General features: G+C 43.3%; 1 protein-coding gene across 1 annotated transcript; it reads left to right on the plus strand.

The window, feature by feature from the left end:
• Positions 1-41905: 41905 nt before the first annotated feature.
• Positions 41906-56703, plus strand: AP1S3 (adaptor related protein complex 1 subunit sigma 3). The gene is made up of 4 exons (XM_082251812.1): positions 41906-42095; positions 48367-48475; positions 54437-54574; positions 56221-56703. Exons 1-4 carry the CDS (start codon positions 42019-42021, stop codon positions 56254-56256), a joined length of 360 nt encoding a protein of 119 aa, XP_082107938.1. The 5' UTR covers positions 41906-42018; the 3' UTR covers positions 56257-56703.
• Positions 56704-72089: the final 15386 nt, after the last annotated feature.

Here is a 72089-nt window from a genome sequence, read left to right on the forward strand (position 1 = left end):
CCCACTGACAGGCCACAAGATGGATTCTTTCCCCCCCACTGACAGGCCACACCGAGGCATTCTTTCCCCCCACTGACAGGCCACGCTGAGGCATTCTTCCCCCTCCCCCCACTGACAAGCCACACCGAGGCATTCTTTCCCCCCCAATGACAGGCCACGCTGAGGCATTCTTTCCCCCCCCCCACTGACAAGCCATGCCGAGGCATTCTTTCCCCCCCCCCCACTGACAAGCCACACCAAGGCATCCCCCCCCCCCCACTGACAAGCCATGCCGAGGCATTCTCCCCCCCCCCCCCCACTGACAAGCCACGCCAAGGCATTCTCCCTCCCCCCCCCCCACTGACAAGCCTCGCCGAGGCATTCCTCCACCCCCACCCACTGACAACCAAGCTGAGGCACTCTAACCTGCCCCCCCATTACTTACAACTGATGCAAGTCATTCTTCCCTCACCCCACTGGCAACCAACACTGAGGCTTAGTACTGTACCCTCACCCCCCCACTGAAAACCAACACTGTGGCATTCAACCCCCCCCACTGACAACCAACACCATGGTATTCTACCTCCCCCCCCCCCCCCTTTTCCTCGCTTGCAGCTGGTGCCAAGGCATTCTACCCCCCACACACAACCGACACTGAGGCATTCCCCTTCCCCCACTGCCACTTGTAACCCACGCCATAGCATTCCCCCATCCCCCACTGACAACCAACGTTACCCCCTCCACATATTGTCACCATTGCTTATTTGTTTTCTGTATATTATCATGACTACCTGTCTGTTGCTTGAGTACTGTTACAGTTGCCTGTATATTGTCATGATTGCCCATTGGTTGTGATTGTATTGTCCTGGTTTGCGGCTTTTTTGCTGTACTGATTTGTTACGTGCGTACTGACTGTTTGATGCCTGCATATTGTTTATATATTCTGTGTTCAGGAATGTCTAATTTATTGCCAGGTTCGCTTTTTATTTTGCTTGTGTATTATCAAGCCATTGCTGTTAGAGGCCCTTATTACTGTAATTTAGTCAAAGCACGCCACTATTATCCTAATGCTTCGCCACAGCACGCTATGTGCGCCACTAATAAACCCTTGTCTTTTATTTAGCACGCTGTTATTATCCTACGCTATGCTGCTGTGTGCTGCTATTAAAACCTTGAATATTATATTTTTTTATCAACATGTTTTTGTACAACATTCAGAAAAAGAAAATCCTCTCTGTCTCTGTTTGTTCCTGCCCATTATTAGCATTAGTATGATTAATAATTAAATTATCCTTTGTCTTGAGGTTTGTGTCTGTCTGTGATACTCTCACTGGTGACACAGTAATTCAGACCTATTTTGGGGGGAGAAGGATGGTGAAAAACATGTGCAGAGTATACGGTAAATAGGCTTGGTTTCTATTTAACCTTGTCTCCTTGGGCTACGCCCTCTGATCGGCGCAATCTGAGCTCGCACAACAGTCGCCACAGCGCGCCATGCACACCACAGCTTTTCCCTCTCCACTATGTCCACGTGATTGCTTACTATATAGCATTACAAATTTTATTTCTCAAATAGAAACTTCTATTATGGTATGTCTGCTGTTATTAGACCATTGAATTCAGAACTATGAATTTGGCTGTCCACACTTGTTCTCTGAGCTCCTGAACAACTCCTGCAAGGCTGGCCATACACTATACAATTTTCTTGTTCAATTACGTTTAACTATGTAATGCACGGGCCCACCTAATTCTATACAAATTTAAAGTGTTTAGGTTTGACCTCCTATTGTATAAATTTGGTAAATCTAAAGGAAAATTGTATAGTGTATGGCAAGCCTAAGGCTTGGTTTACCACAAAGCGCAGGGACTTGTGTTACATCACTTGTTAATGTGTGTTGGATTGGGGCTGCCTATAGGTTTGAATAGCAGTGCTCCCCAACCATCATGGCACCAAGGATCGGTTTTGTGATCAATAAATGTTGCCAAGGAGCGGCGGTATGGGGGGGGGGATGTTGGCCTTCTCCACGGCCGATTTGCTGGGGCAATGGCTGGTGTTAGTGCATCAATCATCACAACACCATGTTGATATGGTGTCAGGATGATTGAAGAACATTATAACATTGTAATATAGAAAGAAATAGTTTAACTCACCATAATGCAGAATCAAAGGGAGCCCTGAGTCTTGTCACTTGCCGCGGCGCCTGCCACCAGATGCAGCTTGCCGCGGCGCCTGCCACCAGATGCAGCTTGCCGCGGCGCCTGCCACCAGATGCAGCTTGCCGCGGCGCCTGCCACCAGATGCAGCTTGTCACTTGCCGCGTCGCCGGCCACCAGAAGCAGCTTGTCACTTGCCACCAGTGGTAATTTTAGTAGCAAATTTCAATTTAGTTTTAGCCCTAGTCTTTTGACTAAAATGCAATTTTAATTTTAGTCATATATTTTAGTCGACTAAAATCTCCAGTACATTTTAGTCGACTACAAACCAAATGGGTTTAGGTAAATTGTATGGCATTTATTAAACATATTTCTCTAGAATTTTCAAGCTAATTATATACTTCTGGAGTAAAAATCGAATAACACGTTATTATTTATGATATTCGGGTTTCAACATGCAATACAGACACAGATTTAGCCATTGTGATATAGAACGTCTTTATTAGTAAAACCAAGTTTCATAAACAAACATAAATCTTGCCTTTTGACTCAGGCCCCTTTCACATGGGCTTTCCGATCCGTTTTTTCAGACTGACCGTATCGGATGCTCCATGCAGCCCTATGGTGCAGCGGATGTCAGTGGAGACATCTCTGCTGACACTCGCTGGTATCCGATCCGATCCTGTCCATAAAATCCAGACAGATTTTCCATCCATCTGGAGGATCAGTTTGGATAAAAACTGACAGGCGGTCCATTATCATCCTATCTCCCATAGAGGAGAGCGGGGTCTGACAGCTCCATCTCTGCACACAGAGCGGAGACGGAGCTGTCATCTGCCTGCTCAGAATGGATCGGCGGATCAATCCCCGCTCAGCAAAACGGACTCCGTCGGGCGCACTGCCCAAGGGTGTAGGAAACCACACAAATCTGGGGGGGGGGACAGCATTTTTACTCGCCAGGTATATGCTTTTCCGTGCCCCCATCAATGCAGAGTTCAGCGCGCGAGCCCCAATCACTGCAGAGCGCCACAGCATTGTCTCCAATCACTGCAGAGCGCCACAGCATTGTCCCCAATCACTGCAGAGCGCCACAGCATTGTCCCCAATCACTGCAGAGCGCCACAGCATTGTCCCCAATCACTGCAGAGCGCCACAGCATTGTCCCCAATCACTGCAGAGCGCCACAGCATTGTACCCCAATCACTGCAGAGCACCACAGCATTGTACCCCAATGATTGCAGAGTGCTCACAGCATTGTACCCCAATGATTGCAGAGTGCCCACAGCATTGTACCCCAATGATTGCAGAGTGCCCACAGCATTGTACCCCAATGATTGCAGTGTGCCACAGCATTGTCCCCCAATCAATGCAGAGACCAGCGCGCGTGCTCCCTTCAACCCAATGCACTTACCTGGTGGCGGCTCGGCTATCGGCGGCGGCAGGAAGTTGAGTGGCTTCTCCCTCGTCCTCTTCTGCTGCGGGAACCGGCAGGCGGCCTCTCCTCTTCTCTGCGGCGGGAAGGTGAGGGGCGGTGACGGTGAGTGACTGACGCACGCACTAGCAACGCCCCCATTGCGACGTCAGCGATTGGATGTCCTCGATGATGATTGGTCCAGGCTGGAGACTGGACCAATCACAGCCAGAATATCACGAAGGTGGGGGTGGCCAAGCGCTCTTTCCTGCGCCCAGGTTACGCCCCCAGAAGGCAGCCAATCGGCGCATTTCTGGGTCGTAAACCCCACTAAACTGGGGGGGGATTTCACCATACCTGTCCCCCCGCATTATTTCCTGGGGGTGATGTGTCCCCCCCCGGTCCCTATGCCCATGGCTCTGCCCGTGTGAAAGGAGCCAAACAGAAGTGCAACTTTAAAATACAAACCCCCCCCCCCCCAAAAAAAAAAACGTAAACTCTTTTGGCTGTAATGTCATTGCACATATTACCTGAATATGTGAACAACATTAATTATTAAGAAAAAGCCTTTTATTATTTATTTTGAATTTTAGTTATGCCTATGCGGTTATGCAATACATGTTTAACCACTTCCATACAGGGCACTTTCACCCCCTTCCTGCCCAGGCCAGTTTTCAGCTTTTAGCGCTGTTGCAATTTGAATGACAATTGCATGGTCATGCAACACTCTACCTAAACCAAATTTATGTTAATTAATGCATATTCATGTCAATTTTATGTTTTTTTTCCCCCACAAATAGAGCTTTATTTTGGTGGTATTTGATCACCGCAAGGTTTTTTTCTCTTTTGTTAAAGCGTAGTTCCGGGCACAAAATCGACCTAATCGATTTTGTGCCCATCTGCTTGCTTTGCTTCACCTGAAAAGGAATTGGTTAGTTAGGATTAATTTTTTTTTTTTTTTTTTTTACTTACCTTGTAATTGTAGAAAGAAATACTCACCTTTCGTCACTTCTTCCCTCTGTGGCCTCGGCCCGCGCCGTCTCTTCCGGTTTGCAATGATTCCTGGGAGCTGAACGTCATCGCTCCCAGGAATCAATGCGACGGCACCGGCCCCGCTCGTCACTTCCGGTGCGACGCCGCATTCCCTGCTAAACAGCTTCTGGGCATGCCCAGAAGCTGTGTAGGAATGCGGCACCGCGCCGGAAGTGACGAGAGGGGCCGGTGAAGGCGCATTCTGGGAGAAGAGGACGCAGAAGAGGATCACGCTGGCTTCAGCTGCCCACAACAGAGATGGCAACGCTGTGGAAGAAATTTTATAAGTGAGTATTTCTTCTTGCAGGTAAGTGCGAACCGGGACAGATCAGAGGCTAGCCATTGTAGAATGTACTAGCCCTGACTGTCCCGGGGGTATGTTCATTAAAAAAATGTTTTTGTGCCCGGAATTCCGCTTTAAACAAATAAAAAAAAAAAAAAGACTGAAAATTTGAAAAAAAAGTTTTTTGTTTGTTATAAAATTTTGTAAATTAAATACGTTTTTTCCTGCACTGATGAGGCCGCACTAATGGAGTGGCACTGATATGCAGCACTGGTGGGCACCGATAGGCAGCACTGGTGGGCGGCACTGATAGATGGCTATGAAGGGCACTGGTTGGTGGCAATGATGGGCAGCGCTGATGAGGAGGGCACTAGCAGGCTCCCTGAGCACTGATTGGCATCCCTGGTGACCATGGTTGGGCAATCTCTGGTGGCTCTAGTGGCATCCCCCAAGGGTCTGCACTGATAATTAATGCTCTTATTACCAGCACAGACCCCCCCCCATCAGGAGAGCCTCCGATCGGCTTTCCTCTACAGCGTGAACTGAGGAAAGCTGATCAATGGCACTTCCTATTTACTATGTGACCAGCTGTGATTGGACACAGCTGGTCACATGGTAAAGAGCCTACGTCATGGGCTCTTTACCGGGATCAGAGATGCGGTGTGTCAGAGTGACACACCGCACCACCGATCGACGCTCTGTTCTGTCATTTTGCTATATGACGGGCGGCAAGTGGTTAAACTTTCATGTGCTATTATTACAGGCTCTGGATGGAACTGTGTTGCCGATTTAGAAATGGCCAGCAGAGTAGTGTTAATTTTGATGTCAATTTTCTTAGTTTTAGTCATAGTCTTTTGACTAAAACACAGTTTTAGTCTTATTTTAGTCATCTGAATCGTTTTAGTCGAATTTTAGTCAACTAAAATGGTGTTAATTTAGTGGATGAAAATATTTTACTCAACAAAATTAACACCACTTGCCACCAGATGCAGCTTGTCACTTGCCTGAAAGACTCCCAACTCTTCTCTCAGGCTCACACCCAAGTGTGTAAACTGGCACATGTGCAGACTCTGGGTCCTATCTCAGAGTGAGGGCAGAACAGGGGCGGGATGTAATCACTCTGCTTGCTCGCTCATCGCACCTCTGATGGAGCAGCCTTCGCAGCCCTGCTGTGAGGGCAGATCAGCGGTGATGCAGGGCGGATCAGTGGTGAGAGATGTCCTCTCTCTGCTCACCTGCCGCACCTCTTACAGTGCAACCTTCACGGGTCGACTGCAAAGAGACCATGGATTGGCACTGGTCCGCTGTCCAGGGGTTGGGGACCCCTGCCCTAGAGGACTTAAACACACTATGGAAGAGTGTGTGTTGGGTTTTTTTTTTTTTTTTTTCTTCCTTTTTTGACAACAGAACAACAAACAGTATTGCATTATCATCCCTGCGTGGTGCGGTAAAACCCACATGCATTGATAAGGTGCCATTAAAGTAACTGTAACTAATATATACCAAAAAAAAGTCACACACTCTAATATTTTGTTGGCTTTGATTACGGCATGCATTCACTGTGGCATTGTTTCGATAAGCTTCTGCAATGTCGCAAGATTTATTTCCGTCCAGTGTTGCATTAATTTTCCACCAAGATCTTGAATTGATGATGGGAGAGTCGGACCACTGCACAAAGCCTTCTCCAGCACATCCCAAAGATTCTCAGTGGGGTTAAGCTCTGGACTTTGTGGTGGCCAATCCATTTGTGAAAATGTCTCATGTTCCCTGAACCACTCTTTCACAATTTGAGCCCGATGAATCCTGGCATTATCTTGGAATATGCCTGGGCCATTGGAAGAAAAAATCCATTGATGGAATGACCTGGTCATTCAGTATACATTTGTGGTCTTTGGGCAGAATTCTCCCTTACAGATAGCTAAAAAGATCAATTATGTCGGTGGGAACTTCTCTTAGATGCAGAAATTGCCCATTTCTTAAGGAACCCCTAGCAACCTCTGGAAAGACCCTGTTTTAGGTGTTTGCCTGTAGATCCAAGCTTACTTATTTTTTTTAAACTGAAAATGAAATTGAATAGTTCAAATGATCTTTGTAAGCCAATCATGGCAAATGAAAGTTTAATGTAACTTTGACTTGTCACTGCAGTTCACAAGACTCCAGTATAGCTCAGCTAGATGTTATTTACTTAGATACACAAAATCTCTTGTGTGTACATGCTTCGTGATCGCAAGATCCAAAAATAACCTAGAAATAAGGTGCACTTCTGTAATAAGAGAGGGGAGATTTCTGGTCCATTGAACACAACAAAATGTCAAAGAACAACACTCTCCAGCGAATAAGCACAACTGTAACACCTCACTTGGCTCATTTACACAGATTCTGGACATTGTATTCATTTATATTGGATAAGCAATGGTCACTCTATCAGGCTCCCATTGGGATTTGACTGTAAGCTTTCAGATGAGTATTCCTGTAGTCAGCAAAATGGTAATGGGCTGGGTTCACACTAGTGCGATACGGGAACCAGCTGGATTCCTGTGCGGATTCCTGCATTGCATAGGACTCGCAGGTATTTCACACTGCTTTCCGGGAACCACTGTGGGTGAACCAAGTCTTAAAGCGGAGCTCCATTCAAAAGGAGAAGCTCCACTTGTTTGCTTCACTGCCATTTTTGACAGGTACTTGTCATCACTTCCAGGAGACCTCACTGCAAGAAGTTCGGCCCCCCTCCCCTCCTCCTTTCCCCATGGCCGGGCCATTCAGGAAGGGCAGCAGGCTTGGTGCATGCACAGTGGGGAACCGAACACTGCCGGTTCCCTTACAAGGAAAAATCAGCTGAGATACTGACATCATGGAACCCCTGGACAGGTAAGTGTCCTAATATTAAAAGTCAGCAGCTACAGTTATTGTAGCTGCTGACTTTTCATATTTGGAGGGGGGGGGGGGGGAGGGTCCAGAGCCCTGCTTTAAAGTCGGTTTTTAAAAGTGCTGACTGGTAGGCTTTTTTATAACAGAATAGTTTAGCTTGTTTATAAGGTGTTAACACCTTTTTTTTTTTTCTGTTTGTATACGCTGAGCCACGCATGCACAGCTTAGTGTACAGCCTTGGCATTCTGTTCTGGGATGAAGTAACTCCTGTGGGCATATGCAGAACTTGCATTAGCCCAGCCAATCAAGAAGGCCAAAGACTCGTATCCACAAGAAGACCAGGAAGTCGAAGTGCAGACCCCCCCCCCCTCCAAGTAACGAAGCCTGCCATAATGTAAAACAATGCTGTGCATGCTAATAACACATTGTGGCTAAAAGCTCTTGGGGCCCATTTTTTGGCAGTGGTTTAAATCTGCTTTAAAGTGAGCGTAAATTCCTCGTGGAGTGTGTTTTGTTTTTGTACAAAGTAGTAATAGTTTTGCACAGAGTGATCCGAATCCTCCTCTTCTCGGGTCGGGTCCCTCTTCTGTGCTCCTGACCACTCACTTCTGTTGAGTGCCCCCACAGTGAGCAGCTTGCTATGGGGGCACCAGAGCCGAGTCCTGCAACATCGATGGATAAAAATGGGCTCAGTTAAGTCATGGGGGGTGAGGGGGGGCTGCTGCACACAGGTTTTTTTTTTTAATCTTCATGCATAGAATGCATTAGAGCCCTTTCATACTGAGGCACTTCTAAACTGCCTATAAAATGCTGAGCACTTTTGCGGCGCTTTTCAGGTGCTTTTGAGGCATTTGCGGTGCGCTTTTTACAAGAAACGTGCTTTTTAAAACTTCTCCAAAAAACATTTTAAGGGTGCTTTTGAAGCGCTTTTCAGACACTTCCCATTTATTTCAATAAAGAGGGGCATTTTTGAGGCGCCTTTTTTTTTTTTTTTTTTACTCTCCAAACATGCTCCAAAGATGCTGCATGCCAGTTTTGTTTCTCTGCACTGCCCCAGTGTGAAAGCATTCATTGATTTTAATGGGAAGCCTTTTTTCGTGAGCTTTTCAGGTGCTTTTTTTTAATGCAATAGCGCTTGGAAAAACTCCTCAGTGTGAAAGGGCTCTTAAGATAAAATAAAGCCTCCTGCCTTTACAATCCCTTTTAGTGTAAAATCATTTAATTAGGAAACTTGCATAGATTCCAATACCGATGCAGTGCATTGTGGGAAAGTTCCTGGGTTACCATAAACTGGTATCAACAGTTGTGTGCTTTTTTTTTTTTTTTTTTTGTCCCAAAACTAAATGGCAAAATCTAAAATATTCCATGGACTCAACATGCCTCTCAGCAAACAGCTTGGGGTGTCTACTTTCCAAAAAGGGGTCATTTGAGGGTGTCTGAACTGTCCTGGCATTTTATGCCCAATATTAGAAGCTTATGCCACACATCACCCACTCTTCTAACCACTTTGAAGAGCCTTTTTTGACACTTTTTTGTTTACATGAAAAAAATATATTTTTTTTTTTTACGAGAAAATTATTTTGAACCCCCAAACATTATATATATTTTTTTTAAAGCAGAGGCCCTATAGAACAAAATGGTGGGGGTTGCAAATTTTTTTTTTTTTTTGTCACACAGTATTTGCGCAGAGATTTTCCAAACGCAATGTTTGGGGGGGGGCCTTTTTTATACTTAATGCACAAATACACGATTTATTGCCCAATTGATTAGTAAAAGATAAAAGATGATCTTTTGCCGAGTACATAGATACCAAACATGAGATGCTTTAAAATTGCACACGCCCGTGCAGCAGGAACAAACTACGTACATTTTTTATAAGGCTTTACAGGTTACAGGTTTAGATTTACAGAGCAGGTCTTCTGCAAGAATTAACGCGCTCAATCTGACGTTAGTCGAGATACCTCACATGCATGCTGCAAGTGCTGTTTACATATGACACCAGACCAATGCTTGCGATCGCCTTTGCACGGGGGGGGGGGCAGGGGTGCTTGCATTTTTTTTTTTTTTATTGTTACAGGGAATTTAAATAACCCCTATGATGGCAATAAGTAGTGACAGGTACTCCTTTTTTTTTTTTTTTTTCAATTGTGGTCTATTAGACTCTAGATATCTCCTCTGCCCTTAAAGCATCTGACCACACCAAGATTGGTGTGATAAAATGCTTTTCCAATTTCCCAATGGCACTGTTTATATCTGGAGAAACCGAAGTCATGCAATGCTCGAAGCTTCCGGTATCTTAGGCCATAGAGATGATTGGAGCCATTCTGATCTCCAATCAGCTCTTTGGTCAGCTGACGGAACTACCGACTGTAGTCTCGGGTTACCCAGTGGGACAGGAGAGCCCAAGAAAACCATGGAATGTGGCAGGAGGGGAGTCTCCTCCCACTTCTTGTAAAAGCAGTCTAGCAGCTTATTATCCACTAGGATTGCTTTCACATGAAAGCCGACCGCTGGCTGTTAAAACGATACCAAGGTGATGCCTAAATCTGCAGGCATCATCCTGGTATGACCACTCAAAGTCCAGTGACGTACCAGTATGTTGCTGGTCCTTGTTGGGCATATATTGTAAGGTTCTCTTTTTTTCGTTCAGCCCACAGACTGCATGGGAAAAAAAAGAACATAGCAGAATCCTCCAGTCGCATCGATCGATGTGGATAAAGAAATCTCTGCCAAAAAAATGTTAAAAAAAATATGACGAAGCGTAGGGGAGATCCGCCCTCTGTGTCCACCCCATCCCCTATGCTTCACCATATATGCTCTTTTTAAGTGTGGTGGGGTAATCACCTCCTACAGCACTGCAATCATTGATTTATGTATATGCTGAGAGCAAACATTGTTGCTGTCAGAATAAACAAATCAGGGCTGCAGCTGATGAGCGTACCTGCAAAGAAAACAATGGTTAACAATAAAACACTGTAACAATAAAACATTACAGAATACTAATATACAGTGCAAAAAACAGTAGAATGGTGGTATCTGCAAAGCAAACTATGGTTAACAATAAAACATTACAGTATAGCAGTATATTATAAATTGCAGTGAAACAGTAAGAACAGAAAATTAACTCCATAAAACAACTATTTTTGGCTTTTAAAAAAAAAAAAAATACTTTTTTTTACTAGGTTGGCCAGGACAAGAGAAACAAAAAAAGTGGGTGTCACACCTATATCCACGTTTTTCTACAGACACAACTTTTTTTTTTGGGTAGGTGTACCAGGGGGGACATCCGGAAAATGCCTCTTATGCAGCCGGCTCACTACATCTAGATTGTGAAATTGGGCCACAGCACCTTCTGGATACAGAAGGGCTGTGATGATCTCTTCCTGGAGTTTTAGGAAGGATCCACTTCTTCCTGACTCTTTGTATAGCACATAAGCGTTCAGCAGAGCCAATTGGAATAAGTTTACAGACGCTTTCTTGTACCAGCGTCTGGCCTTACAGGCAACTAAGTAGGCCCCATCATCTGGTCATTAAAGTCTACCCCTCCCATGTTAAGGTTGTATTTGTGGACACAGGGGGGCTTCTCAACAACACCAGTCGCCGTTGTAATTTGGACTGTCGTAACTGCATGAATGGAGGACAAAATGAAAACATTCTGTGTGTCCCTCCACTTCACTGCAAGCAGTTTATTACACTTCAAGCAGGCTCTCTCCCTCCATCTAAGTCGGGAATCTATGAGTCATTTGGGGAAGCCCCGGCAATTAGGTCACACGTTGCCACATGCGCCAATTCCAGAATCAAAAAGGTGACTAAAAAGTGGCATGCTTGTGTAATAATTGTCCACTTATAAATGGTACCCCTTTCCGAATAAGGCTGACACAAAGTCTCAAACAATCTTGCCACTGCTCTCCATGTAGTCCGGGCAGTTGGGGGGCTCCACATTGCTATCTTTTCCCTTGTAACTCCGGAAACTACATGTATAGCCTGTTGCCCTGTCACAGAGCTCATACATCTTGACCCCATATCTGGCACGCTTGCTGGGGAGAAACTGTTTGAAAGCAAGGCGGCCAGAAAATTTAATCCGGGACTCATGAATGTAGACAGCTTGTTGGGGCGTATACAAGGCTGCAAACTTTTGGTTGAAGTGATTTACGAGGGGCCGAATTTTGTGGAGCCAGTCATATCCAGGGTGACCCCGAGGACGACAGAGTTCATTGTCACTGAAGTGCATGAAACACAAGATTTGCTTTTATCTAGTCCTGGCCATGGCAGCAGCGATGGGCATATGATGAATTCGGTCAGTGGACCAATATGACCACAACTCACTCTTTTTAGTAATGCCCATGAGGAGGGATAGGACCAGAAAGGTTTTAAATTCGGAAACCGTGATAAGTTTCCATGCAAATTCTCTGGCAAGGGTCAAATTTGGACTTGCGGCAATGAATTGATCGGCATATAAATTGCTTTGCTCCACAATAGATCTGTACAGATCTTCCATGAAAAAATGCTCCTAAAAATCAAGGGGAGTAAAATCGTCTGTTTCCACCTGAATTCCGGGTTGGCCAGTGAATGGGGAAAGTATGGGCGCTGCAGAAGTGGTGGGCTCCCAATCAGGATTTGCAAGTGCATCAGGAAGGACACTATGGGCTCTACAGGCCTGTCTTCGAATTCTTGGTGGCTGTGAGGCACTACTTATGCTAGCCACTGCACTTATTGGATTCACCACGTCACCAAGTGATACTGCAGTGCTGGTTTGATGACTACGACCAGGGTGTATTTGGCTGCTGGTGCTCGCAAGTTCACCAGAAGGTTGAGCGGCACTAGTACCGACACTCTGCTGCAAACAAGAACCCTGATTGTTGCACCTCAGCAGCAGAATGGGGTTGGGTACGTCTGACCTTAGCAGGGGCCACTACTGTCGTCAGGGCTATCTGTCAGGGTGCCGCTGTTCTCTACAGGTTTGAATACTAAGCCTGATTCTGACAGTGAGTCTTCCCCATCGCTCTCATCTGTCATGCTCAGGATCATGTAGGCCTCTTCACTAGAGTACCTCTGTTTGGAAATTTTGGACAATAAATTTATAGGCACCTAGTGTGACTCGCAGGTAAAAAAGCAACTGGTTTGCCTAGGACAGTTTGAACCGCTACCAAAAAATGTCCCTGCTAGTGCTAGCAGAGATCAGGCCTTACTCTGCTAATGCTGCAGTTTAGTGTGCTGTGTATTGGAAGTGACAATAATTTGCTGATACTGCATTTCTTGGGAAATGGGCGGAGGGGCTAAATGCAGGTGTCAGGGCTAACGCTGCATTTTGGGAGCACTATACTATTGATCCGTTCAGACACTATACTAGTAACGGAGGTGGTTAGTGTGTGTCAATCAAAGGGTTAAAATGTATTACTAATTATGCGGCGGGCAATCTGACGCTGTCCTGGAATGACGCTAACTAAGGTCTCCAGGAGAGAAGATCACATAATTTCCTGTGCCTATGTTTACATTACACAGGCACAGGATGCTCTGCAATTGGTCAGAACTGATCACCAGATCCAGGTCAAAAATCATTGGCCTGGACCTAATGACTGATTGATTGGTTCTGAACCGAAGAAGCACATTGCGGGGATGGCAGGCAGTTTGTCAGTTTGTGCAGCCGAGCCACCTTGCTGCAGTAAAACTGCGGTGGGTGGTCGGCAATTGTTTAAAGTAGCGCAGTGCTGATAGCAAAAAAGTGGCCTGGTCATGAAGGGGGTAATATCTTCCAGAGGGCAAGTGGTTATTGCAGATAATACATTAAGGAAAAAAAATGTGTGAGGTTTTCCAGCCTCAATATAATAACCCCAAAACCCGCATTAAGATCCCGGACTGTAATTTAGATTTTTTTTTTTTTTCCCTTGGGAAGAGGTACACATGCCCCCTATACCCTCTTTGATTTGCTTTAGCCTTAGAACCCCTCTACATAGCTATTTTTACAACACCCTGACATATTAGGATACATTAAAGGTCATTCCAACTTCTAAATGTCCTTATATGTGGAAAATGCTTTACTTTTCCTGTCAAACCATCTAATTTCTATCCCCAATTTATTAGACCATCTAGATAAATTTGCGAATATCTTAGGCCTAAAAATCAGTGTATCTAAATCAGTTGCATTTCCACTTAATTTCACCTCTTTAGAGCTAGATTATTTAAAAAACAATTTCTCATTTATTTGGTCTGATAATACGATTCCTTACTTAGGGATTCAACTCTCAAATATAACCTTTTATTCCAATGTAACTTCTCACCTTTTTAATAACTAAAATTCGACATCCCCTGTACACCTGGTCTCATAGTTGTTCTCATTCCTCAGTAGAATTACAGCAATCAAAATTAATATACTCCCTAAAACTCCTCCTATCTTTTTAGATCCCTTCCAACACCCATTGACTAGGCATGCCTTGATCCGTACCTTAATTTAGGGAGTGCGCCATATGGTTCCTCCGAGGCGGTCCCCGCTACCTCCGTGTGATCTACCGTATTTATTCGAGTATAACGCGCAAAATTTTCTACCAAAAAAAGAAAAAGTTTGGGTGCGCGTTATAAACGAGGGCTGGGGTGGGGTGGCAGTGGTGGCCGGTCCATTGAGGGCGCAGGCGAATTGTGAGTTCGCACTGCGTCTTTTCCGGGCTGCAGCCGCTAACTGTACGCGAGGGTGAAGAAAAAAAAAACGTCCCCTCGTCGCGTACAGTGGGTGGCCCGAACTGGGGGTGAGAATTCTTATTATCCGCTGTATGGTCGCCACTTCATTTCCTCGCCTCGCCCACACGTTACGGTAAGCATTGCTTTTGTACAATTCAGTGTTTTGCGTACCGTAATTCAGTGTTCTTCATATTTTAATTGATATACTGGTAAATATTGTTACCGGTAATTTTATTTCGGTATTGTGTTTATACCAGTTTACGTTGTCAATAAATGATTTTTATCATGGCCGCACGTGTTCAACAACGTTTTTTTGTCAATTACAATGCTTGGTGTGAAACAAAATTTTATACCGATTTTTAATCGAAAATCAGGGGTGCGCGTTATACAAGTGTGCGCGTTATACTCGAATAAATACGGTAAATCTTGTATTATGTGTTCTTTAAAAGCCTCCTTTTGAGAAAATTCAGGAGATTCCCCTGCTTTCATTGTCTCAGAATGTTGCCTTTTTGGTGGCTATCCCTTCTGCCCACAGAGAGTCTGAATTGGCGGCGTTGTCCTGCCGTTCACCTTATCTCGTGGTCCACAGAGATAAAGTGGTACGCCGACCAAATCAATCTTTTCTCCCTAAAGTGGTTTCTGATTTTTATTTGAATGAAGACATTGTGCTGCCTTTACTCTGTCCCAAGCATCCTAAGGAAATTGCCTTGCATTCTTGGGATGTGGTTCGAACAATCAAGAGTTTACCTGGCGTTTACTGAGTCTTTCAGAAAGTCAGATGCTCTTTTTGTTCTTACTGAGGGACCTCGTAAGGGATTGGCTGCTTTTTGCGGCGACCATTTCCAGGTGGATCAAGCAGGCAGTTGTTCAGGCTTATTCACTGTCCGAGGCGGCCTAAGAAGCGGGGCTGTGGGTGGCTGGTTTGCTGACGGGGGGGCTGTGGGTGGCTGGTTTGCTGACAGGGGGGGGCTGTGGGTGGCTGCCTAGCACCCTGCTGCTATGGGTGGCTTGCTGGCTGGCACCCTGCTGCTGTGGGTGGCTGGCACCCTGCTGTGGCTGCATGGCTGGCGCAGGGGCTGTGGGTGGGTGGTGGCTGGCTGGCGTGTCCTCCATGTTGTGCACTGTCCGAGGCGAGGGAGGCAGCCTAAGAAGCCAGAACATGCAGGCCCAGTGTGTGGATGCGCGTGGCGCAACATATGCAATGACGTGTGCTCCACGTACAATATCGGTCATATCGGCAGGTTTTGTGACCGATTCCGATAATTAAAAAAAGTGTAAAAAAAAAAAAACTCCCCTTCCTTTCATTTGCTCCCAAAACTCCATAGTCTCCCACTCAATTAAACTATGGAACAGAAGTAAAAAAGATTGGTGACTCAATTCTGAGCCCGCCCCCCCCCCCGAATATTTGAAGTGGCCTATCTAACCCCAAGTTTATTCAAGTGGTGGATCGATAACAATATTAAAAAATGATCTGATCTTTATAGTGGAGGAATATTTTCCTTCTTTAACTCTTTTTTTTTTTTTTTTTTTTTTTTTATAAGGCCTATATTTGAACACCTTTTGTTTCATAAACCCAAAAGGTAAAGGTCTAATCTCCACTATCTATAGTGACCTTAGCTCATCTAATCCCTATGTAAAACTTTCCTATATGCAGAAATGGAAATTGGAACTGAGTTTTCAAATATCTGTCTCTGATTGGGCATCCATGTAGGTAAACTTATGGAAATGCTCCAAATCTCTAATGATAAGGGAAACGGCAGTTAAACTCTTTACTAGGTGGTATTATACACCAGCTCATTTAAACAAAATGTTTCCTGATGTTTCCCGGAATTACTTTAGAGGATGCTACCTATCTACACATTACTTGGGACTGTGACAGACTATCCCCTACATGGACCAAGGTTTTTAATCTTGTCAACAAATTAGCAGGTAAAAACATTACATTACCACATCTTATTTGTCTATTATTTCAAGGCATACCAGATATACATCCACCTCTTAAGCACACGCGTCGCACGCATCCACCTCTCACACGCGTCGAAAATTAGCAGGGAATTTTCGGCCAACGTCCGATTTGCCGATTTTCGGCTTGTTAGTATGATGCTTCCGTCAACCAACTCCGACTTTTCGGCCGAAAAAAATCTGGTGTGCAGACTATAAAATTTTTGTTGGCCGTCAACACAACGGCCGATTTTTGTGCAGTCAGTACAGATTTCGACAGGGAAAAATCTGATGAGCAAGTCTGGGCATGCTCAGTGAAGAAAAAACACAAAGAAAGCAAACCAACACAACATCACTTCTGAAGTAGAATTTTGTTGGCCGAGAAAATTTGTGTGCAGTCTAAGCACATTCCAACCAACAAAACACAACTTGGACAAAAGTCGGACGATCGGTCGGCCAATAATTGTTGCGTGTGTACGGGGCTTTACACAGTTGATCCATACCATTTGTGTAGCTACACACTGGTTGATTGCTTTACACTGGAAAGAAGCTATCTACCCATTCCTACAAATTCTTGCAAGCATTGAAGGGATCAAAATAATGGGAAAACATTCATCACTCAATTAACCAAGGGGCTATTTGTTTTAAACCGGGATCTATGGTTCATGGAACACTGTTACATTACTGTTGAAGTACCTTAAATTCTTTATTTATTTTTATTATTTATTTCTTCTGTTTTATTTTTCTTTTGTTTGATCACTCTGTCAAAATAATTGCTATAAATATTATCAATACTTGGTATAGTTATATAACGCAATACCAGCTTATTTTGTATGATGACACTTTGTTCTCATTTAGCTACTCCTTTTATTATGTATATCAATGTTGTATACATTTTATAAAAATATTACATCATGTGTTCTATGTGAATTGAAAAACCTTTTTCAATAAAAAAATTGTACTAAAAGAAAAAAAAAAAAAAAGACTATTAAGGGTGGGTGTACTATTTTAATAGTCTGGGACTGTATGTGGCTCTTTTGCCTTTACTTGCAGCCCTGGGCAAATGATGATGATTAGTTGAACTAATTTGTTTTCTCCTTCATCTATTGGTCTTCTGTTCATTTACCTAAATTTGTAATGGGGCTGAAGAACGTAAAGTGAGTATTAAAGGTTTTTTTTTTTTTTAATACCAAACCTGTTATATTTAGCTGCTCTGTGCAGTGGTTTTGCACAGAGTGGCCTGAATCCTCCTCTTCTCGGGTCCCTCATCAGCACTCCTGAGCCCCTCTCTCCTGCCCCCACAGTAAGCAGATTTCTATGGGGGCACCCGAGCCACTGCTCTGTGTATCAATTCAGACACAAAGCCGCAGCTCGGCCCCAGCCCCTCTCGCTCCCCATTGGCTAACTGACTTTGACAGCAGTCGGAGCCTAATCATAAGGGATCGCTGGATTGAGATGTGGCTCAGTTAGGTATTAGGGGGGCTGCTGCACAAAGAAGACTTTTTATCTTATTGCATAGAATGCATTAAGATAAAAATCCTTCTGACTTTACAACCACTTTAAGTGAGCTTGCACTTCAGTGGGCATTGCTTTGCTTTCTGCATATTAAAGCGGAGTTCCACCCTAGTTATACATTTTTTTACAAAAATACCCCCGGGACAGTCAGGGCTAGCACATTCCACAATGGCTAGCCTCTGATCTGTCCCGGGTTGCACTTACCTTTCAGGAGAAATACTTACCTTGAAATTGTCTTCTCCAGCGCTGCCATCTCAGGTGTGGGCAGCTTGAAGCCAGCGCGATCCTCTTCCGCGTCCTCTTCGGTCCTCTTCCTCCTTCTTCGGTCCCACGATGCACTGCACCGGCCCTGACGTCACTTCCGGGTCGCGCGCGTCATCCCTCCACAGCTTCTGGGCATGCCCAGAAGCTGTTTAGAAGGGAATGACGCGCGTGCCCCGGAACTGACGTCGGGGCCGGTGCAGGCGCAATGATTCCTGGGAGCGATGACGTTCAGCTCCCAGGAATCATTGCAAAAGCCAGGAAGTGACGAATCGCCGTGGCCGCCGAGGGGAGGAAGAAGGAAGTAAGGTGAGTATATTTTCTCTAAAAGGTAAGTGAAAAAAAAAAAAAAATTGCGATTATCCATTTGTTTTTCAGGTGACCGGGAGCGAGAAGATGGAGGTAAGTATAAATCTCGGGTGGAACTCCGCTTTAAGGAACTGCTTAAAGTATGCTGAGATGATAGGTTCTTTTGCTTGCCACCCCTCTCCTGCTGCTGGTACTCACCACTGCTGCACTTCGTCAATGTCTCATTTATTTATCGGTGCCTAGGCAATGTCTGATACAGGTATGGATGAGCATTTCACATTCTCTTCTTCCTAACCAGATGTAGTGCTGAGGCCTGGGTGGCCATTTACCCCATATTGGGGAGGGGAGAAGATCATTAGCCCTGTAAAGGCTCTAGCATCCAGACTTAAGCTGGAAACTCACTATACAACTTTTGTTGTTAGATTTCCTTTAGATTTACCTTCAACCTTGTAGTGCAAGGGCCTGTCTGATTGCATTCAAATTGAAAGTGTTTAGATTTGACCTCCATATTTTATGGTTTTGGTAAATCTAAAGGAAAAAGTCTAAAGATAATTTTATTGTGTGTATCCAGCTTTTGGGCTCTTGCATGTAGAAGGCAGCAGGGTAATGTAAGTAGTAGCCTTAGTACATAGAGGAAACGCGTTGAAGATTATTGAATCTGTTATAAAAGAAATAAGGGGATTTTCCTTTCATCCTTCATCTAAAACTCCTTTACTTGCTTTTTTATACACCTTTTCTTTTTATATGGCAGTCTCCATGTTTTTTCTTTCAAAAATGTGCCCAGGTTAAGAACAAAGGACAGGTCATCTGCAGAGTTGGGGTAATTAGAGGGGTAGAGGCGGCCATCCTTTGCTGGTCTGAGCCCTGTCTGTTCAGCAGAGGGTCCAGAGCATAGAGGGGACTTCTTAATACTTTTTGGGCACATGCACAGCAATCCCACGGCTGTGGCTCCCAGTGAATAAATAGTTTGGACCCCATCAGTTCACCAGCAGGGGTCCAGGACAGAAAGTAAGGGTAAATTCTCTGTGCTTTGTTGCCTTCCTTCCTTCTTCCTTCTTTCTTTCTTCTTCTTCTTTTTTTTTAATTCAGATCCACTTTATTTAAAACTTCCTTTCCCTTCAAATGACTTTTCAGTTGAGGTCACTGACAATATCATTGTTTAGGAGTGTTTGTATTTAAATACTAGGGATAAGATCATGTTTATACTGTATATAAAACTTGGCATTCGGTGGGTAGAAACTTCTCCATTCCATAAACACTTAGGATTAGATCAGCCACTTCTCTTTCTGTTTATGTTTTGACTTAAAGGGCCAATTTCCATCACTTTAAAATTTTGGGTTGTGTTTCTGGTTTTACTGGTGGACAGCAGTTAACATGTGAACGCAGACAGGCTGACAAGAAAAACAGGAGTGTGTGACACATGGCCTGATACCCTTAAGTATAACACAAGAAACCTGTGCTAGGAAAAATATAGAACGGCCATTATTCACTTCTCCATTTAAAAATGTCAGTTGCTGATTCAGTGGCTTCGGTACTTTCTAAATCACTGACCTGGAATAAGTATGGCTAACACTTGCTGTATACTGGTTCTAGATCAGCCAGAAAGCCAGGACACTAGCATTTTTCAGCAGAAAGTAAACAAGAATAGCCTAATTATTATTACTATTATTATTATTATTTTTTTTTTTTTTGCTAGGCTTCCTTTATTGAATACTGTGTACTTTAATGATTTTTATTTTAGTTTTGCACATCAAAACTTTGATGCAAAAAAGAATGTGTTAAAAAAAACAAACAAACCCCCCCCCCCCCCCCAAAAAAAAAACCATTTATTTGACATGGATGTAAAAAGGGCAATCAATTTTTATTTAGAGGATGGGTGAGTGTCTTTTTTTTTTTTTTTTATATATAGCTGACGGATCACAATCAATTCCTGTGATCTGAAATCTTTTTTTTGGATCCGTAATCTAGTCCTTTTAATGTTCTTGACAAGAGATGTGAGCTTTTGCGGCTGTTTTGCTTCTCTTTCTTCCTGGCCAATCTAAATGCTTGTCTCTGGAAGGAGTGTCTTTTTTTTTTTTTTTTTCCACACTATATGGCCAGAAGTTTGTTGACATCTGACCTTTGCACCTATATGAGCTTGTTGGCTGCCTGGTCCAAAACCATGGGCATTAATATGGAGTCAACTGCCGCATTCCAGCTATACAGTAAAAGCTTCAACTCTTCTTGACGGGTTTTCTACAAGAATTGGGGGTGTGATTGTGGGTAACGTGTTCCCCTTTAAGGAACATTTGTGAAGTCATATGTTGAACGAGAATACCTGGCTCACAATTGGCATTCCAGTCCATTCCAATTGCAGTCAGTAGGCTTGAGTTCAGGGCTGTGTGCGGCCACTGGAATTTCTCCATGCTGTGTTCATAAAAGTATGTTTTTATGGAGGTGGATTTGTATATTGGGGGCACAGTCATGCTGGGACAGGAAAGGGCCTTTCCCAAACTGTTACACCAAGGAAGGAATCACAAAATTGTCTAACGGTCCTTGTGTTGTAACACTTGTCAGCAGAAGAAAAAAAAGAAGTTAGAGCCAAAAAAAAAACCAGCGGCCTTTTCAGGCACAGCATGAGTCTTTTCTATTGTAATTTTTGGATGTTGGCAATAGGGATAGACCTATATGGTTTTTTTCAGGTACCGATTTTATGGTCACAATGTATCTGTATGGGCCGATATTTTGAGTTTTGAAAAATAAGACAATTTTTGGCACAAATCTGGTACTGAACATGTTAATTTTTGTTTAATGCTTAATGGCTGGCTGGCACCCTGTGGTGGGTGGCTGGCTGGCATCCTGTGGTGGGTGGCTGGCTGGCATCCTGTCTGTGGGTGGCTGGCTGTCTGGCACCCTGTGGTGGGTGACTGGCTATCTGGCACCCTGAGGCGGGTGGGTGGCTGGCTGGTACAGGGGCTGTGGGTGGCTGGCTGGTACAGGGCCTGTGGGTGGCTGGCTGATACAGGGCCTGTGGGTGGCTGGCTGGCTCGCTGGTACAGTGCCTGTGGCTGGCTGGTACACGGCCTGTGGATTTGGGTGGCTGGCTGGCACCGGGCTGCTGTGGGTGGGTGTATGGCTGTGATACTCCACGAGACTAGTCCCGATTCCAGACGAGGCTGTCCCAAGGCAGAATAAGAGGCTGTCCTAAGAAGGCAGAATGACATCACAAAAATATCAGCAATATCGGCCAGTTCCGGCCGATACCGATATATTGGGGAAAGTGCATATCGGCCCCCGATATATTGGCCTTGCCGATAATCGGTCTATCCCTAGTTGGCAAGGTGAGGGTCCTCCTCCCCACTTGTCAGCAGAGATCACATGGATGTGCTTGAGTTTATGCACCTTTTTTTTGATGTGCAACAAGCTTAAATAGGTGTGTTCAGGTGTCCACAAAACATTTGACAAATAGTCTGTTTTACAAACGTACCAATACATAAGTACTTTAATTTATTTTCTCCATATCGTCTGATGTTTCCATGTTGCTTATACAGAATATTTAGTAAATTCTTTCTTTCTTGTTTCATCTTCCATATTTTTTACCTCCTATTCCAGATAAGGGCACCAGAGGGCACATCTGAGTGTAGCAGTATGAAAAATAATTTATTCACACCACGACAATTGGTAACTTACAATACAATGCAGTGACATCAGGCATATACAGTGGGTACGGAAAGTATTCAGACCCCCTTAAATTTTTCACTCTTTGTTATATTGCAGCCATTTGCTAAAATCATTTAGGTTCATTCTTCTTCCTCATGAATGTACACATAGCACCCATACTGACAGAAAAACACAGAATTGTTGACATTGTTGCAGATTTATTAAAAAAGAAAAACTGAAATATCACATGGTCCTAAGTATTCAGACCCTTTGCTCAGTATTTAGTAGAAGCCCCCTTTTGATCTAATACAGCCAGGAGTCTTTTTGGGAAAGATGCAACAAGTCTTTCACACCTGGATTTGGGGATCCTCTGCCATTCCTCCTTGCAGATCCTCTCCAGTTCTGTCAGGTTGGATGGTAAACGTTGGTGGACAGCCATTTTTAGGTCTCTCCAGAGATGCTCAATTGGGTTTAAGTCAGGGCTCTGGCTGGGCCATTCAAGAACAGTCACGGAGTTGTTGTGAAGCCACTCCTTCGTTATTTTAGCTGTGTGCTTAGGGTCATTGTCTTGTTGGAAGGTAAACCTTCGGCCCAGTCTGAGGTCCAGAGCACTCTGGAGAAGGTTTTTGTCCAGGATATCCCTGTACTTGGCCGCATTCATCTTTTCCTCGATTGCAGCCAGTCATCCTGTCCCTGCAGCTGAAAAACACCCCCACAGCATGATGCTGCCACCACCATGCTTCACTGTTGGGACTGTATTGGACAGGTGATGAGCAGTGCCTGGTTTTCTCCACACATACCGCTTAGAATTAAGGCCAAAAAGTTCTATTTTGGTCTCATCAGACCAGAGAATCTTATTTCTCACCATCTTGGAGTCCTTCAGGTGTTTTTTAGCAAACTCCATGCGGGCTTTCATGTGTCTTACACTGAGGAGAGGCTTCCGTCGGGCCACTCTGCCATAAAGCCCCGACTGGTGGAGGGCTGCAGTGATGGTTGACTTTCTACAACTTTCTCCCATCTCCTGACTGCTTCTCTGGAGCTCAGCCACAGTGATCTTTGGGTTCTTCTTTACCTCTCTCACCAAGGCTCTTCTCCCCCGATAGCTCAGTTTGGCCGGACGGCCAGCTCTAGGAAGGGTTCTGGTCGTCCCAAACGTCTTCCATTTGAGGATTATGGAGGCCACTGTGCTCTTAGGAACCTTAAGTGCAGCAGAAATCTTTTTGTAACCTTGGCCAGATCTGTGCCTTGCCACAATTCTGTCTCTGAGCTCTTCAGGCAGTTCCTTTTGACCTCATGATTCTCATTTGCTCTGACATGCATTGTGATCTGGAAGGTCTTATATAGACAGGTGTGTGGCTTTCCTAATCAAGTCCAATCAGTATAATCAAACACAGCTGGACTCAAATGAAGGTGTAGAACCATCTCAAGGGTGATCAGAAGAAATGGAAAGCACCTGAGTTAAATATATGAGTGTCACAGCAAAGGGTCTGAATACTTAGGACCATGTGATATTTCAGTTTTTCTTTTTTAATAAATCTGCAACAATGTCAACAATTCTGTGTTTTTCTGTCAGTATGGGGTGCTATGTGTACATTCATGAGGAAGAAGAATGAACCTAAATGATTTTAGCAAATGGCTGCAATATAACAAAGAGTTAAAAATTTAAGGGGGTCTGAATACTTTCCGTACCCACTGTACATGTAGGAACATCATTCAGGGTCGGTTTCTGGGGACGGACCTTCAAAGAACAGGAGGAGCTTCCTTTAATCATCCAGATGTAGGAGAGCTGAGTGGCCATTGGAGCCATTGGTTTGAAAAAGAGCCAGCCCTGCCTGGAAACGCTTAACAACGCATGTCATTTCCTGAGCCACATACTCTCCACTGCCCGTCCTCTTGTGGTCTCCCAATGCTCTCCAGGGCTCTCATTCACATCCTTAGGCTCCAGTGACATCTGAACCTCACTTGGCTCTCTTACATCTGGATGATTAATGAATGATTGGACCTACGTGAGGTGGAAGACCCACATGTTATAAGGCTCTTAAAGGATAAGTTCACCTTTTTTAAAAAAAATAAAATAAATGCATATCGTTTTGCAGGTTAAAAAATGTGCATTTATTTTTGAAGCCTGGGAAGCATTGCACCAGCGATCAGTAGATCGCAGGTGCCATGCAGTACTCTTGCAGACTTGTCTGTGTATCTGCCTGCTCATACCTTGTACGGTAGGGGATCCTGATGTAAAGGGGGGACTCTGGGAACCAGAGGTGACTAGAGAAACTCTGAGGACTCTCCTTTTTTTAATGTAGTGACTCTGTCCTCTTCCCTGCTGACCCCCGTACACTGCCCTGATGGCCTCCCATCCTCTGCCCCCTGACAATTTGTACTGTACCCCCACATCAGACAGGCTAGATCCGGTCCTGCCCGGAACCATTTTTTTTTTTTTTTTAGAGCCAGCGTTTGGCTTACTTGTAAAAATAAAAAAAAAGGAAAATTTGATGCAACAGTGTAAAAATAAAAATTAAATAAATTCATAATAAAAAAGTGCAGCCACCCCCATTGGTTTGTGCGCAAAGGCGCGCGTCAGTCCTGCATGCACGCAAACAGCGATCGTCCTACACATGTGAGGCATCATCGCGAATGTCGGATCATGGACAGTAATTTTAGCACTAGATCTCCTCTGTATATCAGAAGTGGTAACTGGTAAAAGCTTTTAAAGCATTGCCTACGGATAGTAAAATTTACATAATATGTTTCCATTGCATGGGCGTGCGCAATTTTAAAGCACGACATGCGTGCAGGAGTCACTGTTTATGGCACAGGGCTCTGAAGCAAGGTATGCACGGGTTTAGTACAACTTTAATCATATGGCTATGTCTGTAGATAGGCGTTTAGCTTTCACTTAGCTTTTCCTGTGACCTAAGATGGTTCTATAATCGACTAAAGTTTTATTGATCCTGTGAAGCTTTTAAAGTTAGGAGTTTAATCTGGATGACCTGCAGTGTACAGATCTTTAATAATTAGCTGCTGCTTCCACATTCCTGAGCTTCTATGGATCCTGGACCTGGGCTGGACTGGGCTGGGCCGTCTAATATTTCTTTATTGACACTAGTCCATATGTTTGGTGTAGTGGGCTGGTGTTACTGGCATAGGGCATTCTTTTATAATTTTAATTGGTAAAAAGAAAAGAAAATCCTGCTTTGCTCCTTTGTCAAGACATGAGCAATGCCAGGCAGATCACCATATACATATTGCCATAATTAAAGCGGTTGTATCCCGCTTTTTGACACTTTTACCTACAGGTAAGCCTATAATAAGGCTTACCTGTAGGTACAAATAATATCTCCTAAACCGGCACGGTTTAGGAGATATTTACAGTGCATGCAGCCGCTCGCGCGAGCGGCGCATGCGCTCTGAAGGTCCGGGGGGACCTTCAATTAACTTGCCGGGAGCTTGCCGGAAAAATCACTGAAGTGACGTCATCGCGGCTCCGGCCAATCAGCGCGCTGGAGCCGTCTCTTTCGGCCAATCAGCCGCGCCGGAGCCGCCGAACCCGGAAGAGACGACGAGGGATCATGGCAGCGCCCGCATCGATGTCCGGGGGTCCGTGTCGGGGCTTCGTTTTAAGGTAAGTTAAACATAATGGGCTAGTATGCGATTCATACTAGCTCATTATGCCTTTGTCTTGCAGGTTTTTTTTTTTTTTTTTTTTTTTAATAGGGTTTACAACCGCTTTAATCCGGTGAGAAACCTAACGTAACTTTCACACCCCAGCTTGCCTTTTCACTCCGTTTTGGGAAGTATATGTTGACATTGCAAAAGAAATATCTACGGTGCTAATGCATGGAAAAAAATGTTCACACATTACTAATGCATTACTCCATTTCAATGAAGCGACATATACCAGACATGGCAGCTGATGATTATACTGCTAGGAATGACACCAACGTGTGAGGTCTGTGATACTAGGATTCTTTACAAAGAAGACCCTCTTTAGAGAAAAGCTCCTTCTTGAAACATTTTAAAGAAACAGAGCATTGGATGTCCTAAATTCATTTATTAATACTAATAATAATATTATTAATACATTTTATTTTATATAGTGTTTTTTTAAAGGTAGCTTCTGAAACCGCTTTACAAAGAAAGCACAAGAAATATACAGAATAAAACAATGGAAAAGGGGAGAATTAATTATGTGAAAGCTTGTCTGAAGAAAAAAGTTTGAATGAGTTAACAGAAGATAACTCTGATGTTCTTTTGGAAGTGAATTCCAGAGTTTTGGAGCACAGCAAGAGAGGACTCTGTCTCCCATAGAGTGTAGGGGAGTGGAGGGGACGCACAGAAGACCAGAATTTAGGAAGCAGAGGTTACGAGGGGGGGGACTAAGTTCAGACAGATAATGGGGTCCCAAGCCATGAAGAGTCTTGTAGGTGAGTAAGAGGATATTAAAGTCTTTGCAAAACCTGACAGGTAGCCAGTGCAAGGACTCCAGGATAGGGGTAATATGATCACTTGTGCTAGACCTAGTCAGGAATCTGGCTGCAGAATTTTGTACATATTGTAGTCAATTAATAGTGGATTTAGATACACAAGCGAGTAAACCTCCATTCACACTACCGCGACTTGTCAGGCGACTTGTCAGCCTGACAAGTCGCGGTCCATGCAGTGCTACAGGACCCGTTCTAATAGGAGCGACACAAGTCGCTCCAACTTAGAAAAAGGGTCCTGTACTACTTCGGGGCGACCTCGGAGCGACTTGCATAGACATTCATTATATGAAGTCCGTGCAAGTTGCGCCAAAGTCGCGGTGCACAGCGGTGCACCGCGACTTCACAGGTCGCCCCCCGAAGTCGTGCCGCTTCAGTGTGAACCGGCACTTAACCACTGCAGTAGTTGAACAGGAGAACACCAATGTACTGTATGGATCAGCTTTTCAGCTACAGTGTATGATGGCAAAGGACGCAGCCGAGCAATGTTTCCCAACTGGAAAAAAGATGTTCTGCTAACATTTTGTACATGTAGATCAAAGGTTAAACTAGAGTCAAATATCACTCCTAGATTTTGCAATTTAGCCTGAAGCTCAAGTACAGCACCATCTATAGATAGGCTATCAGGACTGGCCTTACATAATTTATAGGGGGGGGGGGGGGGCAATAAGCATGAATTCAGTCTTGTCACAGTTTAACTGAAGGAAAGGTTGGGCCATCCATGTTTTTATACAAATACAGTTAGATATGAGAGAAGCAGCCAAAGTAGAATCCGGCTTAGAAATGATAATTGAGCCCATGCGATCTAAGCAGTTGGCCAAGTGGAAACATGTAAATGCTAAAAATTAAGGGACCCAAGATTGAGCCCTAAGGGACACCATACTTGACTGGACCAACTTCAGACTGGAATCCACCAGGAGAAAAAAAGTGACAGTGATCAGTGAGATATGACTCCATTTTAGAGCCAATTCTGAGACTCCAAATATGGTTTTAAGGCGAGAGAGTAAAAGCTTGTGGTCTACAATATCAAAGGCAGAACTAAGCTCAAGTAGTAGAAGAATAGTTTGTGAGCTGGAATCAGAAGCCAACAGAAGGTCATTAGTGACTTTGGCCAAAGCAGCTTCTGTTCTTTGCAATTGCCAAAAAACAGATTGGAGGGGTTCAGATAGGTTATTTAAGGTCAGGTGGTTATGTAGATGAAATATTACAACCCGCTTAAGGCTTTTGGCAAGGAAGGGTATGTTGGATATTGGGCAAAAGTTGTTTAAGTTGTCCAGAGCCATGCTGGTTTTTTTTCTTTCTTTTTTTTGGTACTGGGGTGATGGCGTCAGTTTTGAGGATTGTTGGTACAAAACCAGGGCTAAGGAGTCCTTTATCATATTGAGAATAATGGAGCATAGAGAACTAAAGCAACATTTTAAATAAATGGGTGGGAATAGGATCAAGTATCCAGGTGAAGGATTTTATAATTTTTAGACCAATTTCATCAGGGATGCAGTGTTAAGTAGAGAGAAGTGGGAGAGAAAAGAACCAGTAAAACTGGGTGGATCAGGAAGTGGTGCGATTATATACAATTCCTTTTTATTATCACCAATAGGTGACACATACACTTGATGAGGAACATTATATACGAGGACAAGGTGCAGCATCATTCAGTATTTCTGGGTGCATTTTGGCTGGAGCTTTTTTTGCTTTTCTTGGCAACAAGATGTCAATTCATTACATGAATACTGAACTGATAAGACCTTCCAGGCTTCCTTGTCTGCTGGTTGCATGTGACCAATGGAAAAAGAACACCTTTTTTTTTTTTTTTTTTTTATTTATTTATTTTTTTTTTTTTATAGAAATTGATAATGATACTAAGAGTTTTTTATTTCCTAAAGCTGGAGATTGCAAAATCAGGCTCACGTCTGCATTGAAACCAATCCGCTTCTAACCTCAGCTTGTTCAATTATGCTTTGGCAATAAAACCTGGAAGCTGATTGGTTTCTATGCAGAAACTAGCCTGATTTTTGCACTTTCCAGCTTTAGTTAATAAACCCCACAGTGCTTTAGCAAACTAAATGCAGTTCACTGAATTCTAATCCAGTGTTATTATTGCTGTTCTGATGGATCCATAGCTTGCATATGTTTGTCAATGTTTCTCAGGGCTGTGCCTGGGTAGGTCGGGTGTAGTAGGATATTAAATGTGAGCAGGTGTTTCTTCCCTGTTGAGCACATTTCCATGTCTTGGGTCACTAAAATGGGTTACTGTCACAACAGTATATCTGATTTTTTGATCTTGTCTATTTCTAGCCAACCCCTAGACTGGCTGTCAATTAATGCTGCACTCATTTATAATTACTGACATGTAAAAAAATAAAATGGCCAACAGGTATAAAGTAAAGGTTTGTCCATTTCCCCCTACCACCTTCAGATTTCTATTGGCCTATCACAATGATGGACTACCTCAGTGACCAATAGCCACATTTTGGAAGGTGGGAAGGGGTGGACACACTTAAAATAGGTGTAAAAGGGTTACTGCTTCAGAACAGCTCAGCATTGGAGTTTGCATGAAGCATTAAACCTGCTTTAGGTATGTGCAGACACCTTAATACTTGCTAGCGCCTTTATTTTTTTTGGGGATGAGTCCCTTTTAGCTATATAATTCTGAGGGACATAGAGAACAAGGTATAGTTCGAGAATGGGAAGGGGGAAAGAAGCTGCTGGATGTGCTGGTAAAGTCTGATGGCTATGACTAAATGTTGGGCCATTTTGTCAGGCAATGCTCCCGCACTTCTGGGAACTGCAGAAGCTTGCCTACACCTTCCAGCCTTCGGGGCATTAACATTGGTCAGCGAGGCAGCCCATCATAGTGATGAACCAATAAAAATTTGTTTGCTAGGGATTTAACACTAAGTTCGGGCACTACAGAGCAATGTCTGAGCTTTCAGAATGGCCCTGTATTCTGCTATATAGGAAGGCTTTGGGAGGTTTCTGCAGGTATTTCCTGGCACCTTGCGGTGTAACACTTTATAACTATTACAGTTTTTGTGTTCGTGCCAGTATCTTTCAATAGAATCAAGATACAGCTTTGCTCTTGTTTATTTGGAATACCTTCAAGGCATATCCATCAGACAAAGTTCTTAAAGTGGTTGTATAGAATGCATGAAGGTAAAAAAAAAAAAAAAACTTCAGTGTGCAGCTCCATCACAGCCTTCCGTAATACTCACCTGAGCTCCTATCTATTCAGCCTTGGCTGTCTTAGGACTCCCTCTCCCCATTGACTCACTACTGTCAAACACAGCCAGTGAGCCAATGAGGAGAGAGTGGAAGGCAGGACGCATAGAGCAGGTCTCGGGAGCTAGCATGCACCAGTGCCTTCATGGCAAGCGGATTGCTATTGGGGGCACTGGTCATGGGAGAGGAGCCAGGAGCGCCAACAGGACCCAAGAAGAAGAGGATTGGGGCTTCTCTGTGCAAAACCATTACATAGAACAGGTATGTATAACATGTTTGTTATTTTAAAAAAAACTGAACCTTTAATACCACTTTAACCCAAATCAAGATGTTCAGTAATAATTGGCTTTTGAGGACACCATGACATGGAAATATATAGGCGGTCCAACCATCTGCAAGCGTGTTGTTGTTATTATTATTCATATACAGTATCTCACAAAAGTGAGTACACCCCTCACATTTTTGTAAATATTTTATTATATCTTTTCATGTGACACTGAAGAAATTACACTTTGCTACAATGTAAAGTAGTGAGTGTACAGCTTGTATAACAGTGTAAATTTGCTGTCCCCTCATAATAACTCAACACACAGCCATTAATGTCTAATCCGCTGGCAACAAAAGTGCATACAACCCTAAGTGAAATTGTCCAAATTGGGCCCAAAGCATCAATGATTTATGTAGCCATCATTATTTTCCAGCACTGCCTTAACCCTTTTGGGCATGGAGTTTACCAGAGCATCACAGGTTGCCACTGGAGTCCTCTTCCACTCCTCCATGATGACATCACAGAGCTGGTGGATGTTAGAGACCTTGCGCTCTTCAGCCTTCCATTTATGTGGGTGCCCCACAGATGCTCAAAAGGGTTTAGGTCTGGAGACATGCTTGGTCAGTCCATCACCTTTACCCTCAGCTTCTTTAGTAAGGCAGTGGTCGTCCTGAAGGTGTGTTTGGGGTCGTTATCATGTTGGAATACTGCTCTGCGGCCCAGTCTCCGAAGGGAGGGGATCATGCTTTGCTTCAGTATGTCACAGTACATGTTAGCATTCATGGTTCCCTCCATGAACTGTAGCTCCCCAGTGCCGGCAGCACTCGTGCAGCCCCAGACCATGACACTCCCACCACCATGCTTGACTGTAGGCAAGACACACTTGTCTTTGTACTCCTCACCTGGTTGCCACCACACACGCTTGACACCATCTGAACCAAATACGTTTTATCTTGGTCCCATCAGGCCACAGGACATAGTTCCAGTAATCCATGTTCATAGTCTGCTTGTCTTCAGCTAACCATTTGCAGGCTTTCTTGTGCATTATCTTTAGAAGAGGCTTCCTTCTGGGACGACAGTCATGCAGACCAATTTGATGCAGTGTGCACCGTATGGTCTGAGCACTGACAGGCTGACCCCACACCCCTTCAACCTCTGCAGCAATGCTGGCAGCATGTCTATTCCCCAAAGAAAAACTCTGGATATGATACTGAGCACGTGCATTCAACTTCTTTGGTCGACCATGGCGAGGACTGTTCTGAGTGGAACCGGTCTGTTAAACCGCTGTATGGTCTTTGGCCACCATGCTGCAGCTCAGTTTTAGGGTCTTGGCAAACTTCTTAAAGCCTAGGCCATCTTTATGTAGAGCAAAAATTATTATTTTTTTCAGATCCTCAGAGAGTTCTTTGCCATGAGGTGCCATGTTGAACTTTTAGTGACCAGTAAGAGAAAGTGAGAGCGATAACACCAAATTTACCACACCTTCTCCCCATTCACACCTGAGACCTTGCAACACTAACGAGTCCCATGACACTGGGGAGGGAAAATAGCTAATTGGGCCCAATTCGGATATTTTCACTTAGTGTTGTACTCCCTTTTATTGCCAGCGGTTTAGATATTAATGGCTGTGTGTTGAGTTATTTTGAGGGGACAGCAAATTTACACTGTTATACATATATCTACTGTTCTATAATTTATTCAAGCAAAGGTAGTTTTTCTTTGAGCAGGGCAGCCAGGCCGTAAAATATAAACACGTTGTTATTCAAACCGACTTCACCCTCTTTGGTTTATGTCCAATGTGGTTACTGATAAATTAATTTACTATCATTTACTAAACAATATTCAAGCTTCACTCTGATTTATACAAGTTCATCTTGGAATGATCATCATTGCCCAGTGAGACTGACTATTCTAGTGCTTCATAAAATAAAAGATGCCATAACTTTCTTGACATCAGGAAAGAGCCCTACTATCCACAGGTTCACCATATAAATTCTTATTACCACTGTTCTTATTAATGTTATAGAGAGTATTGCCTTTAAATACCTAAATGTTAGATAAGCTATGTTTGCCTTAGCCCATATAGCCCATATCTCTAAAACCCAAGCCTGGAAAAAGACACCATGTTGTGCAAATGCTGGAGGACTTCTTTCATTTTTTTTTTATTTTTTTGTTACTGGGCATTGACTTGAATTTTCTTCTCAAAGCATTACCTACAAGGTTATGCACCTTTCTTTATAACCACAGTCTAGAATCACCCCAGTCTTCTTCTCTTTTTTTTTTTTTTTTTTTTAACCTATTAACACCAAAAGATTAAAGTGGTTGTAACGTCATTTAAGAAAAATCCTGTAATCTGCTCTGTTACAGGATTATATAACATGCTATGTACTTGTTTGTGTAAAATTATTGTGCAAAATACCTTATTTACAGCACCGCTGGGCACTCATGTGACCCGCCGGAGCTCTCCTTCTCCACTCCAAGCACTACACAGGGAAAGGCAGAGTCTTCTCACTGATGTCAGCCGGAAAGCGAGGAAGAGAGCAGCGGGGAAGTCATGTGAGCGCACAGCGGCACTGTAAATAAGATATTTTGCACAATAATTTTACACAAACGTGCACACAATGCACATTTATAAAATCCTGTAACAGAGCAGATTACAGGACTTCTTAATGTTAATGCTACAGATTCCCGAACTGACAGACAGAGAGGTAGAGAGGAGAGCAGCGGGCTGGCGGAGGCACTTAAACTGACCACGGGAATCGGGGATCATCAGCCATGATTACTGTGGTAAGCACAGACCGGGAACAGAGGAACTGGCAGGATTACCCAGGTTTTTTTAGCACACAGAGAGGGGGTAAATGACACAGCACAAGCACTGTGCTGTCTGTCATGCTTTAAAGGATCGGTGTGTATGTGTGTGTATGTATGTATGTATGTATGTATGTATATATGTGTGTGTATGTATGTATGTGTGTGTATGTATATATATATATATATATATATATATATATATATATATATATATATATATATATATAATATAATCTCTATAATATTTATTTACAACCACTTTAAACATGAACATTCAAATTCCACTAAGCATTGTTGGCTCAAGAAAAGGGCCTGACTTTAATCACTACAGCCTGTTGGAATGCAGCCTTTCTTCAGTTGCATTTCTTCTTATGGAGGAAAAAATTGATTGTACAGAGAAATTCCGCCTATGTTGCCTGTAGGCGAAAGCCTAATGTGCCTTATGGTAAATCTGGCCATGCTCAAAACGTTAGTCTTTGTATACAGCCAAGATTCCTTGTCATTCCATTTTCAATTGAAAAACTTATATTTAATATTTATGAAGAAAATGTAGTGTTTTCCCTTTTTTATTTAAAGACTTTTTTTTTTAGTTTATCTTGGGCAATTTTCTAAGTAGTAGAATTTAGTAACTACTTAGGATAGGTGATGTTCTGGAACAAGCCAGTAATTCTGCCTATAGATCTTTTTGTTTTACCACCAGGTTCTGTAAGCTTCTCTGTGTAATTGGTGTCATCCTCCTATTTACTGGGCATGTTAGAGATTCTCCCATCTTAAAGTTGAAAACTTAAAAGGCCTCGCTTGCAGTGGGCCTGTGCCCATGGTACAAGGGTTAACTGCTCATTTAGTCTCCAAACCATGGCCTGTAGGCCAGATGTGGCCCTTTGCTTGCCTTTTTCTGTCCTTTGGGGCACTCTTCCTCTCATTGATACGAGACACTATTCCTACAACAGACACCAACTATGGGGCACTATTCTTTCTACGGAAGCCAATGATGGGGAACTCTTCTTCCTACTGACACCTAATGGTGGGGTACTAATCCTTCCACTGACACCACAGATGGACTACTATTGCTCCCACTACCAAAGATTGGGTACTATTCCTCTCACTGACACAAATGATGGGGCGCTAGTCTTCCCATTTAAGCCAATGATGTTGTGTATTCCTCCCACTGACGCCAACATCCTGCCCTCCTAAAGTCAGAAGGACAGTAAACTGGCCTTTTGTTTAACAAGTTTGGAGACCCCTGGTCTAAGGAACATGTAAAACCGTATTACTTAGCTAATCCTTTGCTTCCCAGGTAAGTGACATTTCCCCTCTGCTCTTGCAGTTGACTGTCCTCACATCCAAAGCAGGTCTGAGGGTTTTACATCAGTCTTGATGATGTCCGGGGTAAGGAGGCTGCAAGGACTGGTCTAGCAGCATGGAGAAGCCTGCAAAAGTGGATGATTGGGCAAGGAAAACTGCTTTTCATCGTCCCATAGGCATAAATAAGCAGTTGACCCTTGTAGTGCGGGCATAGCCCCGCTGCAAAGGAGGATTTATTTTAGTTTAAAGCAAACCTTTCATTAAAAATGGAAGCTGTAAATATCTCTTTTTGAAAATCCTAGTTGCCTGGTGATTATGCTGACTCAGTGGTTTCCAAACCTTCTGAGTCTATAAATTGGAACAAGTATGCAAATCGGGAAAGAAGGGGTAAAGTCAGAGCTCCTTCTCTGCATGCTTGCTCTTGGATTGGGACTCAAACAGTTGAAACCAGAGGGTCTGCTTGGCAGCCATGCAATATGGCATTTGCAGAATGAGAAGTCAGCAGTGACAGTGCCCACATTTCCCTAAAAGTACCTGATCCAAATTAAACCAGGAGAAAAAGACTGCCACCGTGATTCAGTAGGAGATTTCCATGTGTAGCCGTCTATAAGCTGGTTATATTTGGTCATTTGTGCAGCTGCTTACCACCTCCCATAGAATACCCTGTTTGGTATAACCGGAAATTCTTCTTTAAGAAAGGGTCTCTTTACAAATAAAGCTAAACGTAGGTTCTTTCTAGCAAAATTCTGATACTGTGTATGACAGGCTAGGTTTCTTTCATTTAATTTATGGGCGCAGTGCTTGTCTTTATGGTTCATGTTAGGTTAAAATACTAAGCTCTTACCATAGTTTATAATTAAATTGTCACAATATAAAATGGGAGTTCCTCATTTATGAAATGATGAAAGGCTTAAATGTAATGGGTTTCTGCCTCACCTTAGATTGTTTTAATCATTGTTGTAGTTAATTTAAATCTCTGCCCATATTCTTATAGTTTTAAAACTTCTAAGTGGAATTTACAAGAAAGCCCGGGCTGGATTTATGCACTAGTAATGGGGTAAGTGAGAACCTGCTGACTGCAAATGAGGCCAAGCCAGCAGACCTACATAATAACTAGTCATTTATAAGCCAAATTATTATTTTTTTTTTTTTCTAGCTATGAATAAGCAGGGAAAGAATTTGAATGTTTGGCAGTAAAAAAAATAAGTCCCACCCTTTCCCTACTATAATAATAATAAAAAAAAAAAAAAAAATGTCCCCTTTGGGGAGATTTCACATAATTTCCTGACTTCATGGCTCCTTGTCAATGGAACAGGAAGTGTGGAGAAATCTTCTTGATGAGCAGACAGCTAGAAAAACTCACTAGTTACAAATTTTTCTCTTGTATATCCAAAACTTTAAAAACGTTGCATAATTTACACTATAACAGATTCAACTTTTTCACTCTCATTCCCAGGAGTTACAGTGCTTTTAAAAAGTATTCATACCCCTTGAAATTTTCCACATTTTTTCATGTTACAACCAAAAACATAAATGTATTTTTTGAAGTGGTAGGAAAATGGTAAATGGTTTTCTTTTTAAAATTTTTTTACAAATTAATATGTGAAAAGTGTGACATGCATTTGTATTCAGCCTCCCTGAGTCAATACTTTGTAGAACCACCTTTCGCTGCAATTACAGCTGCAAGTCTTTTTGGGTATGTCTCTACCAGCTTTGCGCATCTAGAGTAAAATGTTTGCCCATTCTTCTTTGTAAAATAGCTCAAGCTCTGTTAGATTGGATGGAGAGCGTCTGAACAGCAATTTTCAAGTCTTACCACAAATTCTCAATTGGGTTCTGGTCTGGACTTTGACTGGACCTTTGTAACACATGAATATGCTTTGATCTTAACCATTCCATTGTAGCTCTGGCTGTATGTTTAGGTTTGTTGTCCTGCTGGAAGGTGAACCTCTGTCCCAGTCTCAAGTTTTTTGCAGACTCTACCAGGTTTTCTTCTAAGATTGCCCTGTATTTGGCTCCATCCATCTTCCCATCCACTCTGACCAGCTTCCCTGTTCCTCCTGAAGAAAAGCATCCCCACCACAAGATGCTGCCACCACCATTTTTCACGGTGGGGATGGTGTGTTCAGGGTGATGTGCATTATCAGTTTTCCACCACACATAGCATTTTACTTCTAGGCCAAAAAGTTCAATTTTGGTCTCATCTGACCAGGGCAACTTCTTCTACGTGTTTGCTGTGTCCCCCACATGGCAAACGGGATTCCTTATGGCTTTCTTTCAACAATGGCTTTCTTCTTGCCACTCTTCCATAAAGGCCAGATTTGTGGAGTGCATGACTAATAGTTGTCCTGTGGACAGATTCTCCCACCTGAGCTGTGGATCTCTGAAGCTCCTCCAGAGTTACCATGGGCCTCTTGGCTACTTCTCTGATGAATGCCCTCCTTGCCCAGCCTGTCAGTTTAGGTGGACGGCCATGTCTTGATAGGTTTGCAGTTGTGCCATACTCATTCCATTTTCGCATGATGGATTAAACAGTGCTCTGTGAGATGTTTAAAGCTTGGGATATTTTTTTTATAACCTAACCCTGCTTTAAACTTCTCCACAACTTTATTCTTGAACTGTCTGGTGTGCTCCTTGGCCTTCATGATGCTGTTTGTTCACTAAGGTTCTCTTACAAACTCTGAGGGCTTCACAGAACAGCTGTATTTATGCTGAGATTACATTACACACAGGTGGGCTCTGTTTACTAATTAGGTGACTTCTGAAGGCAATTGGTTCTACTAGATTTTAGTTAGGGGTATAAGGGTAAAGGGGGCAGAATACAAATGCACACCACACTTCTCACATATTTTATTTGTAAAACATTTTGAAAACCATTTACCATTTTCCCTTCACTTCACAATTATGTGCCACTTTGTTTTGGTCTATCACATAAAATCCCCAAAAAAATACATTTACGTCCTTTGGTTGTAACATGACAAAATGTGGAAAATTTCAAGGGGTGTGAAAACTTTTTCAAGTCACTGTAGAACATATGGCTTTTAGGCATAGTTTACACCTGTCACAGCCTTTGCTGCCCCTTTTTGAAAAGCAATCTGCAGGGAATCGGAGGCATTTGAGGCAGTCAGGAGGTTATATACCTGCTTTTAGTCCTGTAAATGCTGCAACTGCATGTGGTTGAATGGGTTGTGTTCAGCAGCGGTCATTCTATGTATTAAGATAAAAAGCCTTCTGTGTGTAGCAACAGCCCCAGCGCCCTCTAATACACCTGAGCCCCATCTCTATCAAACGATGTCCACGAATCCCTCGGCCATCCGGGACTCTCTCCCTCCTGATTGGTTGAGACACAGCAGTGACGCCATTGGCTCCCGCTGCTGTCAGTCAAAATTAGTTAGCCAATCAGGAGAGGGGACAGAGCGAGCGGCAGCTCTGTGTCTGAATGGACACACGGAGCTGTAGCTCCTCTCGAGTGCCCCCAAAGCAAGCTGCTTCCTGTGGAGACACTTGACAGGAGGGATGAGCCAGGAGCAGCGAAGTGGGACCCAAGAAGAGGATGATCTGGGCTGCCCTGTGCAAAAAAAAAAACAAAAAAAAAAAAACCCAGGACTTTACAATCACTTTAAGGCTGGCCATTTACAGTGAGGGGGAAAAAAAAGTATTTAATACCCTGCTGATTTTGTACATTTTCCCACTGACAAAGAAATGTTCAGTCTATAATTTTAATTTTAACAGTGAAAGACAGAATAACAGCAAAACAATCCAGAAATACGCATTTCAAAAAAGTTATAAATTGATTTGCATTAGAGAGATCAGACGTTTCTTGTAGTTGGCCACCAAGACATCTTGGAAGGGATTTTGTCCCACTCCTCTTTGCAGATCCTCTCCAAGTCATTAAGGTTTCGAGGCTGACGTTTGGTAACCCGTCCACTGACCCTAGCTTCTGGAGTGGTCTCCTTCCTGGCATACCCTTGGGCAAGTTCCTCTGTACTCACAGACACTGTTTTTTCAGAGTCACCATTGCCTCAAAACTACACTTGTCAGCATCCACTGGACTTCTGGGTTCAGCCACACTTTCTGGTTCACCAGGCCGACTGCCTGTGACCACCTTCCACAACTTCAGAAGAGGAGACAGCCGTCACCCTCCTTCTGGGACTTGGCTTCCCTCCCAAAGCCATGCCACATGTGCCCTTGGCTTTTATAGCCCATCCCAGGATGCACCACGGGCTGTGTCAACCCACTGGGACAGCTAAAAAAACCTGTGTGTCACTGGCTGGGTTTCCTCCACTGTCCAACAGGCTCCCCTATGGGACACAGTGGGGACACTCCCTCAGCCCAGATGAATCACACATGGACACATGTAACAGGCCTAACTAGAAATCCTGCTCCCTGATAAGCAGAAAGAGCTACTAGGTTTTTCCTGCTGCTTTCTGTTAAGCAGAGAAAGCCAAACTATGCCTGCACCTGACTAGGAGGGTGCTACACAGCTACAAATCGCTGTAGTCATATCATGATCATCATTGTATACATTGGATAAAAGGAGTATTTTCTGAAGCTGGTGAGTTTGCAGGCAGCTCCAAATGCAACAAAAAGTCATCCCTCAACAATTGCTGGAATCACCGTGATACAGACCTTTCATTGACTGTAGTTAATTTTCCTGACGCCAACATGGCAGCATACATATGATCTAGCTCCGCCAATATATCCACCCACACAACCTGCTTAAATCTATAAAAGTCTGACTGAGAGCAACCTCCCCCATTTGTACATCCTTAAATTTGGGCATTTGCCTATGGAGACCTCTGCAAAGCAGCAGGCAGGTTGGTGCAGTGCACCTGCCTCAGGCTCTACAGGGAAGATCCAGGGGCTCGTACATCAATGGACTTCAACAGAATGGCGATCTGGCAGAATGGCCTGCCTAAAATGGGTGGCAGACCATCCTCCCGTAAGGGTCATCTTGTTGGCTGCAAAACATGAGGGGCCCGGGATATCCGCTTCAAGGTTGCTTGAGATCTTGAGAACATATAAACTTAAAGGAAACAAGATAACTAGATAACCTAGTATGTAACCAGGACGTTTATGCACATTAGTGTACCAGAACTACGATCACCCACACCAATCCAGGAATTGGAGAAAAAGAAAAGGGCACTAACAAACAGGCTGCCCTAAAAAGTATGAGAACAGAACTCGGGTAATGGCTGCATAGTTCAAGTAGGTACCTTCAAAGAGGGCTCTGCTAACCCCAACAAAGCAATGTCTAGACTAGAAGAGACCTAAGCAGGGTCAGAGGTATGATCTCGCCAGGTCCCCCAGATACTAGAGAAGCGCTCTTGTCTATCCCTACATGTCGCCACCCACTCATCTGGTTCACCTTCCTGATCCATTCCTCCCTATTAGGAGCCTGAGCCCTTTTCTAGCAAATAGGAATTGGTCTATTTTGCCGCATTTAAAAGGTGCGGTAAGGCACTTTGGTTATAATGGCTAATCGGGAGGGTTGGGATATGAAGCAGGAAGTGAACCGGAGACAACGGGACGTCTACATCCAAAACATCCTTTATCTGATCCTTGATGTTGGCCCAGAAGGGACAAATCGTGGGACACTCCCACCACGGGTACAGGAGTGTGCTGTGCAGGTCGCAGCCTCTCCAGCAAAGATGGGAGACTGAAGAGTATATTCGTGACAAGACTGTAGCTACACGATAACAATGCGTTAGCAACTTATAATTGGTCTCCTGAGTCTTGGAGTCGATGGAGCTAGAATGCGTTGATAGAGATGTGCAATTTGTTCAGCTGAGAACTCTGTCCTGAGGTCACGCTCCCATTCTCGATTAAAAGCAGGTTTCGTATTATTAGGGGGCGAACTCAGGAGTTTGTAGAGTTCCGAGACTAGGTGGGGGGTAAAGGCTCTTTTTCTATAAACACTGTTTGAGCGTAGTAAGGGTGGTTAGCACCCTATTACAGCTTCCCTGGGTGGCAATAAACTTTTCTATTTACTAATGCTAGCAGCATAACTGTTAAAAACAGCTGATTGAGAGAGTGAAGTTCCACTTTAGGTATGGTCCACCATTGTCTCGATCAGGAAGCTGGTCCGGAACATTGATGTGTAATGAATGCTGGAGCAATTAGAAATGAAGTGACTGGAAGAGATTCGCAACGATGAGATGCCACAAGGGATGAAAAAAAGGCAAAAGCAGTATTTTATGAAAACAAAAAAAATTGGCAATTATTTATGATACACAGTACTTTAGCTCACTGTATTGCAGTTGGGGTTTAGATCTACTTTAGCATAATTATTTATTTTTCTTTTTGTCTTTACTTTTTATACCTAAAACATTTTTAGCAGTGAATGTAAAATTCACCAAACCTCTTGTCCAAATTTTCTTGTTCATGCACTTTTAATGACAGTGTTTTATTCACCTGTAATGAATGTTTACTAATTTAGAAACGTGTCCCTTTTTTTTTTTTTTTTTTAATACTAAGCCGCTTTTATAGTGAGCAGTATATTGTTAAGAGGTTTTGTTTTTTGATAATTACAGTTACAGCCTGCCAGGTTAGGTATTATCGCACAGGGTTTCCTTTTTAGGACTGTTGTTTCCTAATCCCCACTTGTATTACCTGTGAAGGACAGTTGGTGTCAGCAGACGGCAGCAGACAAGTGTCAGGGTCTTTAATGGTTATAAAAGTTAGAATTTCTCATCTGATTTTCAAGTTGTCTCTCTGGAGAAGAATAGAGATAACCCATCATTAACCACTACTATCTGAAATGTAGCAGTGCGGAGATTACTTGACATGCATGCAATAGGCTAAATGCGTGCCTGATGAGGTGAAGCTAGAACAATTGGACTCCTGTCTACATAGCCATCTTTTTTATAGCCATCCTTTAACCTCCTAGCTATTGCTGAAATAGTCTTTTGTGCAACAGTCGTGTGTATGTATGTATGTATGTATGTGTGAGTGTTTTTTTTTTTTTTTTTTTTTTACAATCCATCTTGTATTAGAAATTTTATACCCAGGGCTTTTTTTTTATGTAACTTGAACATGGGGGGACCCAGTTCCCGCACTGAATGTATGTAATGGTAAGGGGTACTGGGGTGTGCTGGAGCTGGGTCTATTTAGGCTGGCTGCTGGGTAATCTATTATTGCTGGAGAGGATCTATTTTTTTTTTTTTTTTTTTGCTGGGGGACAGTCGTTGCTGGGAAGGATCTACTGTTGAGGGAGGAATCTATTGTTGCTGGCTGCCGGAGGGTCTATTGATGCTGGCTATTGGAAGTCTATTGTTGCTGGGGTGAACTATTGTTGCTGGCTGCTGGATGGTCTATTGATGCTGGTTATTGGGAATCTATGATCTATGGTTGCTGGGGGCATTTATTGTTGCTAGCCACAGGGGATCTATTTTACTACCTTTCTTGTTATCATTACCACATTCCATGCAAATTATTTAGCACCACAAAAATGATACTTGGTTCTATATTCTCCTAAAAGGGGCATTACTGGGAGGCAGGTAGGGGGTGGAACCAAGGAATGGTGCTTTGAGTTGGGTAGGGGGTGGAGACAAATGGTGGCTTAGGAGGGGGGAGTTCCTGTACCTATTCCCTGAGAAAAAAGCCCTGTTTATACCTATTGTTACGTGAAATTCTTATGTAACTAGATGTGTTGTGAGAAACCTTTTAATTATATCAAACCTCTGCACTGAATAAGAAATTGCGTTCTGTCCTATGGCTCGTATTTACTATTTATTCATTCTTACTATTCCTTTGTCCTCTCCTGCAGATTCGATTTCTTCTGCTGTTCAGCCGGCAAGGGAAGTTGCGACTGCAGAAATGGTATATCACACTGACTGAGAAGGAGAAGCGCAAGATATCACGGGAGCTGATGCACATCATTCTTTGCCGAAATCCCAAGAACAGTAGCTTTGTAGATTGGCAGGATCTTAAACTTGTATACAAGAGGTAACGTTTCAGGTCTTCTTCTCTTTATACTGGTCACCTATACTTGCATAAAGCAATGAAAATCTGTATTCCACATTTTCTGTTTGTTTCTTAGAGTGTGGTTTATTTTTACAAGTGGTTGTAAAGCCTGAAGGTTTTTTACCTTCATGCACTCTTTGCATGAAGGTAAAAAATCTTTAATATGCAGCCCCCCACAGCCCCCCTAATACTTGCTAGAGCCCGATCCCAATCCAGCGATGTACACGAGAGCAGCTGCTCTCCCAGCTCTCTGTCTTCCCATTGGCTCCTGTTACTGTAAAGCACAGGGAAGTGGGGGCAGGGCTGTGCTTATGTCTTATGGACACACCGAGCAAGACTCAGGAGCGAGCACGCACGAGTGCCTTCATAGCAAGCGGGGGGAGGAGCCCAGAGTTGCGGCAGGGGACCTGAGAAGAGGAGGATCAAGGCTGCTCTGTGCAAAACCCTTGCATAGAGCAGGTAAATATAACATGTTTGATATTTTAAAAACAAATTATGTCTATAATATCACTTCAAGGTGGGCGTAGGCAACTTTGGCACTCCAGCTGTTGTGAGACTACAAGTCCCATGAGGCATTATAAGACTCTAACAGCCACAGGCATGACTTCCTGAGGCAGGGACCTAATGGAATTTGTTATTTTCCTGCAGCAGGGTAGCTGAGGTTGCCTACCTCTGTTCTAAGGCCTTGCTCTCCTTTCTGCACTCCTGAAATGTAACCAGCGATTTTAATATGGACTTACAGGTCAGCAAAAGGATTCCATTACAAACTGCCTTTCACTGCCCTGCATTGTAAAAAGAAAAAATTGTAAATCAGAGCCTTATTAAAAACAAATTCTAATGAAGCAAGTCATGAAGCAAGGTCAAACCTCTAGTTAGGCTGCTCTTTTAAAAAATTGATTTAGCAACAGCACAGAGTTTTAGTAATGTTATACCCAACTCGGGTTTGGGGTTCTCACCTTAAATCCCTTGCAGCTCCTTTTTTCAAAATAACTCCATTATAAACCATAATAAGGGAATGGCTAGCCTTGACAAGAACATCTTGCTTATGAAATCCCTATGATATAAGAAGTCAATATCAGTCCACAAAATGGAAATATCAGGTTAGGGTGGACTGTCACCCTAATATGGCATACCCACCAACATTTTGAAGAGAAAAATGGGTACACTGTGGGTACACCGTGTCCAGCACACCCCTTCCACCCTCCTATTATTGTGGGCATATGTATTTCATAAATATCAACTACTGCTAAAGTAAAGAACTTGATTACACTGTACAGCTGATTTTAGAAAGTTGGGTTTGCCCAGTTGGGTGACTGACACTCGTAGCTCAATAAGGCCAATGACTACAAAACCTCAAATTAGCCCCCCTTCCACAAAATTACACCTTTTAATCTCCAAACTCAGTTAAAGCCCTCATTCACACCTCAGATCAGCCACTTCCATTCAGACCTCATGTCTTTGTCATGTGACCGGTTTCATCACATCACCAGAAGCAGGAAGTGGTGATAGATTTCCTCATGTACAGATACCAAGCTGTCCAAAGCTCTGATACCCCCATCAGGTGCTGAAGTGAGTTTTCCAGAAACCAGCGCCAGTACATAGTTAAATTCAGTACAGACTGGTAGGTGCCTCAGGAACTGGTAGGCATGTTTAAGAACCAAGACTGTACCAGGTAAATAAGTACTATTAGAAGTTATAATATGGAGATTTTGTTTGTCCGAAGGTAATTAGGTCATATTTTAACCACTTCTGGACCGGAATGTTTTACCCCCTTAACCACATAACGCCCGCCCGCTGCAGTTTTACTGCGGCAGGCAGCCGCTCCTGGGCAAAGCGACGTTATGTTACGTCGCTCGCTCAGAAGACTCAAAAGGGGAGAGCGCGCGCCAGCGGCGGCACGCTCCCGCCCCTGCTCGTTCGCTGGGGAGCCAGCGCGTGTGACCGGCGGCTCCGATGGCCACTGGCCACTCGCGATCTCCCGCAGCAGAGAGAGAGAAAGACAGACGGCGTATGTAAACACAGCTGTCTCTCATTCTCCCTGAAGTAATCAGAGGCTATGTGATCCTGCTATATAGGATCGCATGTCTCTGTGATTACTTCACAAGCCACGCCCATTGACAGTTAGAATCATGCCCCTAGGGACACATTTAACCCACTGATCACCAGTACTGTTAACCCCTTCCCTGCTAGTGTCATTTTCACAGTAACAGTACATATTTATAGCACTGATTACTGTAGTAATGTCACTGGTACCCCCAAAAGTGTAACAAATGTCAGTTAGGGGTCCGATTTTTGTCCGCCGAAATGTTGCAGTCCCGCAAAAAAAATCGCAGATCGCCGCCATTACTAGTAAAAAAAAAAACAATAAAAGTGACATAAATCTTTCACGTAGTTAGTAAACGCAACAACTTTTGCGCAAACCAATCAAAATACGCTTATTGCGATTTTTTTTTTTTTTTTTTTTTTTTTTTTTTTTTTTATTTTACCACAAATATGTAGCAGAAAATAAATTGGTCTAAAATGTCAAAAAAATTTGATTTTTAATTTTTTTTTTTGAGAATTTCATATAAAAAAAAATGTGAAAAATATTGTATTTTTTTCAAAATTGTCGCTATTTTTTTGTTTTTAGCGCAAAAAATAAAAATTGCACAGGTGATCAAATACCACCAAAAGAGAGCTCTATTTGTGGGGGGAAAAAAGGACGTCAATCTCATTTGGGTACAGCGTCGCACGACCGCGCAATTGTCTGTTAAAGTAACGCAGTGCCGAATCGCAAAATAGGGCCTGGTCATTGAGCAGCCAAATCCTCCGGTCCTTAAGTGGTTAATGACCAGGCCATTTTTTGCGATACAGCACTGTGGTACTTTAACTGACAAATGCACGATTGTGCGACACTGTAAAAAAAAAATGTATGTCCTTTTTTTTTCCCCTCACAAATAGAGCTTTCTTTTTGGGGTATTTGATCACCTCTGCGGTTTTTATTTTTTGCGCTAGAAACAAAAAACAATTTTGGAAAAAAAAACAATATTTTTTACTTCCTGCTATAAAACTTATCCAATAAAAAAATGTAAAAAAATAATTTTTTTCATCAATTTAGGCCAATATGTGTTTTGCTACATATTTTTGGTGAAAAAAAAATCCCAATAAGCAATAATTGATTGGTTTGTGCAAAAGTTATCCTGTCTACAAACTAGGGGATAGATTTATGCCATTTGTATTTATTTATTTTTATACTAGTAAATGCGGCAATCAGCGATTTTTTTTTAGCAGGACTGTGACTTTGCAACAGACAGATGGGACACCTAAGTGACACTTTTGAGGGAACCAGTGACATTACTACAGTAATCAGTGCTAAAAATATGTACTGTTACTGTACTAATAACACTGGCAGGGAAGGTGTTAACATCACGGATGAACAAAGTGTTAGGTTTATCACTAGGGGATGCTTTCCAACTGTGTGGGGAATGGACTCCCTAGATGAACACAGAGATCCGTGTTCCTAAATAGCAGGAACACAAGATTACTGTGTTCATCTCTGACAGAACAGCGGTCTGCCTTGTTTACATCACTAGACCGCCGTTCTGTCTCTCTGGGGAGCGATCGCGGGTGGACCGGCTGATTGGCTCTCCCTCTTGCCAATCAGCGCATATGCGAACCTCGGGCGGCACGCCCCCGTTGGCTTTTGCACGAAACAACGTACAGGTACGTCATTTCGCGCAGTAGAGCCGACCTGCCGCAGAATATGTACTGCTGGCGGGGTCGGCAAGTGGTTAAAGATGTTCTTCCCAGGGATGTTACCTAGATATAGCTTTCCAAGTCCTCATTTGCATCATCTATATTTTCTACCAACAAAAGATGACCAGCTCTGAGTATATTGAATGTATAATTACTACATGACCCCTCTAAATTACTTTAAAAATCTGGTAATTAAAATGCTGAATCGTTTCATTCCAGTGCACTGCTTGTGGCCCCAAAATTCCAGCACAACAACTTTTCACAAACTGAAAACAAAGTGTAAAAGATGAATCGAAAGTCGTTTGTGTCTGTACATTGCAAGGCAATTTTAATTTGGCTTAGTGAATCAGGTGAAGCTCTGCTAACTGAAATTCTTTTTTTTTTCCATTTTCTTTGCACATAAAGGGGTATTCTTTGCAAATAAAATTTTAATAACATTCAGCAAAAAATTAATTTGCAAAGTGAACGTGATGTACACCTTTTAGTAAATCAACCTAGTTGTCTGTAATTCAAATCAAAACCTCTCGTAGTTGAAGCTTTCTGTCCAGTAAGGTAATTGAAAGTGTAAAAAGTTTCTGCCAGTATTTGTGTTTCCAACTAGATGTCACCAAACAGGTTTCTCTTGAGACTGTCATTCCTTTTTCTGGGAACGGCACACATTCATAATACTAGGCTTGTCCTGCCAGTTTCTGTTTTATTACTTTCATTTTTATTATTTCATAGCATCTATTTCTTTAACCACTTTACCACCGGAGGATTTTGCTGTCTTCCGTCCAGGCCACTTTTTGCGATTCGGCGCTGTGTGACTTCAACTGACAATTGCGCGGTCGTGCGACGCCGTACCCAAACGAAATTTACGTCCTTTTTTTCCCACAAACAGAGCTTTCTTTTGGTGGTATTTGATCACCTGTGCGATTTTTACTTTTTGCGCTATAAACAAAAAAGAGCGTTTATTTTGAAAAAATAACAATATTTTTAACATTTTTTTATATGAAATTCCCCCCAAAAAAGATGTAAAAACCAATTTTTTTTAAAATTTTTGGCCAATTTGTTTTATGCTACATATGTTTGGTAAAAAAAATTGCAATAAGCGTATTTTGATTGGTTTGCGCAAAAGTTATTGCGTTTACTAACAAAGGGAAAGATTTCTGTCATTTTTGGTGTTTTTTTTTTAACGCGTAATGGCGGCGATCTGCGATTTTTTTTTTTTTTTTTTTTTTTTTTTTTTTTTTTTTTTTTTTTTTTTTTTTGCGGGACTGCGACATTGCGGCGGACAGATCGGACCCTTGACTGACATTTTTGACACTTTTGGGGGTACCAGTGACATTACTGCAGTAATCAGTGCTATATATATGCACTGTTACTGTAAAAATGACACTGGCAGGGAAGGGGTTAATTTTATTGGAGAGGGAGGGGTTAATGTATGCCTGGTGCTTACTGACGTGTAGGGGGGGAGGTGACTGTGTGAGTCATGGACAGATCGGATGTCCAGCTATGCTGAACAGTCCGATCTGTCACTCCCTGTCACTATGGAGATCCGCCCGCTGTGTTTACACACAGCGGACGGATCTCCAGACTCGATCCCCGACGATCGGGTAAGAGCAGCGGCGATCGCCGCTGCTCCTCCCCTGGCCCGACTCCCGCTGTGAATGAAAACAGCGGGAGCGAGCCTCCGGCGGCGCGCAAGCGCCGCCCAGAAGGGGGAGTGTCCAACGACGTTAATACTACGTCGCTGGACGATAACGAACCACTCTGCCGCAGTAGTATTACTGTGAGCGGTTCTAAAGTGGTTAACTGAATGTACGGTGGGGGACATGTAACATTTTCTTGATTGCTGCTAAAATGTGATATTGTCTTCATGTAAAAAGATAATCTTATTTAACTAACACATATGCCATCATTTCCATATTTTCTCAGTTTTGTACCATAAAGCCCATCCTTCTATAGCTTCATATGCCAATATCAATTACTATTATCTATATTGCTTCACAATAAATAACTATATTTCAGGGCATCTCCTTTTGATGAAGGTCAAAAAACTGAAAAGGGTTACAAAAAGATTTTAAAGATTTGGGCCTTGTTACTGATCCTATGCACAGAATGCGCTCCTAGAACAAGTGACAACCCCAGAGTAACAACTAAAGATCAGCTGTAAGCTCTTACACTTCATAACATTAGTATTAAATTAGTCTACCATAAGAAAAACACTAATCTATGTTCATGAAAGGTTATCCCAGAGAAAACCACTGTTATTCATAAAAAAAAAAAAAAAAGAGCTGATACAAATTTCTTTAGACTACTTGAATATATGGGAAGAAGCGAAGGCTATAACCATGAATAAACCTTCACAATGGTCATGGCCAATGCTAAGTCTGCATTCTTCCCATAAATCTATTATACTAAAATTGTATTGTAATGTATATTTATGGCAACTTACTATTACACGACTTTAAAAGGCTAACATGCAGCCCTTCAGTGGTCTTATTGTATCACTTCCTTTCTTCTCTTCTGTTTGTAGGTATGCCAGCCTGTACTTCTGCTGTGCAATAGAGGATCAGGACAATGAGTTGCTGACACTGGAGACTGTCCATCGACTTGTAGAGCTGCTTGATAAATACTTTGGCAATGTAAGTAATCCCTAACACATACACAGAAATGGATGAATCCTATTTCTCTTTCGTTCATTTTTGGACACAGCTCCTGATCTTCAAAACCATTGGGTTATACTGCCCCCACAGGAGTAGGACACTAGGCACAAAAAGAATCTGGCTACGCCTATGGGCAGCCCCAGGGGGTATACTCCCTCTCTCTGCTATAGGTACTTTTGATGCCTAGTCAGTAGTAGGAACTTAGTTCCTTGCTGGAATCTCTAGTCCTGGCAACTGTTTTCCTTTTTTAGATAGAATTTTTTTTTCTCCTGTCTTTTTCCTGTGAGATCTACAATCAACTGCTGGATTGGGCGATGGGCTGTATAATCTAGATCCAGTGGTCATCCCAGTCTGGCTAGCGAGTCGGCCACGACATAGCCCTATGGACGAGTCGCAGCGTTCCTCCTGGCCGACAGCCCCCCCATTTCAATAGCGAGGGGTCCTGTCTGGAGCTGTGCCCGCCAGTGTTCATTTTGGCAGCAAATTTCAATTTAATTTTAGTCTTAGTCTTAGGACTAAAATGGCATTTTAGTTTTAGTCCCATTTTAGTCTTCTGCAAGTGTTTTAGTCATATTTAGTCGACTAAAACTCCAGTACATTTTAGTCGACTAAAACGTCCTACATTTTAGTGACTAAAACTAATTTTAGTCATCTATAATCGAATGGGTGTAGTTCAATTGTAATTTGTAATGCATTATTTAGTCATTTCTCTACAATTTCCAAACTCTATATACTACTGCTGGTCCTGGAGTGAAAAATTGAATATATTATTAATGGTATTAAGCTTTGAGCATGCACCAGTGTTAATTTTGGCAGCAAATTTCGATTTAGTTTTAGTTATAGTCTTTTGACCAAAATGCCATTTTAGTTTTAGTCTTATTTTAGTCGACTAAAATTGTGTTAATTTAGTCGATGAAAACGTTTTAGTCGACGAAATTAACACTGGTGCCCGCCTGGTTCCTGGTATGGTGAGTAGCTGTACCCCCTCTCCCCCTGACGGGTTTTGGGGTGGGTGTGGGCCCCTCCTTGGGATGGTCGGACCCCTGAGTTCCCCGAGTTCCCGTCAGGCACCCCCTTTTTATTTGTCTCCCATCCTACTACCCCCCTACACTTATACTGGGGCTGTGTTGGTGGTCTTGTCCACCTCCTGGGGTGGGGGCAGGGCGCTATGCTGGCGATGGGTGGGCCAGGAGGGTGCGCCGCTAGCCACCAGATGATCGGCTGTGTGGGGGGGGCGGTTAAACCTGGTGGGGGCTCCCGCCAGGGTCCCCTCCCTGCCTGGGCCTGTCCTCAAGGCTTAGGATACCTCCTGGGTCCCTGGGACATGGCCTGTGTGTTATGCATGGCGGCAATGTTTTGCGGTGGTTTGCCATTGAAATTAGTGGCGGCCATGACAGTGGAGCCCTGTGGGCTGCGATTTCAGCGGCAGGAGCCCCTCCTCATCCCCTGGTGCTGACTCCTGGATCTTTTCACTTCCTGATCCCCTTATTGATTTGCTTATGTCAATCACCAAGGGGGCACAAAAACTGTCCTAGTGGCTCTGGAGGTAGCCGACCTTCTAAGGTGGGCAGAACGGTTTGTTCAAGCCCTCTCTGCTGTACACATTTCCGGGGTGGAAACTTGGCAGGCGGATTACCTCAGTCGTCAGGCGTTGGATCAAGGGGAGTGATTCCTTCATCCAGAGGTGTTTCATCAGTTGTGTCTCCAGTGGGGCATCCCCAAGGTGGATCTGTTGGTGTCCCGGCTCAACAGAAAGGTGCAGAGGTTTGTGGCTCGGTCACAGGATCCTTTGGCGGATGCCTCAGACGCACTGGTGGCCAGTATCGTCTGATTTACGCCTTCCCTCCTCTCAAGCTTCTGCCATGACTTCTACGCAGGATCGAGGCAGAAGGATTTCTGGTCATCTTAGTGGCTCCGGACTGGCCTCGCTGGGCTTGTTACGCCCATCTGGTGTGGCTGGTTGCCGACGTTCCTTGAAAGCTTCCTTTCAGGGAGGATCCGCTGTCCCAAGGACCAATCTTCCATCCTGCTTTAGTCGCTGGCGTTGACAGCTTCGCTGTTGAACACCAGGTGCTGAGGGATAGACGTTTATCTGAGTCGGTGATTCCCACGTTGTTAAAAGCTAAGAAATTTCCTTCTAGGAAGATCTATCATGGTACGTGGAAGACGTACATTGCGTGGTGTGAGTCTCTTCAGGTTCATCCTCGCTCTTTCTCGGTGGCTCGAATCTTGACCTTCCTTTAACGGGGGGTTGCACAGAAATTGGCCTTGAGTACCATCAAGGGCAAGGTGTCGGCTTTGGCGGACTTCTTCCAACGACCCTTGGTCACACACTCCCTGGTGCGTACCTTTCTTCAGGGTGTCCGAGATTTGGATTCTCCAGTGCGGTCTCTGTTGCTGCCTTGGGACCTCAATTTGGTATGTTCGGTCATCCAGAAGCCTCTCTTTGAGAATCTTTGGTAGATTCCCTTGCTTACGCTGTCTCAGAAGGTGTTTTTTTGGTGGCTATCACCTCTGTGCGCAGGTTGTAGGAACTGACGGCGTTATCCTGTTGTTCACCTTACTTGGTGATTCACAGAGATAAGGTGGTTCTTCGCCCCTGTCCGTCATTCCTTTCAAAGTTTGTCTTTGATTTTCATTTGAATGAAGACATTGTGTTGCCTTCCCTGTGTCCCAGGCCCTAACATCTGAAGGAAATTGCCTTGAATACCTTGGATGTGGTCCAGGCAATTAGGGTGTACCTGGCAGCTACGAGTCTTTTAGGAAATCCGATTCAGTATTTGTGCTCACGGATGGGCCTTGGAAAGGGTTGTCCTCTTCCTCTGCTGCAACCATTTCCAGATGGATCAGACAGACGGTTATTCAGGCCTATTCCATCAGGGGTCAGGTTCCCTCTTTCCCTGTCAAGGCGTACCCTACTGGGACACTTAGTGCCTCCTGGGCCTTCCGTCATCATGCGTTAGTGATGCAGGGTTTGCAAGGCAGCCACTTGGTCGTCTGTAAACACTTTCACAAAATTCTACAAAGTAGATGTGTTGGCATCTGCGGATGTTGCTTTTGGCCGCAAGGTTTTGCAGGCCGCTGTTTGAGAGGACTTGGTCCTCTTTGAGGGTGTACTGTTTTTTCAGGTGAGCTCAGTTGTTCCTAGTTAAGCTCCATGTTACCTGGTTGGCTAGTTTTAGCCTTTGGGAATTTTTTCTGCTGTGTTTTTCCCACCCCTCATTTTGACACTGCTTTGGGACGTCCCAATGGTCAAGAATGAAAGAGAAAATTTGATTTTTGTCTTTCCTTTTCTCTGATGTTCATTAACGGACACAGTACCCACCCCCCTATTGAGTTGAGTTATTTTTCTTCTGACACTGCTTGCAACAAAACTGAATGCCTATAGCAGGAAGTGAGAGTATACCCCCTGGGACTGCCCCATAGGCGTGGTAAAGCTTTTTCCTGCCTAGAGTCCTACTCGTGTAGGGGGCAGCATAACCCAATGGTCAAGAAGATTCTGGAGCTGTGTCTGTCAATGAACATCAGAGAAAAGGATTTTACGGTAAGACAAAAATCGAAATTTTTTTTGGACCATAAACCGCACCTTTAAAGTAAAACCTTCCTGAGAAAAATATGTGGCTGCCATTGTTAACCTGTTCCTGTAAATGCTATTTTCTGACTTTGAACAGTCCTGTAGATCAGGAGAGGCCTTATCTGCATTCTAGCTCAAGCCCACACACTCAAAGTATGAAAGCCAGAGGACCAGTATCACAGCCAAGCATCTGGTAATTGAAAAGTCATGAATGGCAGTCTTCATGTTGGTGTCATGATAGGTTTCCTTTATGGCAAACTGAGTTTTTTAAGTCTAACTGTGAAAGCACATTATTTTTACAGTTTAATAAGACCCTCTTGCCTCCCTTCTTGTCTCCATGATATTGTATTTGAAACAATTTCCTTACCCTAGGAAGCCTTAGAGACGATTTGCAGGAGGACATTTTTTATGAATTCAAATGAAAGCTTTTGAGATATCTGAATGCAGCCTATTACACACATATATAATTTTTTTTTTTATCTTGGAAGTCTGGAAGACTGATAATGTAGAAACAAGTTAACATTCAAACTCCTAGAGCAAACTTGTGTTTGCCAGCTCTGCTTTAAACATATTGGGAGTTATGGTGTTCCCTCCATTACCTCCCCTCTACTAAGGAGGGTTAGACACTTTTTTTTTTTTTTTAAATTTGAGTATGTGCATGACTGCTAGAAGTATAAGAAATTGCATTGAGATGATAATCCATTTTAGAAGTTCTTTCCAGTTTAGCTCACAGTTTGCAATTTCAGGGTAGGCAGTAAAATAAAACATAAATTACTTTATCTTTATAACTGATTTTTGGTAAAGAATTTTTAATGACTCGTGGGTAAAATGGTAGTTTGAAGATAGTGGTTTAGTGAGGGGAGCAATAATTTTGTAAATTTTGCAGCCATCTGTCTATCCACTAATCTCATGGGGGGAAAAAGCTGCCCAATATTTGCTACTTCATTTTGCGCAGGTAACAACTTAGATCCGTGGCAGCACTTGAAAGTTACACAAATTTCTGTATTTTTTTACTTGGCATTATTTAATAACACAAAGGGCAAAGCTTGCTAACTAACAGCAGGCAAGTATAATTCATTTTTGTTTTGTTTTGGCTGTACTAAACGCAGTGGATCTTATTTATGAAAAAATCTATATTAAGACCTGCCTGTAATGTCACATCTCTTTTCCACCTGCCATTTTCAGGGCAGTGTTGCGGTTAAAAAAAAAACCTTTTCCCAATTCATGCGTTGGTTCTGTGTAAAAATGAGTGTCCTGTTTAATTGTGTGACAATGAAAGTTCTTGCAGCATAGATGCCTAATATATAGAGCTTGTAGATACCACATAATCAAGTCATATTAAGGCTGGCCATAGGAATGGATCCACACAAGCAAGTTGGATGATGGAATCTTTCACTGTCCAAATATGCTGAGAGCACTGCAGCTGATTGGCTGCAGGCGCTGATCAAATTAAAATTTTCCAACATTTCCATTCCCGTTCATTAGATCTACTTTATCAAGCAGGAACAGCCATAGCTGAATGGTAATTAAGCCAGTTCAGCAGGGACTGCTCAAATTTTGACCCATCTGTAGCCAGCTTTAATTTATTAAAAGTTAAACATTTTTGGCACACTTGTTTACAGTTCCTTTTGCCTTCCTGTTCTTTTTATTGACTAGTTAGAAACATTTAAAGAGGTGAAAGGGGCAGATTAACCTCAACTTGCAGAAAAAGTTGAAATTTGCATAGGGTAGAAGTCTATATAAATATACATAGAAGTCCTATATCACCTCCTCTATTAAATGTTTTGTAATAGGGTTTTCCAGAAGGTAACTTTTTTTTTTTTTGCTTTTGCATTATTTCATCATATGCCTAAAGAGAAGTATGGAAAATCAATTTCTGGCCATGCTTCACTTTTTGGACACAGGAGTCCACTTTTGCTCTCCTATAATCCAGAGTCAGACTGACAGCGAGCTATTGCCCACTGTCAGCTAATGTAGCAGCGCTGCTCCAGGCTCTGGAAGGATGCTGACCATGTTGTCCGGATCCACCCACCTTTCATGCTTGATAGCTGGGTCCGCCTCTCAGTGGGAGGCTGAGAGTTGGAGCCAGCTATGCTCTCCCCACTTCCAGCAAGGCTCGCCAGTGAGCGCTGGAGGAACAGAGCGGAGACCAATCCCTGCTCTCTGCTTCAAGCTGACTGAAAACTGAGCGATCACCAGTGACATGGGACTGCTGCAGAATAACACAGATGCTGCAGCATAGAGGAGAGTATAGATGTTTGGGTTTTTTTTTTTATATACCCTAAACGTCTACTTTTGTTTTTACAGTGCTCTATGCTAAGCTACAATATAATGTATAAATACTACAGCCATTTTATATCTTCTAGGTCTGTGAGCTGGACATAATATTTAATTTTGAGAAAGCATATTTTATTTTGGATGAGTTTCTGATGGGTGGAGAAATTCAGGAGACCTCCAAAGAGCTGGTGGTGAGAGCCATTGAGGATTCTGACATGTTACAAGAGGTAAAAGTGATTCTTTTTCTTGTTTTATTTATAATCATTTAAACCACCTTAACCTTCTAGGTGGTAGTTGCTGATTCTTGCATAGTTAATCCACGGTTCATTTTTTTGTCAATACAAGAAATCTCTCTGCAAAACTGTTCCTTTTGCATGCTTTTTTTTCTGGAGGTTTGTGATTAATAGCATGCTTTATGCATTTATTTGTCAAGCATTACTCATACCTGCTTTGAACTTAGTCCTCTTTGCACATTTGCTGGATTTCAGGGATGTGTCCAGAAGGGATCCCTCAGGACATATCCTGCTTAGGGACCAGGAAAATCCTAGATAGCCAATAACAAAATCGCAAGGGATCCCTCTGGACATATCCTGCTTAGGAACCAGGAAAATCCTAGATGGCCAATAACAAAGTCCTTGGGTTATTAGTTGCTATAGCCAGCTTTATATATTGGCACCAATGCTAGTGCAAGGATCAAGACATCCAGCCCTAACGGACTGAAAGTCCATGACCTAGTCCCTATTGACCTAGCCGTACCCAGCTGTAGAATGGAAGTGAGACAATGAACCAAACCCTAAGCCCTATATTTAGAAAAAAAAAAAGAATAGTTCCTTAGCAGTCCATAGGACAGGTTTTTCTTACTAAGCTGTAGATACCAAGCTCTGGCCCAAAACTAATAAACTTAACAAGAAGTATATATCATAGGTAAAAAGGCGCTGGTAATCTTAATATATCACGTGTTATAAAAATTAATAGGTGATTTTAAAGTGTAATATATGTGATTAAAAATTGCTACAAATATATATATGATCTACTATTGGTGCAATTAGCAAAGAAAAGTGCATACCAGTGCAATTTCAATTCAGAAGTGTTTGTGCTTCTCAAAGTAAATTAATCCACAAAGGTGTGGATCAGTGAACCAATAAATAGATATATAAAGAATTCCATAATAAATAATAAACTTAAGCTGCAGAGCCAGTGAATTGTGCATTTAGTCTAGTTTATCGCTTAGACTTGAATGAAGTATCCCTATGTATAGAAAAAAAAAAAAGTATTTTCTTATATTCTTAAGAGCAGGAGAAAATAAACTCTCCCAGCCCAAAAGGACAGTTATATCTTTAGAAGTGAAAATCCAAATCCTTGGCAGGTTTGCCTTTCGTTCCCAAGAGTCCAAGTTGTGGATAGGATTATCAAGGCTTTTATCCATTAGGATTCCTGAGTATTAAGAAATTATGCCTCAGTGGGCAAGGGGCATTAATTGGCCCCAAGACTGAGGAGAAGACTCCCAAAGGGAAAATGCCATTTCAAGCAACAGTCAAGGGAATAGGTCACAAGCCCTGGCCAGTTGAGCAATGATTTGTTTTACAGATTGGCACTGTAAACCTCATGGACAACTCTTCTAAGCAGTAAATTAGAAGCTTTTAGCTCAAGGGTTATGACAGCTCCATGAGTTTGCTGTAACCTGGAAAAGGCATGCACTTAAAACAACAATTGGAAAATATTAACTGCTGGCACTGTCCCAAAGGGAAAATTCAAAGACATGAGAAAGTTTGGATGACCTTCATTGTTTTGCATGCTAGAAGGACATCGGTGTAAAACAAATATAACACAGGCTTTACAGAATTTGAGTAATTTGTTGTAATTTATTTTGCAGACAATGGAAGAATACATGAACAAACCAACTTTTTAATCTGGAAAATGGATTCTCTATCTTCTGTAACAAGAGCAGAGTGTATGCCAAGGGTTTGGACAACCAAGGTTTTAGTCAGCTGCAGTGCTCTTGATGAAGACATGGCACCGCTGGGCGGGCCACCTGCCAATAAGGGAACATGAAATCATGTGGGACATGATAACCTGGACTACCTTAGGGAATCCTTTGCAGCAGCATGGACCTAAGCACACCCTATACACAGGGAATAAATGTATGCAAAGGAAATCTTGCTTTTTAAAATCACAAATAAAATATTTTTATATGTATAATATGGGCTCTTGTAATATCAAGAATAGCCACAATTCACAAAATACCAATTACAGCCAACAGTAGTATAAAGAAAATCTTTACTTTTAATGCCAGCTGCCATTATTTTCTATTATATATAAATAGTTTTCTTTAATGGTGTGGATTTGCTGAAATGTTTTCCAAACTGAATTTTTTTTATTTTAAAATACATATCATATGCATACATTTTTATATAAATATACTAGTGGCTTTATAGTGCGGATTTGCTGAAATGTTTTCCAAACTGAATATTTTTTATTTTAAAATACATATGATATGCATACATTTTTATATAAATATACTAGTGGCTTTATAGTGCTGGCACAATGGAAACCTAATCAACTACACAAAGAATCAGCACCAAATGTCTTTTTGCAGCAAACCTTTTGCGTTTTTTATAACATTTGCTGTCTGTTATGATGCACCCACTACACCTATTAATCCATTTTATTTTTTTGTAATTCTTTACTATACATATACAAAACAAACTCCATTCCATTAATACAGACTTCTTTGCACCTCCACAAATATGTGCTACAGCTACTGCTCAAACATGCATGTAGAAAACCATTAAACCCATACAAAAGTCAGTCAAAAGTGCGTAATATAGAGAGGCATGGCCACCAGTTTTGATGTCTACTCCTAATCTAGCTCAGTTTACAGGTCATCTACATCCATTTTAAATCAATGACTACTAATATTAGTAATAATACTAATAGTAAAAGTAATATTAAAGTGGAACTTGCAGCTAAAATGCAAGGTCTTTTTAGGGAGGGAAAAAACTTGCATTTCCCCTGGCCCCCCCCCCCCCCTCTGCACCTAGGCGAGGGTGACCTCCTCCTTCCAGCAAGATATGGATGAAGAAGAATATTCCAAATCTCAGTAACAAGAATCTCTGTGCTGCAGCCACTTCTTGTGAGATTTGGCGTGCTCAACATTTCCTGGGATCCCATTGGCAGGGGAATGACCTCACTCCCTGCACCATGGAAGCCAGGAAAATAATATTTTTTTTTTTTTTTTTTCTCACTACAGGTGATTTTTTTTTTTTTTTTTTTTAAACTGTGTAAGGGGCAGTGAAAGGAGTGGAGAGCCACATAAAAAGCAGACCTTGCTTTGGGATGTAGGTATGAAGCCTTTGGAAGGCTAAAGGTGTTGAATAAGGGTATGTACATGCACTGTTAGGTGGATGCATTGTAATACCCTAACCTGTGCCACATGTCTATAGTATTTACAGGTTTTCTAGGCATTGCCCATGTATTTCATTCATCTTTTATTCTACTATAATTAAAATTATACCTAACACTGCTGGCTTTAGATTGGTGGAGGATACAAAAATATACTATAAGAATTAGTGGATTTTACATGATCAGTGAAGTCACTAATTCCATTTCCAGAAGTCGGAAAATATTTTTTGTCCTCGAACATTTACATTGTTACAACTGCAAGAAACCATACATCTTGCCCTTTATTATCTATAACCAAAAATAGTATTTAGAAAGTGTACTGATCCTATAAAAGAAAAAAGGGCAACAACAGAGCAAGAAAACTTTAGGACAAAGTATTAGAAACCAGCATTAGTCTGTAATTGCTGAAAAGTTAAGAATGTCAAAATGTGCACAGTCACACAAACTGAAGAAATCATAGGTTCTATGTTTATATGTATGTATTTGTGTGTGTGTATGTATGTATGTATGTATGTATATATATATACACACACAATAAGATTGTAATTTGATGAGAGGGTACAAATGTTTAATATTATTATTCCCCATCTGAATTTATTTTTAATATAAGGTAGAGATCATGATATAGTGTACTTTCTTCAAATTTTATTAAGAATTAAAACTAATCAAAATTTTTGTAAATGAATTTGGCTAACAGAATATCAAACTTCCACAACAACATATACGTTCTAATCTATGACCTGCAATGTTCATCATCTGTTTCCCACCCAGGAGGTGTACATGTTCTCACTCCTCCCCGAAAATTCAGATCTCTTCTGGGGGGTCTTCAAAGGTCAGCAAAGCTAATTTAAAAATGGGAACTCCCTTAATGCACTTTGTACATGCAAGCAATGGCTTTGATATGTATTCACAACACACACTGCAGACATATTATTAGGTTAATTCATGTGGCTGTGACATGGCATTACATAAAATATGCACACATAGTCAAATGGATCAATTGGTGTTTAACAGATAATAAAATACGGAGGATGAGTGATGATGGTGTTAGATGATGCACATGCAGAATGTTAGAAACTGCTGACCACCTGGGTTTTAATACTCCACATTTCAAGAATTAATTGTGCAAAAAATATCCAGCAAGCAAGGCCAGAAGAGAAGGGTCAAACTTGGTCCAGCAGCCAGGAAGCCCAAAGCTAATAATCACTCTTTACAACCGTGGTATGAAGAAAGAACACACGTCAAACCCCGAAGAGGATGGCTTGCATCAGCTGTAGACTACAATGGATTCCACTTCTGTCAGCTAAGATCAGAACAACAAGGATAAGGGGGTCATCATTTTTCCTGTTCCTGAAAAGTCTTTCTGCTGAGGATGGTACATGTGTACATAGCCATTAACAATTGATGTGAGTTTAAGTGCATGGTCTTCACAAAAAAAGCATGGAGTTTTTCTAAGGTATTCTATAGTTTGGCACTCATAAAATCATATTTGATTATTGATGATGTTATTTTCAATTTTTGTGCAGCTTAACCTAAAACCTTGAAAATTTCTTACATATGGTGTAACTCAACTAGAGATTGTTCCTGTTGCTTAGCTTTGCACTAAAGGGGTGTAAAAAGACCTTGAGAGTACAGGGAGGGGAAGAGCCGAATAATAGGTAACACTCAGATAAGGAGTTATAGCCCCCAAAGGGGTTAATATAGCGCTTGCTTTTAAACAGTCAGAGGTGAGCAATTCCTTGTTCACACACCTGAATAGTGAACAATTGGGTGAGGGAAAATTTTATTTCCTAAAGGTGATAGCAAATAGAATAAAGTACATAGTGCTAGATGATTTAAAACTAGAATATATTAGTGCATAGATATTTAAATGTGTAAAAATGATCAAAATATTAAACAAGTCCCAAAATGAAGTTCCTTTGTGATCTTGTGCAAAAAAGTGTCCTAATAAGGTTTCTCCAGTATTCAAACTGCTGGTATAATCGGCATAACTTGTAGCATAAGGGGTGCACACTCACCGGATTTGGTGGGTCTTGAGTGCCATATAGCAACAAGACCTTGCAAGCTTGTGGCTTCCCAAGCCTTTAGGTGACTGCTGGTCTCTGTGGTTCACTATGGTCCTTGACTCCTGTATTGGAAACCGATCCTCCAGGTCCAATTTGAGAGGGGACAAAAAAAGTGCTCCAATAGTGCAGTACTGTTTAAAAATTGGTGTTTTATTAAGATTTGCCGATAAAATAAGGCTCTCCATTCCCAGGCAGTCACCCGTAGCGAGCGTGTACTTGTTTTACTTGTTTTTTACTCTGTATATCATATTTTATCGGCAAATCTTAATAAAACACCAATTTTTAAACGGTACTGCACTATTGGAGCACTTTTTTTGGAGCACTTTTTATGTCCCCTCTCGAATTGGACCTGGAGGATCGGTTTCCAATACAGGAGTCAAGGACCATAGTGAACCACAGAGACCAGCAGTCACCTACAGGCTTGGGAAGCCACAAGCTCGCAAGGTCTTGTTGCTATATGGCACTCAAGACCCACCAAATCCGGTGAGTGTGCACCCCTTATGCTACAAGTTATGCCGATTTATACCAGCAGTTTGAATACTGGAGAAACCTTATTAGGACATATTTCAATTGTGTGCATTGCACGCAGTTACAGCGTAGTGTTGATGCATTTAGGGGGTTAAAACATGCGGTGAGGAGGCAACATATGGCCTTTTCACTGCCTGTCAAATGCCTCTGAAAAGCGATATGAACCTGGATCGCTTTTCAGAGGAACGACATTTTCTTACTGGTACTGTGAAGAAGCTGTAAAAAAAAAAAATCACTTCTGATTGTACACATATATGGGGTCAGGATTAAAAGTAATGTGCACACACTAATAAACGCAAATGTACGTACATACACACACACATATACATACTCATATATAAGCACACGTACACACATATATAAGCACACACGTACACATACATGCACATAACACATATATATAAGCATACACATATATAAGCGCACACACACATATATAAACACACACATGTACACATACATGCACACACACAAACATACATGCACACACATACATATATTAATGCACATATGCACACACATTTAAACACACACATATATGTACACACACACAAATAGGGTTGAGCGGACACCTAGATGTCCGTGTTCGACGGGTTCGGCCGAACTTTAAAAAAAAGTCCGGGTCCGTGTCCCGGACTTTTACCGAACTTTTCCCGGACACCGAACCCCATTGAAGTCAATGGGGACCCGAACTTTAAGGCACTAAAATGGCTCTAAAACACCAAAGGAAAGGGCTAGAGTGCTGCAAATGGCAGCAAAACGTAATTAAGAGCATGGCAAGTGCTCTGCAAACAAATGTGGATAGGGAAATAACTTAAAACAACAAAAAAAAACAGAAAAATAAAACAATGTTCTTCTTCATCTCTGAAGGACGAGGCCCATATGGAGTAGGAGGGAGGTTGAGGTGGTGGTGGATGTGGCGGTGACATAGGCGTGCGCACAGGGTGTGCTGGGTGTGCCTGGGCACACCCTAATCACCTAGGGCACATAGCATTGCCAGTGAGGAGATGGGAAAGATCTCCCTGGGACCTGCTCTGCTCTATTTCTCCTTGCCTACAGGTACATGGCCCCGATACATTACTCTCCCTGCTGGCAAACACATGCATGTGTATTTCAACTTTGGGGTGCACACCTTAATGCAATAGGCTGCGCACACCTATGGGCGGTGTAGGTGGAAGCGGCGGTGGAGGAGGACCAGGGCCGGATTAACAGCATCATGGGCTTGGTGCTGAGGATTTTGAAGGGCCTTAGGGCCGTGCCTTGCCATGCACCCAGAGGAGGAAGGGTGCAGCCATGCATGCCTAATTCAACATGGGATGCTGTCTCTGAAGCCCATAAACACATCCATGCATCGCCAACTGTCCCTCCTTGTCCGGCCTTCACGCTGTGTGGGGAGGTTCTGAGGGTGCTGCCTGGGGAAGCGAGCATAGAAGCCAGACTTCTGTGTTTACAAGTGACAGAAGAGCGGTAACAGTGAATATGGCCAACCCGGGGCCTATATAAAAGGTAGGGGCCTGGAGCTGCAGCTCCAATAGCCCCTACATTAATCTGGCCCTGAGGAGGAGGACGAGGTAGCCAACACTGCTTCTTTTCACAAATTTTAAATGAGGGTACACCCCAAAAGAGTGAGAAAGAGCAAAAATGGAACAATGGGTGGGTAAGGTCGGTATCCATTGCTATTCTGCATAAGGTACGGAAAAGTCCCGTGGGATCCATGCCTGGTTCATTTTAATGAACGTGAGCTTGTCCACATTGTCTCTGGACAGGCGGCTGCGCTTGTCTGTTATAACGCCCCCAGCCGTGCTAAATACCCGTTCAGATAATACACTGGCTGCAGGGCACGCCAGCACCTCCAAGGCGTAAAGGGCAAGCTCAGGCCATGTGCCCAATTTGGAGACCCAGAAGTTGAAGGGGGCAGACCCGTCATTCACTACATGTAGGCGTGTGCACACATACTGCTCCACCATGTTGGTAAAATGCTGCCTCCTGCTAAGACGTTCCATCTGAGCTGCTGGTGCTGCTGTTTGTTGTGGCGTGCTGACAAAGCTTTTCCACATTTCGGCCATGCTAACCCTGCCTTCTGAGGTGCTGGCGGTGCCCTGGTTGCGTTGGCGACCTCCTCCTCCTCCTCCTCTGCCTTGTGCTTCCACTGTGGCCCCGCTGTCAGATGGGAATGCCAGCAGCATGGCGTCTACCAGCGTGCGCTTGTACTCGCGCATCTTGCGATCGCGCTCCAGTGAGTGAATTAAGGACGGTACGTTGTCCTTGTAACGGGGATCCAGCAGCGTGGCCACCCAGTAATCAGCACAAGTTAGAATGTGGGCAACTCGGCGGTCGTTGTGGAGACACTGCAGCATGTAATCGCTCATGTGTGCCAGGCTGCCCAGAGGCAACGAAAGGCTGTCCTCTGTGGGAGGTGTATGGTCCGTGTCCTCTGTATCCCCCCAGCCACGCACCAGTGATGGCCATGAGCTGGCCTGGGTGCCACCCTGCTGTGAACATGGTTCCATCTCCTCCTCCAGCTCCTCCTCCTCCTCATCCTCCTCATCCTCCAGAACTGTGCCCCTGCTGGACAATTGCGTCCCTGGCGTTTGCGTGTGCAGGAACCCACCCTCGGAGCCCCTTGCGAATGACTGCCCTGAAAGCCTTGGAAATGTTACCTCTTCATCCTCCTCCTCCTCCTCATCCTGTGCCACATCCTCTTCCATCATCGCCCGAATTGTTTTTTCAAGGAGGCATAGAAGTGGGATAGTTAAGCTGAGAACGGCGTCATTGCCACTGGCCATGTTGGTGGAGTACTCAAAACAGCGCAACAAGGCACACAGGTCTCGCATGGAGGCCCAGTTATTGGTGGTGAAGTGGTGCTGTTCCGCAGAGCGACTCACGCGTGCGTGCTGCAGCTGAAACTCCACTATGGCCTGCTGCTGCTCGCACAGTCTTTCCAGCATGTGCAAGGTGGAGTTCCACCTTGTGGGCACGTCACATATGAGGCGGTGAGCGGGAAGGCCGAAGTTACGCTGCAGCGCTGCCAGGCGAGCAGCAGCAGGGTGAGAACGCCGAAAGTGCGCACAAACGGCCCGCACTTTCTGCAGCAGCTCTGACATATCGGGGTAGTTTTTAAGGAACCTCTGCACCACCAAATTCAGCACATGCGCCAGGCAAGGGATGTGCGTCAAACCGGCTAGGCCCAGAGCTGCTATGAGATTTCGCCCGTTATCGCACACCACCAGGCCGGGCTTGAGGCTCGCTGGCAGCAACCACTCATTTGTCTGCTGTTCCATGCTCCTCCACAACTCCTGCGCGGTGTGTGGTTTGTCCCCCAAACAGGCAAGTTGTAAAACTGCCTGCTGTCGTTTACCCCTGGCCGTGCTGAAGTTGGTGGTGAAGGTGTTACGCTGTCCGGATGAGGAGGCGGTAGAGGATGAGGAAGCGGAGTAGGAGGAGTTAGGAACAGGAGGCAAACTGAAGCGCCCTGCAATCCTCGGTGGTGGAAGGACATGCGCCAAATTGCTATCCGCCTCAGGCCCATCCGCCACTGCATTTACCCAGTGTGCCGTTAGGGAGATATAACGCCCCTGACCGTGCTTACTGGTCCACGTATCCGTAGTTAGGTGGACCTTGGCACAGATGGCGTTGCGCAGTGCACACCTGATTTTTTCCCCCACTTGGTTGTGCAGGGAAGGGATGGCTTGCCTGGAAAAGTAGTGGCGGCTGGGCACGACGTACTGTGGGACAGCCACCGACATAAGGTTTTTAAAACTGTGCGTCTCCACCAGACGGAATGACAGCATTTCAAAGGCCAATAATTTTGAAATGCTGGCATTCAGGGCCAGGGATCGCGGGTGGGTAGGGGGGTACTTCCTCTTCCTCTCAAGTGTTTGGGAGATGGAAAGCTGAACGCTTCCACGGGACATTGTGGAGATGGTTGTTGGTGACCCAGGTGGTGGTGTTGCTGACAGATCGTCTGTTTGCGGGGTGGCAGGTGCCGGTATCACTACAGATGTGGCTGGAGCGGCCGAGACTGCAGCAGAAGAGGAAGCAGGATGAGCCAGAGACGTTTCTTGGTTTTGAAGGTGTGTACTCCACTGCAGCTCGTGCTTTGCACTTAGATGCCTGATCATGCAGGTTGTGCTCAGGTTGAGAAGGTTCATGCCTCGCTTCAAGCTCTGATTGCACAGGGTGCAAACCACTCGTGTCCTGTCATCAGCACATTTTCTAAAGAACTTCCACGCTAGAGAACTCCTTTGAGCTGACTTTGGTGCGCTCGTTCCCTTGCTGCGTTGGGCAGTAGCGGGCGTAGTGTCTAGGGCACGGCCGCTCCGCTTCTGCACCCTGCTCCCTCTTCTGCTGTGCTGGTGGCTCTGTGCGACCACCGCCTCTTCCTCCAAACTACTCAGTTCACCTGCATGACGTTCATTCCATGTGGGGTCGAGGACCTCATCGTCCTCCACATCATCTTCCACCCAGTCTTCACCCCTGCCCTCCTTGTCGGTCTCCACAATGCTGAACGCCGCAGCAGTTGGCACCTGCGTTTCGTCATCATCGGAGACGTGCTGCGATGATCCTTGCATGTACTCATCTTGAGAAATAAGTGGTTGGGCATCGCTGCACTCAATCTCTTCCACTTCTGGGGCAGGGCTAGGTGGATGGCCCTGGGAAACCCTGCTGACAGAGTCCTCAAAAAGAATAAGAGACTGCTGTATGGCTTGGGGCTCAGACTGCTGGCCTGATTTGCAAGGGGGTGAGGTGAAAGACGGTTGGACATTGGCTGCAGGTGCCAACTCTGACCTTTCTGCAGTAGACTGGGTGGGAGACAATGTGAAGGAACTGGAGGCACTGTCAGCAGCAAACCAATCTACTATCGCCTCAACTTGTTCTGGCCTCATCACTTCTAGGGGCGTTTGATGCCCTACCAAATACTGATGCAGGTTCTGTCGCCTACTCACACTTGAGGAAGGTGTTTCACTTGTGCGTGTAGCTGGCACAGATCGACCATGTCCTCTCCTTGCAACAGGAGCTCTACCAGCAGCACCACGACCCAGGCCACGGCCCTTATTTGACGGTCTCCTCATATTTCTGTAATTTAAGATCTTGCCCTAGAAAGGTTTTTATTGAATAGCGGAATAGAAAATATGATCCAAAAAAAGTGTATGTATATCACACGTACACAACCACACTAGGCCCCAATTACTATTGTTTGTACCCCTAAAAGGCTAGATGAGGAGTAGGGGGAGTATGGAACAGGCAGCACCCTCAAACCTTCAGAAGTATGAGATGAACCCCAACAACTTGGAAAGGTGGATCTCTCTCACACGTACCGACACAGACTATCCCGCAATTCAATTGATCCTCAAAGGTTTTTATTGAATAGCGGAATAGGAAATATGATCAAAAAAAGTGTATGTATCTCGCACGTACACAACCACACTAGGCCCCAATTACTATTGTTTGTACCCCTAAAAGGCTAGATGAGGAGTAGGGGGGGTATGGAACAGGCAGCACCCTCAAACCTTCAGAAGTATGAGATGAACCCCAACAACTTGGAAAGGTGGATCTCTCTCACACGTACCGACACAGACTATCCCGCAATTCAATTGATCCTCAAAGGTTTTTATTGAATAGCGGAATAGGAAATATGATCAAAAAAAGTGTATGTATCTCGCACGTACACAACCACACTAGGCCCCAATTACTATTGTTTGTACCCCTAAAAGGCTAGATGAGGAGTAGGGGGGGTATGGAACAGGCAGCACCCTCAAACCTTCAGAAGTATGAGATGAACCCCAACAACTTGGAAAGGTGGATCTCTCTCACACGTACCGACACAGACTATCCCGCAATTCAATTGATCCTCAAAGGTTTTTATTGAATAGCGGAATAGGAAATATGATCAAAAAAAGTGTATGTATCTCGCACGTACACAACCACACTAGGCCCCAATTACTATTGTTTGTACCCCTAAAAGGCTAGATGAGGAGTAGGGGGGGTATGGAACAGGCAGCACCCTCAAACCTTCAGAAGTATGAGATGAACCCCAACAACTTGGAAAGGTGGATCTCTCTCACACGTACCGACACAGACTATCCCGCAATTCAATTGATCCTCAAAGGTTTTTATTGAATAGCGGAATAGGAAATATGATCAAAAAAAGTGTATGTATCTCGCACGTACACAACCACACTAGGCCCCAATTACTATTGTTTGTACCCCTAAAAGGCTAGATGAGGAGTAGGGGGGGTATGGAACAGGCAGCACCCTCAAACCTTCAGAAGTATGAGATGAACCCCAACAACTTGGAAAGGTGGATCTCTCTCACACGTACCGACACAGACTATCCCGCAATTCAATTGATCCTCAAAGGTTTTTATTGAATAGCGGAATAGGAAATATGATCAAAAAAAGTGTATGTATCTCGCACGTACACAACCACACTAGGCCCCAATTACTATTGTTTGTACCCCTAAAAGGCTAGATGAGGAGTAGGGGGGGTATGGAACAGGCAGCACCCTCAAACCTTCAGAAGTATGAGATGAACCCCAACAACTTGGAAAGGTGGATCTCTCTCACACGTACCGACACAGACTATCCCGCAATTCAATTGATCCTCAAAGGTTTTTATTGAATAGCGGAATAGGAAATATGATCAAAAAAAGTGTATGTATCTCGCACGTACACAACCACACTAGGCCCCAATTACTATTGTTTGTACCCCTAAAAGGCTAGATGAGGAGTAGGGGGGGTATGGAACAGGCAGCACCCTCAAACCTTCAGAAGTATGAGATGAACCCCAACAACTTGGAAAGGTGGATCTCTCTCACACGTACCAACACAGACTATCCCCCAATTTAACTGATCCCCAAAGGTTTTTGATTAAATAGCGGAATAGAAAATATGATCCCAAAAAAGTGTATGTATATCACACGTACACAACCACACTAGGCCCCAATTACTATTGTTTGTACCCCTAAAAGGCTAGGAGTAGGGGGGGTATGGAACAGGCAGCACCCTCAAACCTTCAGAAGTATGAGATGAACCCCAACAACTTGGAAAGGTGGATCTCTCTCACACGTACCAACACAGACTATCCCCCAATTTAACTGATCCCCAAAGGTTTTTGATTAAATAGCGGAATAGAAAATATGATCCCAAAAAAGTGTATGTATATCACACGTACACAACCACACTAGGCCCCAATTACTATTGTTTGTACCCCTAAAAGGCTAGGAGTAGGGGGAGTATGGAACAGGCAGCACCCTCAAACCTTCAGAAGTATGAGATGAACCCCAACAACTTGGAAAGGTGGATCTCTCTCACACGTACCAACACAGACTATCCCCCAATTTAACTGATCCCCAAAGGTTTTTGATTAAATAGCGGAATAGAAAATATGATCCCAAAAAAGTGTATGTATATCACACGTACACAACCACACTAGGCCCCAATTACTATTGTTTGTACCCCTAAAAGGCTAGGAGTAGGGGGAGTATGGAACAGGCAGCACCCTCAAACCTTCAGAAGTATGAGATGAACCTCAACAACTTGGAAAGGTGGATCTCTCTCACACGTACCAACACAGACTATCCCCCAATTTAACTGATCCCCAAAGGTTTTTGATTAAATAGCGGAATAGAAAATATGATCCCAAAAAAGTGTATGTATATCACACGTACACAACCACACTAGGCCCCAATTACTATTGTTTGTACCCCTAAAAGGCTAGGAGTAGGGGGAGTATGGAACAGGCAGCACCCTCAAACCTTCAGAAGTATGAGATGAACCCCAACAACTTGGAAAGGTGGATCTCTCTCACACGTACCAACACAGACTATCCCCCAATTTAACTGATCCCCAAAGGTTTTTGATTAAATAGCGGAATAGAAAATATGATCCCAAAAAAGTGTATGTATATCACACGTACACAACCACACTAGGCCCCAATTACTATTGTTTGTACCCCTAAAAGGCTAGGAGTAGGGGGAGTATGGAACAGGCAGCACCCTCAAACCTTCAGAAGTATGAGATGAACCTCAACAACTTGGAAAGGTGGATCTCTCTCACACGTACCAACACAGACTATCCCCCAATTTAACTGATCCCCAAAGGTTTTTGATTAAATAGCGGAATAGAAAATATGATCCCAAAAAAGTGTATGTATATCACACGTACACAACCACACTAGGCCCCAATTACTATTGTTTGTACCCCTAAAAGGCTAGGAGTAGGGGGAGTATGGAACAGGCAGCACCCTCAAACCTTCAGAAGTATGAGATGAACCCCAACAACTTGGAAAGGTGGATCTCTCTCACACGTACCAACACAGACTATCCCCCAATTTAACTGATCCCCAAAGGTTTTTGATTAAATAGCGGAATAGAAAATATGATCCCAAAAAAGTGTATGTATATCACACGTACACAACCACACTAGGCCCCAATTACTATTGTTTGTACCCCTAAAAGGCTAGGAGTAGGGGGGGTATGGAACAGGCAGCACCCTCAAACCTTCAGAAGTATGAGATGAACCCCAACAACTTGGAAAGGTGGATCTCTCTCACACGTACCAACACAGACTATCCCCCAATTTAACTGATCCCCAAAGGTTTTTGATTAAATAGCGGAATAGAAAATATGATCCCAAAAAAGTGTATGTATATCACACGTACACAACCACACTAGGCCCCAATTACTATTGTTTGTACCCCTAAAAGGCTAGGAGTAGGGGGAGTATGGAACAGGCAGCACCCTCAAACCTTCAGAAGTATGAGATGAACCCCAACAACTTGGAAAGGTGGATCTCTCTCACACGTACCAACACAGACTATCCCCCAATTTAACTGATCCCCAAAGGTTTTTGATTAAATAGCGGAATAGAAAATATGATCCCAAAAAAGTGTATGTATATCACACGTACACAACCACACTAGGCCCCAATTACTATTGTTTGTACCCCTAAAAGGCTAGGAGTAGGGGGAGTATGGAACAGGCAGCACCCTCAAACCTTCAGAAGTATGAGATGAACCCCAACAACTTGGAAAGGTGGATCTCTCTCACACGTACCAACACAGACTATCCCCCAATTTAACTGATCCCCAAAGGTTTTTGATTAAATAGCGGAATAGAAAATATGATCCCAAAAAAGTGTATGTATATCACACGTACACAACCACACTAGGCCCCAATTACTATTGTTTGTACCCCTAAAAGGCTAGGAGTAGGGGGAGTATGGAACAGGCAGCACCCTCAAACCTTCAGAAGTATGAGATGAACCTCAACAACTTGGAAAGGTGGATCTCTCTCACACGTACCAACACAGACTATCCCCCAATTTAACTGATCCCCAAAGGTTTTTGATTAAATAGCGGAATAGAAAATATGATCCCAAAAAAGTGTATGTATATCACACGTACACAACCACACTAGGCCCCAATTACTATTGTTTGTACCCCTAAAAGGCTAGGAGTAGGGGGAGTATGGAACAGGCAGCACCCTCAAACCTTCAGAAGTATGAGATGAACCCCAACAACTTGGAAAGGTGGATCTCTCTCACACGTACCAACACAGACTATCCCCCAATTTAACTGATCCCCAAAGGTTTTTGATTAAATAGCGGAATAGAAAATATGATCCCAAAAAAGTGTATGTATATCACACGTACACAACCACACTAGGCCCCAATTACTATTGTTTGTACCCCTAAAAGGCTAGGAGTAGGGGGAGTATGGAACAGGCAGCACCCTCAAACCTTCAGAAGTATGAGATGAACCCCAACAACTTGGAAAGGTGGATCTCTCTCACACGTACCAACACAGACTATCCCCCAATTTAACTGATCCCCAAAGGTTTTTGATTAAATAGCGGAATAGAAAATATGATCCCAAAAAAGTGTATGTATATCACACGTACACAACCACACTAGGCCCCAATTACTATTGTTTGTACCCCTAAAAGGCTAGGAGTAGGGGGAGTATGGAACAGGCAGCACCCTCAAACCTTCAGAAGTATGAGATGAACCCCAACAACTTGGAAAGGTGGATCTCTCTCACACGTACCAACACAGACTATCCCCCAATTTAACTGATCCCCAAAGGTTTTTGATTAAATAGCGGAATAGAAAATATGATCCCAAAAAAGTGTATGTATATCACACGTACACAACCACACTAGGCCCCAATTACTATTGTTTGTACCCCTAAAAGGCTAGGAGTAGGGGGAGTATGGAACAGGCAGCACCCTCAAACCTTCAGAAGTATGAGATGAACCCCAACAACTTGGAAAGGTGGATCTCTCTCACACGTACCAACACAGACTATCCCCCAATTTAACTGATCCCCAAAGGTTTTTGATTAAATAGCGGAATAGAAAATATGATCCCAAAAAAGTGTATGTATATCACACGTACACAACCACACTAGGCCCCAATTACTATTGTTTGTACCCCTAAAAGGCTAGGAGTAGGGGGAGTATGGAACAGGCAGCACCCTCAAACCTTCAGAAGTATGAGATGAACCCCAACAACTTGGAAAGGTGGATCTCTCTCACACGTACCAACACAGACTATCCCCCAATTTAACTGATCCCCAAAGGTTTTTGATTAAATAGCGGAATAGAAAATATGATCCCAAAAAAAGTGTATGTATATCACACGTACACAACCACACTAGGCCCCAATTACTATTGTTTGTACCCCTAAAAGGCTAGATGAGGAGTAGGGGGAGTATGGAACAGGCAGCACCCTCAAACCTTCAGTATGAGATTGTGTTCACTGTACCCCACAAAGATTGAGTTCACTGCACCCCACAATGATTGTGTTCACTGCACCCCACAAAGATTGTGTTCACTGCACCTCACAAAGATTGTGTTCACTGTACCCCCCAAAGATTGTGTTCACTGCACCCCACAAAGATTCTGTTCACTGTACCCCACAAAGATTGTGTTCACTGCACCCCAAAAAGATTGTGTTCACTGCACCCCAAAAAGGATGTTGTTCACTGCACCCCAAAAAGGATGTTGTTCACTCCACCCCAAAAAGATTGTGTTCACTGCACCCCACAAAGATTGTGTTCACTGCACCCCAAAAAGATTGTGTTCACTGCACCCCAAAAATGATTTTGTTCACTGCACCCCAAAAAGGATTTTGTTCACTGCACCCCAAAAAGGATGTTGTTCACTCCACCCCAAAAAGATTGTGTTCACTGCACCCCAAAAAGATTGTGTTCACTGCACCCCACAAAGGATTTTGTTCACTGCACCCCAAAAAGATTGTGTTCACTGCACCCCAAAAAGGATGTTGTTCACTGCACCCCAAAAAGGATTTTGTTCACTGCACCCCAAAAAGATTGTGTTCACTGCACCCCACAAAGGATTTTGTTCACTGCACCCCACAAAGATTGTGTTCACTGCACACCAAAAAGGATTGTGTTCACTGCACCCCAAAAAGATTTTGTTCACTGCACCCCAAAAAGATTGTGTTCACTGCAGCCCAAAAAGATTGTGTTCACTGCAGCCCAAAAAGATTGTGTTCACTGCAGCCCAAAAAGATTGTGTTCACTGCAGCCCAAAAAGATTGTGTTCACTGCAGCTCACACACAGAAAAATGGATGTGGATCACTGACACCTGCCTATCTCCAATCCCACACCACACAGCAATATCGATTGTAGTTTGTAGAACACAGTTTCCCTAAAATTCAGCAGACTCTGTCCCTAACAGGATTGAGAAGAGATCGTAGATCAGGATTGAGTGCAGACCC

The sequence above is a fragment of the Pelophylax lessonae genome (assembly GCF_965119305.1).
Source record: "Pelophylax lessonae genome assembly, chromosome: 3".
In the NCBI taxonomy this organism is placed as follows: Eukaryota; Metazoa; Chordata; class Amphibia; order Anura; family Ranidae; genus Pelophylax; species Pelophylax lessonae.

Excerpts from the sequence above, each read along its gene's own strand:
- AP1S3 (XM_082251812.1), top strand. The coding sequence starts at position 42,019 with ATGCACATCATTCTTTGCCGAAATCCCAAGAACAGTAGCTTTGTAGAT. Across the intron at positions 42,096-48,366 it reads CTTAAACTTGTATACAAGAG|GTATGCCAGCCTGTACTTCT; the intron begins GTAACGTTTCAG and ends TTCTGTTTGTAG. Across the intron at positions 54,575-56,220 it reads ATTCTGACATGTTACAAGAG|ACAATGGAAGAATACATGAA; the intron begins GTAAAAGTGATT and ends TTTATTTTGCAG.